This window comes from Polypterus senegalus, chromosome 3 (genome assembly GCF_016835505.1).
Source record: "Polypterus senegalus isolate Bchr_013 chromosome 3, ASM1683550v1, whole genome shotgun sequence".
In the NCBI taxonomy this organism is placed as follows: domain Eukaryota; kingdom Metazoa; phylum Chordata; class Cladistia; order Polypteriformes; family Polypteridae; genus Polypterus; species Polypterus senegalus.
In genome coordinates, this window is record NC_053156.1 from 55,131,676 (window position 1) to 55,194,384 (window position 62,709).

General features: G+C 38.3%; 1 protein-coding gene across 2 annotated transcripts; it reads right to left on the reverse strand.

The window, feature by feature from the left end:
• Positions 1 to 2,153: 2,153 nt before the first annotated feature.
• On the reverse strand, positions 2,154 to 32,793 carry rhebl1 (Ras homolog, mTORC1 binding like 1). 2 transcript variants are annotated; one of them, XM_039747234.1, is made up of 8 exons: positions 32,365 to 32,793; positions 16,405 to 16,476; positions 15,115 to 15,182; positions 8,552 to 8,634; positions 6,882 to 6,938; positions 5,313 to 5,360; positions 4,447 to 4,528; positions 2,154 to 2,538 (listed from the first exon to the last, which is right to left on the reverse strand). In XM_039747234.1, exons 1-8 carry the CDS (start codon positions 32,414 to 32,416, stop codon positions 2,446 to 2,448), a joined length of 555 nt encoding a protein of 184 aa, XP_039603168.1. In that variant the 5' UTR covers positions 32,417 to 32,793; the 3' UTR covers positions 2,154 to 2,445. The 2 variants fall into 2 exon arrangements, with proteins under 2 accessions (XP_039603168.1, XP_039603169.1); XM_039747235.1 differs by lacking the exon at positions 32,365 to 32,793 and adding an exon at positions 31,973 to 32,166.
• Positions 32,794 to 62,709: the final 29,916 nt, after the last annotated feature.

Here is a 62,709-nt window from a genome sequence, read left to right on the forward strand (position 1 = left end):
ATAGGCACATTAGGCAACCTAGTAATTAATTTTAATAGTATGGCTTAGCACCTTATTCTGATGGAATTACCTAAAGAACAATGAACTACAATACTTATTTTGGGACACTACTAAGGGAGTATTTCCTAGTCCATCATTTATACCTTTGAAGAAAAAAGAAGTACTAACATGGAAGATTACTAATTCTTGACTGATCAACGACAACACTCAATGGCCTTATTGCTTATTAATTCAATTACATGCACATGTTTAAATTAATAATAGTGCACCACCAGCCATAGATCTTCATATCTAGTTTTAGAGCTCCTCAATAAGGCAAGTTTTTCATTTTAGTTGGAAACCTCCTAGACTTTTATCTTTCTACTTAATGTAATCATGTTATAATACACTTAATTTTTTTAAGGATTATCATATATAACCTAGTTGGCCTCCACACATCACATTCAGATTAAACAAAACATATAGCTGAATTAAGTAAAACAAAAATTCAAAAAAGCTGTTTTTAAATACTAGTCTGATCATAGCAATCTCAGAAAACTGGTCTAATATGCAACTTAAGCATACACACCTATTTTTAAGTTTCACTTTAGACATTTAAGGTACAGTAAGTCAATAATCCCTGATGTACATGTGGCCAGGGAAACTCCAAAAAGTAAGGCGATTTATGATAATGTAAACGGCACACTGGAGGGTCACTACTTTTTGTAAAAGTAATGTCTCTGCACAGGACCTTACTTTACATAAGATAAAACAGATAATTTATTAGGCATTGCTGCATAATTAAATTTTTCATACCTATCACAAATTATCTTAGCACTGTGAAAATTAAATAAAAAGAATATGCAATCATCAGATATAACCCTTTTAAATATTTTGATATAGACTGAACACACATATATATATATATATATATATATATATATATATATATATATATATATATATATATATATACACACACACACCAGATATTTTTAATCAAATATACAACATATATTAGAATCACATCATCAGTGTGTTCTACCTTTCTACATCCTCAACAACAGACCATCAGTACATGTTTATATGACACAAAATGCTTTAAATATTTACTGGGAGGTGTTAACTTTGTGCTTAATGGTATTTGCATGAAAGGCACCCAAATGCTTTAAAAAAAGAACAGTGAAGAACAAACTGTAGTTTTTGGAGTTCATTAAAACAGGCTTAAAATGTAAAGAACAGCCGCCAAATTACAAATAGCTTGGCAGCCTTTTTTTGGGAGGGGGATGGGGTATTTTTAAAAATAATATGGCCTAGACCTAACATTTTTTACATTTGCACTTGCACTCAGGTTCACAAAATGTTTAGGTGAATGTACAGATTGCAGAGTGTCTACATAACTTCCATTTTTATAGTGTGTCACTGCTAAGTGATTCGTTGTAAGAGATAAACTTAATTAAAGGTGCTACTCTCACCAATCTGACTTTGACATTTTTCTGCTCTTAAAAGATTTTTAGAAGTCCAATTGTAATGCGATTTAATTAGCGTTCTCCCCAACCACTCTACCAATATTCTTTTCACAAAACATCTCCCTGTGCTTTGGTCACAGTAGAAAATGTTAGTTAAGTACCCTTTTAGAATGACCTTACCCCAGAATTTACAAGCAGTTACTTTTGTAAACCCATGATTTAAATTACATACAGTACAGTCTAAATGACTTTCAGCACTTCCTCTGCTATATCCAAAACCGAATTATCACCTATAGGGGCATTGTGGAATCAATCAAAGTGTTTTGATGTGTGCCACAAATCATCATGCAGCTATTGTTTTTTTTAATTAGTAAAACCCGCATAAGACATGCAGAGACCAGCCAGGAAGATTCACAACACAGGCAAATGGAATCCTCCAAAACATAAAAGACAGGTGAGAACTGCTATTATATATCTACACCAATGTGTCAGGGGAAAGTAAGTTTCTAACTTTTTTTTTTTTAATTATTTGCTGAAAATCTCTCCCTCCTCATATCGCACCCCTCCACACACCACTCCCTCTAACCCCCAAAAAAAAGGTTACATAAACATTTGGCATTAAAGAAAACAGCACCATTTTCAGCAGCCTTCCTCTGTGGTACAGTTCCTAATTATGTTAGCCAGAGTAAAGATAGCATTCCTCTGTTTACAAAATACTGCTGCAAAGGAGCTTCTGTTGTCTGCCAGTCCAAGGCAGGTATCAAGAAGCTGGTACATTCAGTGCAGAAGAACAGATCCAGGTTCTTGTGGATCATTAGCTTCAGCCAGTCATGATTCTGTCATTTTTTTTTTTTTTTTTTTTTTTTTGGATTTTGAAATTGGCAAATTACACACCACTGCATTATTTGCCTTGTGATAAGAAGAGTTGGGCTGCTGATCTGATGTGGCAGGAGCTCAAACTGTATGGCTCCTAGCCCCTGCTTGCAATTCTAGATTGTTACATCACACAACATTTTTTATCTTCGGACTGTGTGTTGCCATCAGCTTTCTCCATCTCCATGATGATTCTCTTGAATACTTCCACTGCAGTCTATAAGACCAAAAAAAAAAAATTAACAACAGTGCTCTTAAATCAACACTATGAACATCAGTTTGACAGGGAGCCATACAAAGGTATGCCTAAAAAAAAGGAACGCAAACTCCATCTTTTGGACAATGTGTTTATTCTTCCTAAGAAAGTACTGCTTTGGAATAGTAATGTAAAAGATGTAAGTTGCACCTCGGAAGAGAACATTTGTTATTACTTGAACGAGAAATTATTTAAATACAGTATATTAATGTCATGTTATAGAAAGTAAATGATTTAAGTAATTGCCATTTAGATCACATTTTTCACAAAACATTTTGACATATAAAGGCTATAGGCAATTCATACTTGTTTTTCAAGTACTGTATATTATTAAGCATTCACATTACTACTGTTTACACAAGAGACAAGGTAGGTAAGTTACTCTTTGTAAATTTCAAAAATGTTAACAAGAAAAAATATATTACATCTACGAAAGGCACTTTAACCTCTGAGATTCTTTTTACATTGATTTAACACTGGACATGCCTAAACTGTTGGCCTTGATTTGCACATATGTCCTGCAAAACTTATAGCTATTCAACATTCACTCAGCACAGATAAGCTCAAAACACAACACAAGAATATCGCAGCACTGAACAAGGCTAGCTACCTCAACTCTGATACCTTACTAGGGGGGCTAGAAGCTGTTCCACTCATGAGATGGCTCTCCCGGGATTCATTTTTGCGTCGATCGATCTTCAGATCGCTTCTCCTGAAATAGCGACATTTCAGAATACTACTCCAGTTAGGCTTTTGTATTTTGTACGGCTACCTTTGAAAGAGCTACATAGTCTAACAGAAGCCAAGGACTAATTGCTACCCGTGACAGTATGTAACCTTAATGGATACAGTTTGTTTCATTAATAATCATTGGTTAATGCCAGATGTCAGTAAATAACAGGACAACTTCAGCAAAGCAATACTCAAACTATTTAAATTATTATGTATGTTTATTTGATGGGGAAACCAGGTGTAAATGTTTGGTATGAGTCACACAGCAAGCTTCATATTAGGTCGCTATAAACTATAGGCTGGCTATATAGGTTTTCCTAAAATCTGACGAAGTTGTCTTGTTCTTTGGCAGTTGTTTCTGTATCTCTCTCTGTCCTCCTCCTTATTTTTAAATTCATTAAATTTATAGTGTCATGCTGGCAGCATTATGCAATTCATTGCATCTGTCAAAAAACTGGGACAACTGGTATAATCCCATTTTCTCATTGATTGTTAATGTATTTTTGAAAAAGCTTCATTTTGAAGTTCCAAACCTCCATTTCACACATTCTTACAAGCATACACACACTGTTCACTTTACCTAAGCTTAAACATATACCCTACCTGTACATTCTAATAAACAATGCCACTCTTAACAATTTTATACTTATTTTCTCAGAATCGTGTCAATGTCTATTTTTTCATACACCCCAGAATTTTATCTAATCCCAAATTTGACAGTCTTGGAAAACTACCTCATGAATATTAATGATCCAATGAGGTCATCTGTGCCTGTCTGCAGTTTCAGTTATAGAATATTTCCCACATGAGCTCTGAGCCCACAAGAGTCATTATCTAAATGGCTCTAAATTAAAAACACACTGAAATAAAACACAAACTAAAAAATATGATTCATATTTAGCATACTGAAAAAGCTAAGTTTTTAACAGAATAACACTAGAGTTACTAATGTTGCATGTAGATATTTGGGTAAACGTAGTCGATTGCTATCCTTCACCGAATCGCTAAATGAAAGGCATTAAACTAAAACACACCAAAAACCCATACATTTGTTTATACAATCAATATTAATTTATTGAACTTAATACATTGGGAGAAAAATGATGAAAATAAAAATATCAATTTAAAAAATATTACCTGATTTTCCTTGGCAGAAGATTCCATGAAAGCTGCACCCCATGAGTCAGCCAGCTTCTTCCCTTCTTCTGGTTTAATCATCCTTGAAAGAGGTGGGAAGTTAAAGGTCATGCACTTCAGCCTATTATCTAAAACTAAGTAATACCTGTATTCTGGTTAAATACAGGACTATAAAGAAAAGCTTTCATACAACATGTTGTAATAAAGAATATCAAATTCTTCCATTGGTATATGCAATTAATGAGCAACTTGATTCTTTGCAAGTACACTTGTATGCTACACAAGTCTTGCCCTATTACCAGTTTTCAAGATACATAGCAGTTCCTTACAGAATTTTTGTAAGGCAAAGTATAATATCACTCACATTTGAGCAGGAAATATGAACTTGGTGATTCTTTAGAAATATGGTTATCCAAAAGAAAAAAGGAAATATCCTCTTGTTATCCAAACTTTACTGTTTAGACTAAAGTATGACACACAACCTCTATCTTTCAAGATAAATATAAATGAAGATTAAATTTTTACATGTGTAAACATTACTATTAGACTGGGAGTATCATAGCTGGTGGTGTAGGAATACAACAACCAAGTTCAGTTCGGGAAACAATGACAGATTTAAATCATTATTGCAGAGAACTTACAGTGTTTTACAATATTTAAAAAAATTAACAAAAGGTAAATTCAGCATTTTTTTATAGTCCAAATATTACTCTTAAATCGCTCACTCAAGAACAGCAATATATACCACAATGAACACAGCTTGTAACTGCTTTTGCATTATCACTAACAAAGTACAGAAGAATTTAGGACAGAAGCGGTCAGTAAATTAATTTGCAAGATACTGTTTATTATCTTAAAATATGTACCTCTCCATGTGCAGATCCTTTTTATTTCCAACAAGAACCGTTGGCACTCTGAATGTAGAGGGGGGAAAACACACAAAGGTTAATGTAATTTCTGTGAAACTTGTCACACTCTAGATATCTGTTGTTGAAGATGACCTTAAACAGACTTCAGGAAATTACAAACCTTAGTGGAAAAGAATTAAAACCACTATCATGGTAAATATAATTTGGTACCTTTAATGGAGAACACCAACCAAAATGCCTCTTCCTGTTTATTTCTGTGGTAAGAACACCGAAGGACTAAGGGAAATGTCAATGTACATTGTCTTACAGTGATACTAATAGTATTGTTTTCAGTCCCATTTCCCCAGGTGGTAGATGCCATGTGTTAACTAACAAAACTAAGGGAAGTTTATCAATACAGCTAAATGCCAATTTAAATTTTCAAAATGTATTTTTTTGCAGTTATGTGGTTCCCTGGTGTTTTGTAACTTGTAATTTGTGACAAATGGGTATCAGCAAGAGTGATAGGTGAAGTCTACAAGATGTTAGTGAGACTAGCTATGTTATATGGGTTGGAGACGGTGTCAGTGACCAAAAAAACAGAACACAGAGCTGGAGGTGGCAGAGTTAAAGACGGGGATGGACAGGATGAGAAACAAGTACATTAGAGGGTCAGCTCAGGTTGGACGGTTTGAAGACAAAGTCAGAGAGGCGAGATTGTGTTGGTTTGGACATATGCAGACGAGAGATGCTGGCTATTTTGGGAAAAGAAGGCTAAGGATAGAGCTGCCTGGCTAGAGGAAAACAGGAAGGCCTAAGAGAAGGTTTATGGGTGTGGTGGGAGACGACATGAAGGTGATGTGATGGGTGTGACAGAGCAAGATGTAGAGGACAGGAAGACATGGAAAAGGAGGATCCGCTGTAGAAACTCCTAACAGGAGCAACCGAAAAAGATAAAAAAAAAAAAATGATTTTTTATTGAGTGGTAATTCTTGCAAAAGTAACATAACAAAAATATCTGAATTTTAGTTTATTCAGTATTATACTGCAATTTTACAAAGACCTAACTGAAGAAGAACAGAACATCATGTATCTTTTTTATATAACCAGAAACATTACCCAGAAGAAAAGAATGGAGGGCAGGCCCTAAGCTAATTTTAGATTAGACAAGTAAAACACATTCTGTATTTCATCATGTTTTTTTTTTTATATAAAGTAACAGTTTTTTAATTTTTATTTAAATGTGAGATCTAATGACAACTTGCACCTGCATGACTTCCAACAGTAAAAATACATCTGTAAGTTGTAGTGTAGTATTAAAAGAAGTGTTTTCGAAAAAGTATCAGGTAAAAGTAGCCGATACTACTTCTTGCAACATCTGTCATTACTGCCATGCACTGTTTTCTTTGGCATTCCTGATGGTATCATACAATCTAATCCCAATGTACTTGCATAGATTTCATTTATATTGTCTAAGAGAAGTCTGTATTTCCATGTCTCAAATAGCCAAAAGCTAGCTATTATGGCAAACTTTCATGCTAATATCTGGAGAAACATCATCTAACATTGATTCTTGTGGATACTTACTGTACTTTTCCAACCATATCCAGCAGTTTGTCATGAAGAATTTGAACTACCTCAAAACTAGAAAGGAAGGAGTGAAAGTGTAAATACATTTTCTATTCCTTACTATAGAATAGTTTCTGCTTTATCATTAGTAAAAATGGCAAAAAATAACAGATAGTATGAAGCCTCATATTTGCTTTCATACTGTAATTAAATAACAAATTAAACAAAATAAAAGCAAGCATTAATGGGGGGTCATGTAGCTCAAGATATATAAATAAGGGATGGCATTTTAAATTTGGCTATATAAAAACAAAATCAATTTAGTGTTCATAATTAAAATTACACAAAGCTTGTACATCTATTATATAATAAAACACTAAGGTCTAAGTGTACAGTGCCACTAAGCAATCTGATCAGTCAGTTTGACTTTGGTGACTTGACAAGACAAGAAGCGCAAGTGTGAAACACACAAGTAGGAGTAAATGTTTTTAAGGCATGCTGAGTGTTTCACTTTCAAAGATGGCACGTATAAAACCAGATAAGGCTATGAGAAGAAGATAGACTAGATGTCTAAAACACATTAAAGGAAAATAAACAGCTTCTTGACACATAATAATACTACTACACTATCAAGATTTTTTTGACTTTTGTACATTTCCAAAAAAGAAAAGAAAAAAAAAAACAGGAATACAAAATGGAAGTACAAAATGTTTCAGTTTTTGAATATTCACCCACTGTCATGACCTGGAAAAAAATGTTTTTTTTTTCTCTTTATATAAACTTACTTATTACTTCTGAACACCTAATCTAACTGCAAAACCAAGAGACGATATGCGTGAGATTGTTGGCTTCTTCCTGTATTAACAAGGCACAGTGCTGATTTGAGTTCTGCCTCTAACACAATTAGTGATTTTCACAAAGACACTTTACCTGCCTCTGCTATAATTGTAAGAAATACATAAATCATCATGACACTGCAAACCGCTTATACTATTGGAAAATTATCTACAAAAAATATCTATATTTTTAATTCACTAAGGCAAGACAACCATGGAAAGCACGCCGGAAGGGGTGTGGACTCACTGAGCCGCCGACAAGTAAGACACCTATGGCGCACGCAGAAGGAGCCACGCCCACCAACTCCTGGCACCTCCGAGCCATGTTAACTGTTCATAGAGGCATGTTTCTCGCGGAGGTGAATCGCCATATGCAGCGTGTTAAACGGTTTGTGAGGGGTATTCCATGGGATCCTCAAAACAATCCTTTACAACTGAGGTTAAAACACAATGAAGTAAGCAGTCTTTAAAAACCGAGTTTTCGGTTACGACGCACGACCGCATGCACCATAGCAAACTGTTTTACTGTGTTGGTTCGTTCCGTGCATTGTTATAATGTTGCTTTTCTTGCTGATTTATTACATTGCCGATTTTTCAAATGTTAATTTTCTCCCTGTGCTTAAAAATCATTAAAAAAACCGTCCTGATTATGCGGCGTATGGTACGCCGCGGGTTGGCTAGTATTGTTATAATTTTGGTGTTTTCTGTATTTCGTGTTTGCTTTTTCAGTGCATGTTATGGTTTACATCTAACGCAACTAGAAAGGATGTCTTGCACATCTACTGTGTACTAATCTGCCTTTAGAGTCTACTTTTAACTCATTTCTTCATTTGCAATACATAATTAACTTGCCTTTTCTGTGATGTCACCGAATATACCAGCACATAGCCATGGATATCCAAAGAATGAGACTGCGGGAAGATTGAGTACTCATCCTGAAATTAACAGAATAACACACTTCATAAATACAGTATAATTAAAAAAAATACCACACACTAAACAAAAAACAGCTTTATTTTATCAACAGCAATGCATGCATGTTATTAGTCAGGCAATGATTGAATAGTGCGGGTGATGGAATTAAAGCAATTTATGAAACTATATTGACAGAAAAATAAACTTACTTTACATGATAAACAACTTTGTTTTATGGAACAATATTCTACAATGACCATCATTTCAAGGCGCATATATATATATATATATATAAACACACAAATGGAGCACACATGTTCATATTTAAGAACACACGGTGAATGGTACATGCAAATTTTGCCACTTATCCATACAATTTGCAAAATGAGACTGTTAACTAGGAGGATAATAATCCTGTGCATTTTTAAAATCTAAAACATTGTTATACAGTCAAAGTAAAAAGTATGTGAACCCCTAGGAATTATATATATTTATGTCTAATTCCCATATAAAACATGGTCGTATCTTCATGTCAGTCACAATAATGAACAAACACAGTCTCCTATAACTAAAGATACGCAGATCTTCAGATAATTTTTGACCATATTGAATAAATCATTCAAACTGTGAAACTGAAGGTTGGAAAAAGTAAGTGAACCCTAAGCTAATGACTTTTTAAAAACCTCATTGCAGTCAGAATTTAGTATACCTAGAGTCCATTTAATGAAACAAGTTCAGAGGTGTGGCCTAGAATTACTTTGATTGGTAAAAAACAATATAAAATTTGAGTTTGAGCTTTTGACAAGAAGCATATCCAGATGGGAATCATGCCTTGCACAAAAGAGTTGTATGAAGATCTACGACTGAGAATTGTTAATCTACATAAGGCTGGAAAGGGTTACAAAGTCATCTCAAAGATTTTAGATATTCATCAGTCTACAGTTAGGCAAGTTGTCTATAAATGGAGACAATTTGATATTGTGGCTACTAGAAGTGGGCACCCTGCCAAGATGACCCTAAGAGCACAGCGCAAAGTCAGCAATGAGGTAAAGAACCACCCTAGAGTTACAGCAAAGGACTTGAAGTCATTAGAACTGGCTAACATCTCTGTTCATGAGTCAACTATATGCAAAACACTGAACAAGAAAGGAGTCCATGGCAGGACACCAAGAAGAAAGCCACTACTATCAAAAAAGAACATTGCTGAATGCCTGAGGTTTGCGAAAGAGCACTTGGACACTCCACAACAGTACTGGGAAAATGTTTTGTGGAGTGATGAAACCAAAATTGAACTATTTGGAAGGAACAAACATTAAGAACTTAATTTGGCGTAAAAAGGGTACTGCTTATCAACATCAAAACATCATCCCTACAGTAAAGTATGGTGGAGGGAACATCATAATTTGGGCCTGCTTTGCTGCATCAGGGCCTGGACAGCTTGGCATCATTGAGGGGAAAATTAATTCACAAGTTTATTAACAAATTCTCCAGGATAATGTGAGGGTGTCTGTTCCTCAACTTCAGCTCAGAAGAGGCTGGGTGATGCAACAGGACAATGACCCCAAACATCGCAGCAAATCCACAGCACAGTGGCTTCAGAAGAACAAACTCCGCCTTTTGGAGTGGCCCAGTCAGAGCCCAGACCTCAATCCTATTGAGATGCTGTAGAATGATTTGAAGAGAGCCATATACAGAAGGTAACCAAAGAATATGGAAGAGTTAAGGCAGTTCTGCAGGGAAGAATGGGCTAAAATTCCCCCCGCACGATGTGCAGGTCTAATCTGCAATTACAGGAAGTGCCTGGTTGAGGTCATTGCTGCCAAAGGAGGGTCAACCAGCTATTAAATCCCAAGGTTCACTTACTTTTTCCACTACCACTGTGAACGTTGAATGAGTTTATAAAATTAAGACATTAAAGAGTAGAATTGTTTGTATGTAATTAACTTAAGCTCATTGTGTACATCAATACCTGTGACTTAGATGAAGATCAGATCACTTTATGACCAATTCATGCAGTAAACCAGATCATTCCAAAGGGTTCACATACTTTTTACTTTGACTGTATGCATTATAGAAATATTTATGAATAATTTGTTTTCATTATGAGCTACACTGTTGTGTAAAAATGTGCTATATAAATAAATGTATTTTTTCACTGCAGTATAACAACATTTGGTCCTTCTCTGATTACAGCAGCACATAAACGGTGAATGAAATTAAATCAACAATAAAAAGTTTATTCAGTGCCTTGCAAAGTATTCAGACCTTTGTACAATTCTCTGATTCTGCAAATGAACACATCCTACATTAAAATGTACATTAAATGTAAATTTTTAATTTTACATTGTCTTATGTCCTTGTGCCACCTCAAGGCTACTTTGGATCATTGTTCTGCTGAAAGAAGTACATTTATCCCAGTTTCTTCCAGTCTTGCTTTCGCACGATTCTATTTTGAACTAAGCAGAACTGCTTGTTTTAGGTCCTACCAAACATCTCAGTAAACTCTGGGTGGACTTTAACTAGAATATGCCAAAAGTATAATATTTTTACTTTTTAATGGTTTATGTCTTGTTACTCTTACAAATTAGATTTTTTTATGGTTCCTGGATTCATGTATGCTAATACTGTATATACTGTAGTCTCATTAGTTGAGATAAATAAACAGAAAAACTGCCAGAGGTTAGAAAAAGCTTAAAAATGTCATCAGAGTTATGCAAAAAAGCCTTTTTCAGGAGACAAGCAATGGGTTGACAACCTACAGCTTTTCTGCAGCAAAGTTAGTTAACAGTAGAATTACTATAGCCTATGAAAAAACTCGTAGATCCGCCCCACCTTAAAATGCTTCACATCTCTCCGTCACGTCCTTGGTCGTCTTAATTTGTGGCAAAGCAGCAAACAGCAAGCAGCCTGCTATCACATCCCCCACCGGCGTACAGTTTTCTCAGCTCAAGACTGTTTACCTGCGTGTCAGTTGCTTGGAGTTGTATAGAGTGAGAAGTCAAGCAAAATGACACCTTTTATAAATACTAGATCGTTATTTGGAACGCATGCATTTCATGTGTGTTCTGTGTCTACATAGATCTATGTACACACATCGTTAAAAAAGAAATGTTTTTTTCATGTTCTAGTCGTAATTGACAAAATGTAGACATGAAGTTTATAATGTGTGAAGCCTGAAGTCCAAATATCAAAGAAACAGTTTCACAAAAAGTACAAATATAATAGAACGAGTGGGCTTTTATTCAAAAATATAACTATAGAAAAACAACCTGCGTTAAGAGTGCGATATTGACACGCATCTGCTAAGAGCGCTGTGGTGGCGCAACGGTATCGGCTCCTGATGGGTAGTCTAAACTTCACAGGTTTGATTCTAGATGTGTCCGTTTTGAAAAGTGAGCTGCACATATTCTTACCATTTTAAAATAAAAACATACATTTGATTCCAGTCTGTAACAGCCAGTGTAATTTATGATACTTGTAAAGGTTAGCTTTTTTTTTTTATTCTGTTATTCTCTCAGCCGCGGTCACAATCCCAACTCAAACCCAACCCCTGCATTTGACACTGCTGTTTTCTCAGACGCGCTATAACAGAAGCAAACTCAAATCATGATGATTGTTCTACATCGGAACAAGAATGCACTTTTGCCTTTGCTGTACTTTGTATATGTACATGGGAAGCACTGCACTCATGACTTTACGCTGTAGGAAGTAAAGAAATAATATCTATATAGTAATAACAGTAATTTTATTATTATATTGCAGCTTCCCTGTCTGCCTATCATATAGTACCTTTCCTTCCTATCTATCTACATATCTATCCCCTTAGCTGTTTTTTATATATCTATTATACAGTGCCCTATGGGGTGCCAAACAGACAATAACAACGATTTTCGGAATATATAAAGTCATTCCTGAATATATAAAGTCGTCATCAGAATATATAAAAGTCATTCCTGAATATATAAAGTCAGAATTAGAATATATAAAGTCACTCCCAAATATGTAAAGTCAAAGCCGGATTATATAAAGTCAGCGTCAGAATATATAAAGTCATTACCGAATATATAAAGTCAGCGTCGGAATATATAACCTCATTTCTGAATATATAAATTTAAAGTCAGATTATATTAATTGAAACGACTCAGGCACATTTTAGTAAACTCAATGAGTTCCTACTACAATGTAATGAACTAAGTTAACAAAAACATCTTCAGAAAAATATTAAACAAAAACCCACTGTTCAGTTAATTCATTCAAAATGATGTATGTGCCCGGCATTTTGAACACTATATTTATTTATTTTTTAATGGGCGCATTCTTGGACGAACCTCACAAGCCCAATCAACTCCGAGTGGCTTCTGTCGAAGTTTACCTTTCACTAGTACGAGTGAAATGACAAGCATGGAAATTTTTATATATTCGGGAATGATTTGATATATTCTGATGACGACTTTATATATTCAGGAATGACTTTATATATTCCGAAAATCATTGTAATTGCCTGTTTGGCACCCCATAGGGGACTGTATAATAAGATGTATAAAAAAACAGCTAAGGGGATAGATAGATAGGAAGGAAAGGCACTATATGATAGGCAGACAGGAAAGCTGCCATATAATAATAAAATTACTGTTATCACTATATAGATAGACAGGGAATTCAGGCAGGCTGAACAGCGAACTTTTTAAAAAAAAAAAAATAATAATTCTCCCCAGTGGGGAATTGATCTCCGGTCTCCAAGGTACGGCAAGTCTGCTGTGCTCCGAGTGACGAAATCTTACCGGTACAGCACGGAAGCTGTTGTAACATTCTTGAACCTTTTGTGAAAGTGTTTATTTGATCTTTTGCCTTCAGGCTTCACACATTTTATAGTTTATGCCTACAGTTTGTAACATTTATTACTAAAATATGAAAAAGTGTCTGCTTTAACAATGTGTTTACACAGATTACTGTAGAAACGGAACACACATGAAATGAGTGTGTTCCAAATAATGATCTATTATTTCCACTCTAAAAATCCACTTCACTCCCAGATAATCAATCAAGACATGAGCTGGGAGAAGTTCGTGCACTTTCTAAGTTGGAGGGGGGATGGAATAGCAGCTTGTGTTTATCAGCACATTTACATGAACAAAAGGCGCTGGTGAGAGGCGAGACGGTTTTAAGAAGCGATTTAAGGTGGGACGGATCTACGAGTTTTTTCGTAGGCTCTGGTAATTCTAGTTTTAATTAAGCCTTGAAAGTTGATGCAACCAGTTCCTACTCATGTTTCAAAGTTTGCTGATTATTTACAAAACCTCTGTCTGTATAAAAGCAATGTTGGACCAAAAAGTGCTGCATCACCCTCTGAAGCATTGTTTGGACACTTTGTACCGTTTCAGGTTATTGAACTGCTTAAATTATAACACAAACTGAAAAAAATGGGGGTGTTCTAAACCTTTTCATCAGTAGTATATTCTGCTAAACATAACAACATACCAACAGTGTATTCCTCACCCATCCACTTTATAAGAGACATGAAAAGATATTATTGCTTTGATGCCGAATGGGATTATGCCTAATCAGTTTAATTTCGAGCACAACACAGAACTTTCTCAGAGTGTAAAGTGAGTACAATGAGAATGTGTGTCATTCTAAGAACTCAGAAAAGAGTGGTTTGCTCGCTGCAGGATTACGGGGAGAAAACACCTCCACCTACATGATCTTAAAAGGGACTATGAAGCTGATCTAAACTTTAGGTGTTATATCAAACAATGTTGGGAAAGAGGGAACCATATCCTTGAAAGGAGTTCTTCACATGCTGGTCAATGTTCCTTTCCTTATTTCATTGTAAGTTTTGGATAGTAACATCAAGTATGAGATTATCGGTACAAACAGCCTGATTTCAGTTGGTATTCAGGATTATGTGGATTACTTTGAGTAAAACGGTGGACAATCTTGTACAGGTTCTGACTACAGTCACTCCAGATCAAAGATTTTTGATGGGTGCATTCCTGGGAAGTGACTGGGCACATTCAATTGGAAGGGAACTCAGAACACAGTGAAGGGATTATACCTTCTCAGACATTGCTAACATAACAGAAAATATGATTACGTGTGTTGACAGAAATTCACCTGAATTGACAAAACTTCACAACCACTTGCACAATAATTACAACATACGATTAACTGCTTCAGTTAACGCCTTACTATGTTCAGCAGTCATGGAATTTAACCTTTTAGTATTATTGTTGTATTAAACAACTATAAAAATTCTTAAAAATCATACTTGATTATTTAAAAAATAAAATTTTAAATTACTATTAAAGGGTAATATAAATACAATTAAATTTGATTCATACTATTTTTTGCTAGCTATTTCAATATTGTGATTGTTAGAACCATCAGAGGAGAGTGAGGTTCCAAAACATTGGGGAAGGGATGCCTTCAGAGCACCGTAAGGTATGAATGAAAGGTTTTAAAATGCAAATAAGCTTCAAAGATTTTAAATATTTACTCACCTGACCAGCAGTGTCAACCAGCTGGAGATTAAAATCCTGTCCATTCACAGAGACCAATTTATTAAAGGCTATTTACAAAACAGAGACAGTTACTTACATTTAATCCAAATAATCATGTGAATCACACAAAACAGATCCTTTTGTTTTAATGTTAAAGTATTTTGTCTAAGTTTCCAAGATCACTTTTATTAAACTGGTTACATACTAGGTTTTGCATGAAAAGCATTTTCTGTTGTAAAGCTGTCAATAAGCTTTAGTTTATATTCACATAAACAAAAATTTTCATAACAGAGCATCAATTCTCAAAACAGTTTCTATCTGTTAGGAATAATGTTAACAATGAAAGATGCTATATATTTCAAATGGGTTATAATGATTTTGTATTTTATTATTTTTTTAAATGTGTATACTCTCTGATTTATACAATTTGTACAAAAGTGCATAAAGAAGAAAATTCCATGAAAATAAATATACTTAAAGCCTAAATTTAATATTTTTAAACAGGCAAACCTATTTACAAAACTGAGCGTGTAAATAAGTTATGGCAATTTCAAGTTCAATTATATACCTACCGTGTTACATTACATTTTATCCTCATTACTGACACTGTGTGATACACTTAAGAAAATGTTCTATAACAATTGTATATAACATATGTATTATGGATAAATATTTTTGTACATATTTTATTATTAAATTTATTTTAGTATTTTATGGTTACTGAATAATAAGCTTACAGAAAATCATTTTGTTAATAAAAAATTAACAGTTAACACTGGTGGTCTAAAAAAAAAAAAAAAAAATTAGAATTGGTATTTGAGTTGACCGATCAAGAAACATTAAAACATGATCTGTACTGGACTTAAAAAAACCTGATTGGAGCATCCCCATTCTGTATATCGGGCCAGTAGGTTTCTTTGATTCAGACATTCAAACTTCTCTAATATTCAGTTCACGACACATTGCTTTTTCCTATGTAATTATTTTACTGTTCAAAAACAAAAAAAAAAAATACTGTTTTTTTTACTGCCCTCTGGAATTTAAAGTGTTCAACAATCTCCATCACAAAACCTTAGAAACAGAAAGGTCACAAATAAAATAAAGATAACTTACATGTTACCTTTCACTAGACAAAGTGCTGCTTATTAATACTATAAACAGCACTTACGTCTTATTCAAGACATAGTCTTAGTGCGTTTGGCAGGGGAAAAAAAAAAAATATCACATCAATAGTATAAAGGCATTGTGAGCAATAAGCCTTGACTGAGAAAGCATTCAAGAAAGACTTACTGTTTTCAATAGTGGGGTCATACGAGTCTACAAATTGTCCTTCCACAAACTGAATAGTGAGAGATGACTTTCCTTTAAGAAAAAAACAAAATTGATAAATTTGAGTGACGTTAAAGTTATTGGATGCAGGATGTCAAAAAGTACTATTTGTATATTTATATAATTTTATATCTCAGAGAAATTGTTCACCACAAATGTAAACTTTAAATGCTTTTAATGCACACTTAAAAAATAGTATTGTTTCAGTTATTGCTATCTTAATCTTAGTTGCGTATCAGTGAGTACAGGATTATGACAAACTCTTTTTATACAGGAGTTGTTTTTTTTTTTTTTAAACACAAAGTAATGCCATTATGTTCCATCAAAATATATAATGCTACCAAGTATGGACTGATAAAAAATTTGGTCAAAGTGAGTAAGTTTGATACTTTCAGTAGAGTTAGAACAAACAAAAACATAGCATCCAACTACATCACTACAATGAAAATTAATGGATTAAGCGGCACTGCATAATGTTGCATGCGGACGTGTCATATAATGAGAAAAGTAAGACAACAGATCATTCAGAATCTATGTGCAGCAAATAAGACACTGTAAAGAAAGCGTTTAATACAAAATCCTTAATGGAGCACCCCTTTACAAAATAAATAGCTACTCCAGCATTGTTCTCTTCTCAGCCAGCATTTGGTACATCTGGAACTACTTAGATTAGTATACATTTTATTTTCATAATCCTCTAATACATAACTGGTTCTTCCAAATCAAAGTAGTAGTATATTTCCAAACAGCATCTAAAACTAAGGACTTATCTGTTCAGCAAAACTAAACACTAAAGTCAAAGGAATCATTAAAAAATGTCAAAACACAAGGTTTTGTAAGATCTTACCCAAAATCTTAGACAACTTGTCCAGAATGATGACCGCTATGTGGTCGTGCTGATGATATCACAGGACATGACTTCCTGCACCATGCTCCTAGCAAAAGGACCTTTCTACATGGCAAATTTTAACTAAAGTGGTAGTTATTTATATATATATAAATATATATATATATATATACACACACACACATAAAAAAATTGTTTTGCAGTAAACACAATAACATAAGCAAAAAAAAACAACATTATTATTCTAGAGGACATTTAAAATAAAACGAATGATACATTTGATTCTCCACTATGCAAAAAACCTAATCGCCAGACAAAATTAAGAACTGACAGAAAAAAATTTTGATGTCAGAAAATTCAATGACATTAAAGGCTGTGCTGTGTTATAAAGTTTTTGTGATACATGAAAAGCCTGTTTTTGTGCCAAATATCAAGGACAAGGCAAGATTATTGTTAAATCTGTGCTGAAAAAGTCACATAGTGGTAAGATGTACAATAGAATAAACTGAGGTTAACTACTTTTGCTCTGTATTTTTAGACACAAGTTAAACTGTTTAAGATGACTGTCATTTTTGATATTCCCATTATATAATAATTGCATTTCTCTTTTCATAGGGTAATAATAGTGATTTTCAGTCACAGAATCACCACCACTAACATCAATCAATGCCATTTTTACATCGCTTAATTTGGAATCTGCTGTGCATTAAAACTATTGAGCCACCACAAGCCTATTTACGTTTACATTTTTATCTACGTCACATTGTAAAATCTTTTTTAAAAGAATGCATTTAATGTAATTGAATACCCAAGTAATTGCATTCTATTACCACTGTTATTTATAAGTATGACTCATCAAAAAAAAAAAATAAAGAACAACATGATAAATGACTGTGGTACAACACATTTGGGGTTCATGGCAGTGCATGTTTTTTAAAAAAAAAAAAAAAAACAAAACCAGTGGGCTCAGGCTCAGGGTGGGCATAGGTGCACAGAGTAGAATGGACAAGCAGCCGTTGGATGCTGATGAGGGAACTGGCATGCTTTTCAGCTGATTTTCTCATTATCACTCTGGTGTGCATAATTAGGCACCTGCTTCCACTGAAGTATAAAACCAGCAGGAATGGGTCAGAGAACAGTGAACAAGCAAAAGGAGAAGTTCATACATTAAGTGAAAAAAAGAAAAGCAGAACTGTTGTATTGCCAGTGTGGAGCCAAGTGGTTGGGAAGTGGCCCATAGATGAGCAAGGAGGCATGTCCAATGCCTTCCTTCCTTCCTTGGCCAATACCCACCATTGTAAAGCAGCGGTGCAGGCAAGAATTTATAGAAAGTGCTCAACTTTAGAACACAATTTCACAAGACAAATACATATATCATGTTTTGACTTGAAAAAATACCAACTATATTAGAGGTATCTGCCAGGCATTCTCAGTACACCCTCACTGCCCCTTTGGGCCTGTCATGTCCACTCAGCAAATGCTAGGTCTATATGAGCCAGTTTATCACCAAGTGCTAATTAGATGAGCTCAGCACCTCTTTCATCATAGACCAGAACATAAAGCATCAGGTAAAATAACACAACTACAAAGCCCACCTTTTGAATGCAGATGCACTATCGGGTACACTAATGAGCAACCTTGTATTTAAACATGATTCTTGTTATGAACAATCCATGATTACCACCAAAATCTAATAACAATGTACCAAGGAAAGCTAGCTAGTTTTTTTTTTTTTTTTTTATAAAATTAACTAATCACAGCATAGTTATATTTTTAACACATTCTGATTTAGTATAGCGCTGAAGGGTGGCGACATGCTGCAGGGTGGTCAGAAATTAAATTTTCATTGTGCTCTGTACACATGAAAATACTACTTCAACTAGAACTATAATTTCTACATTTACTGACCCATGCTAGGCAATCCTTCCATTGACACAACTCCAGATATCTCAGGCCTTCACAAATTTGAGTACTGACATGTGTCAATAGGCTATCCAATTTCAAACACTTAATCCACTTTTTAAGTGCAGTAAATGCAAAAACAGTTATTTTTTTCCTCTCTGCAAATTTAAATCACACTGAGGTGACTCTTGCCCATCAGCAAAAATTCAAAATATTTGGCACACTTTCCAAGTATTTCCACATTCACCTGGTATGTACCTTCAGGGGAAACAGCACAGGAGGAGAGACCATTTCATTTGTGGACTATAGTTTTAATATACTAGTATAGAGGCAATACAGCACATAGAGGGGAACTGGACTATATCTAGCCAGATCCATTACTGAAACAGAGAAGTCATGTTGTACACCTCAAATGCCTCACTGTCTAAAATATCTGGATGTATCTCAAAAATATCTTCAAAACTCATATACAAAGCTTTATAATTATTTCGGTGACACTTTCGTTTAGGTAATGTAAAAATGCATCTACAGTATTTACTCATGCTTAACAAGACCTTAAAAAAGAGACTTATTTTGGTGTTCATAACACCTGGGCCGGGTTTATGCTTCACGCAACGTGTGCGCCTGTGGACACTACTGCTACACAAGCGTTGTACTGTTTATACTTGTGCGCATACTTTACGTAAATCTGGAAGATTCCACCATGTGGCAGTGCAAGATATCATTAAGGTAAGAAAGCATTCGGCTTCTCTATGTTGTGAATTGCCCAAAACACCCATTAAATTCTGAGAACACCTGCCACAATATCTCTGAAAAGGATGTATGTTTAATGATTACAACCATCAATCGAAGGATGCACCCATTCCAGCAAGCATCAGGCGCAAGACAGAAGCAATCCCTGAACAGGGCATCAGCTTATTGCAAAATGAATACAAGCACACACATACACTAGTGTCATTTTAGCACCATCAAATCCCGAAACCTGCATATTTTTGGAAGGAAACTGGAGCATATTGTGGAAACCTACCAGGAAAACATGCAAGCTCCAGGCAGGAAATACCAGGGATGTGACTCCCTGAGAGGCCCCCACATGTGTAATTATTAGTAGTATTCATTATTTAAATTAAGTTAACTATCTATAAAATGTAATATTCATAGTTTAATGCATTTCATCACAAAAGTGATATCAAGTATAAATCTAAGGATTCTAAATGTGCAGAGAGCTGGAAAATCATAAATTTAATGTGTTCTGTTTGGGGATTGCTGCTTGCCGCTGCTGTTAATGCAGGTGGATGCCCCAGAAACACATATTTATTAACAACTGGGTCGGTTTTAAGATTACAATTATGATGGTCTACTACTTCAATGATAAAATAAACTACGGGATTAAAGTGGGTATTTCAAAATTTAAGCCAAAATTTCCACTTTAATCACAAAATAAACTTTTCACTATGTCCCAAACTTTTTTTTCTCTATGGCTGAAATACACCGCCGTACATTCTGATGCAGTTGTGAAGGTGGCCAAAAAAAAAAAAAAAAGGCACAGAAGACCTGTTAGAACCTCAGAAAAGAGGAACAAGCATCACATGCCATTTGAAATACACATGTGAATAAACATGTTGCACACCTCATGCTATTATTTTTACTGACAGCCAGCAGCAGAGGGGCTCATTGAGCTGCCCTAACATAGTAAAGATCCAGACTGACAGACAAGATGAGCGAATTCTGCTACCCACATCGTTGCAGCTGGAAGTACGTACTCTACATTCTGTTTTGTTCATAATCAAGCTGAGCAATGACTACTGAGAGCATTAGAGTGGAGCTCCCACCTTTGCAAAACAAAAACCCAATAAAAATGGGCCTCATCTGCTTATTTTGTTCTGCAGGCTTTCACATTTGCATATTTGATTGAAGTATAAAGTCTCTGGCATGTTTTGTATCACTGAATAACCATTTAACTTATAAGAGACGTACAGGTGCCTGTAAAAGTTAATTTAACATATGTGGCAGTACAATTGTGCAGTTATTAACACTGCTGCCTCTTTGACTGTGTAGGGTTTGCACTTTTTATCAAAGTCTGAGTGAGTGTATGTTCTGTTATTTGGCGACTCTAAATTGGTCCAGAACATGCATGTTCATGTTCTGCAAGGTTTGGCTGATCCATGCAGGGTTGGTTCCTGCTTTATGCTAACTAGAAAACGAATACAGGTGGAATTCCATTTATATAAAATTCATGGGGCCATAGAAATATTCTGTTGCAACGAAAATTTTATTATATTAAATATGGGGAAAATACATATCCTACTGTGACCAGCAGAGTAAAGACAGCTCAATAGCTGCTCTGCTGCGTCTGGTAAACAGTAAACGGGGCAAAGTAACTGGTAGTCCTCTGCAGGATCTGGCTTACCGTGTAACATGCTTGTCACACAATGTGTAGAACTTTTAACACCGGGCTTTGACCTGATCTTGATTCTGGGCTGCTGGTGTTGTTCTACTCTGAAGATGGGAGCTAAAGCAGGACGATTACGGTGTGCTTCAATGCTGAATTAACATCTCCTATTTTGAATAAACTATTGAGACTGTATCTCCCTTCTCTATACAGTAATAAAGTACCCATATTTTCCTTGGAAACCTGGACTCACATTTCTGTTTCTCATGCAACTAACTCTGTGATCCAAGCTGGACAAAACCTGTACAAAAAAAAAAAAAAAACTCTTCTTAAACTGAAAAAATATTTTATTTGAAAATGAGCCATTAGATGCAACTTTTTTTTTTTACAGAAATACAGGTATGAATACAGAATGAACGTGATTTTTTTTTACAGAAATACAAATGCACATTTTTGGTTAAAAGAACGTTTGTTATACTGAAATTTATATTTTTCTAGAATGAAATCTGTTAAACATGATGTTGTATGAATGTTTGTCCAACAAAATACTTTTAGTTGCCCACAAGTTTGTTATACTGAAAATGTTGTTACTTCAGTAGATGGATTCCATGAGGATTTTCAAAACTGCACTCTCTAGCCTGCATGCTATAAACTAATCTCTCGTGTTTACTGCAGTTCATTCAAAATACTTGTACTAATTACTAAATACGAGCATAATTTAACCGTCGCACATTTACTATTAATACATTGAAGGCCAAAAATATAGAACCAAAGAAAACATTACATATACTGTATTTCTAGAATAAATGTTTTCAAAATAAGATAAAACTTATGGGTGACAAAACTTCTGTTAATTTCCCACTGGTAGAGTAGCTTCTTCTCAATAGATATTTCCTGCCTTTAACTGAAGAGCATATTTATTCAGCTTCTAAGCAAACAGTGATTTATACAAGGCGGCTATCTTTTCTTGCTTCCTAACAACAAATGATTTTATATTTTGTAATTCTCTGCATTAAACAGGTTTAGATAATACATGGATCGATGAATGGATTTTCATTTTTTCTTAATGCTTTAAGTATTAAGAAATATTAATTCCGCTCTAAATAAAATATGACACTTCTGCCCCTTAAGGACAAAATAACCATAATAATCATAGGGATTAATGATATTATCTGATTTTAACTATAAACTCTACACATAAGGGCTATGAATGTTTTTTTTTTTTTTTTTAGAACATTATAACCATTTTGACAAAAATAGACCATTTAGCTCAACAATGATTGTCAATCCTAGTCAAATTATTTCTCTAAAATAACACTGAGACAGGTTTTATATGTCCTTAAAGTTAAAGCGGGTCTAGCACAATACTTGCTTGATAACACTTATTACATAGATCCAGTTTAAATTTGAAGAAAAACTTTAAATTGTGTGAAAGTTACCTTTAATAACTTTTCCTTGTTTAAAAGCTAATTTGAAATTAAAAGTTTAAGATTCACTGCATTGATTTCCTTTCCAGATTTAAGTCATATCACCACTTAAATGTAAAAGGTTCAACTCTTTCAATATTTTCTCATAGCTCACATCTTTTTAAATTGATTTGGAAGGGTAGCTATTTTAGCTGCCATTTTTATAAACACTATAGTATTTTTAAAGACATGCAAAGTCCTGTGAAGACAGTTTTCTTCCTCCACGGTTCTGGCAAGCAATACAGAAATACTACCACTCTCACTACTAGATCCACAGACATGTCAAAAGGCTATTCAACTTTTGCATGCAATGACAACTGAATGAGCGTACTTGGTGTGCGTTCTTGTATATACACTGATCAGCCGCATTAAAACCACGGACATGTGAAGTGAATAGCATTATTTCATTACAATAGCACTTGTCAAGGGGTGGACTATACAGTATCAGGCAACAAGTAAACAATCAGCTCTTGAAGGTGATGTGCTGGAAGCAGGAAAAATGGGAAAGCAAAAGGATCTGAGCAACTTTGACAAGGGCCACATTTTAATGCCTAAATGACTGGATGAGTGTATCTCCAAAACAGCAGGTCTTGTGGGATGTTTCCAGTATGCAGTGATTAGTACCTACCAAAAGAGATCCAAGGAGGGATAATCACTAAACCAGTAAGAAGGTCATGAGCACCTAAATTGTGTGTATGGAGCAAAGGTAGCCCGTCTGGTTCAGTCCAACAGAAGAGCTACTGTAGCACATATTGCTGAAAAACGTACCGTGGGCCATGAGAGAAAGGTGTCAAAAAAACACATAGCTTGGCTCAGAGTCAGCAAACTGATCCTTGTTCACCACATATAATAAGCACACAAGTGTCAGAACTGGAGCATGGAGCAATGGAAGAATGTGGCCTAATCAGATTAATTACACTTTCTTTTCGATCATGCTGATGACTTGGTAAGTGTGTTTTATTTAAATGGGGAAGAGATGGCACGAGGATGCAATATGGGAAGAAGTCAAGTTGATGAAAGCAGTGAAGTTCTTGGGCAATGTTCAGCTGAGAAACATTGGGTCCTGGCATTCATACCACTGTTACTTTGACATGTAACACCTATCTAAACATTGTTGCAGACCATGTACACCACTTCATGGCAATGCTATTCCTTGATGGCAGTGGCCTCTTTCAGCAGAATAATGTTCCCTGCCACATTATAAAAACTGTTCAGAAATGGTTTAAGGAGCATGAAAGAGTTTGAGGTGTTGACTCCAAATTCCTCAGCAAACCTGAACTTTAAGTGAAAGCCCTATATTAATTTATGCAATCACAACTAAGAATAATGAATGAAAGTGGAAGTTTGCAAACATTTTCCCAATTAGGAACTGCTACTCAAAACTGATGAGAAGTTTCATTCATCTGTGTTCCTCAATTCTGGCCATGACTATCAACTGTGCATAGTGTTTTTCAGTTAAAAATAACAGCCACAATCTAACAAATCAGTTTGATAAATGTTTTAAACAATGTTTGCGTAACTCATAAATTAAAAAATGTAAGAAGCCAGCAAAACTTTGTGGAATATAATAACAAGATGACCATGATAACTTACTATGGACTGAAGCACACAAAAATAGAATCTACTAGCAACTTTCACAAAACTGGAAAAAAACTGGGGGGAAGCAGAATTTGAGCAGCAACAGCAAACTGTCAAGTACTAATAAAGTGAAATACATGTCAACTTTCTAAACACCTCTAACAGGAAATAATCTCTTAAGCAGGCCTTGGCCTTCATTTCCACTCTGCAACTCCAGGTAAATTAAGTGAGCAGTCCTTTCACAAAATTTTTCATCTATATTTGCTGAATTAAGCATGTTATAGTGTGTGTAGTTTACTAGTGTCTTTCTTCTTACTGCAATTGCAATCAAATAAACAATGTAAAAAACATATTGTTCAAGAATTTGTAGTTTTGCATGTATTTTCTCTCTATTATAAAAAGAAATCCTGGAAAGCAAAAACAAGGTGACAATATGTGATCTTCTCGGAAGTTCTCGGCAGACATTTAAAAGACCCGCGAGACAAAAGAGACTTGCCACGGAGGGCCTCGCGGGGACTGTAAACATGAGACTTGGTGCCAAGAGTTTGTCCCAGGGCCGTCTCGCAGGGACGTGGAACATGAGATTCTTGAAAGAAATGCCCTACTGACAAAAGATATAAAAGCACAGTCAGTCGCAGTAAAAGCACGTAGTGCACACAGAACATGTGCTCTCAGCACATACTGTGCATCTGGAAAGTATTCACAGCGCATCACTTTTTCCACATTTTGTTATGTTACAACCTTATTCCAAAATGGATTAAATTATTTTTTTCCTCAGACTTCTACATACAACACCCCGTAATGACAATGCAAAAAATGTTTACTTGAGGTTTTTGCAAATTTATTAAAAATAAAAAAGTGAGAAATCACATGTACATACAGTACAGTAAGTATTCACAGCCTTTCCTCAATACTTTGTTGATGCACCTTTGGCAGCAATTACAGCCTCAAGTCTTTTTGAATATGATGCCACAAGCCTGGCACACCTATCCTTGGCCAGTTTCGTCGGTGCACAGCCATTTTAAGATCTCTCCAGAGATGTTCAATCGGATTCAAGTCTGGGCTCTGGCTGGGCCACTCAAGGACATTCACAGAGTTGTCCTGAATCCACTCCTTTGATATCTTGGCTGTGTGCTTAGGGTCGTTGTCCTGCTGAAAGATGAACCGTCGCCCCAGTCTGAGGTCAAGAGCGCTCTGAAGCAGGTTTTCATCCAGGATGTCTCTGTACATTGCTGTAGTCATCTTTCCCTTTATCCTGACTAGTCTCCCAGTTCCTGCCGCTGAAAAACATCCCCACAGCATGATGCTGCCACCACCATGCTTCACTGTAGGAATGGTATTGGTCTGGTGATGAGCGGTGCCTGGTTTCCTCCAAACATGACGCCTGGCATTCACACCAAAGAGTTCAATCTTTGTCTCATCAGACCAGAGAATTTTGTTTCTCATGGTCTGAGAGTCCTTCAGGTGCCTTTTGGCAAACTCCAGGCAGGCTGCCATGTGCCTTTTACTAAGGAGTGGCTTCCGTCTGGCCACTCTACTATACAGGCCTGATTGGTGGTTTGCTGCAGAGACGGCTGTCCTTCTGGAAGGTTCTCCTCTCCACAGAGGACCTCTGGAGCTCTGACAGAGTGACCATCGGGTTCTTGGTCACCTCCCTGACTAAGGCCCTTCTCCCCCGATCGCTCAGTTTAGATGGCCGGCCAGCTCTAGGAAGACTCCTGGTGGTTTTGAACTTCTTCCACTTACGGATGATGGAAGCCACTGCGCTCATTGGAACCTTCAATGCAGCAGAAATTTTTCTGTAACCTTCACCAGATTTGTGCCACGAGACAATCCTATCTCGGAGGTCTACAGACAATTCCTTTGACTTCATGCTTGGTTTGTGCTCCGACATGAACTGTCAACTGTGGGACCTTATATAGACAGGTATGTGCCTTTCCAAATCATGTCCAATCAACTGAATTTACCACAGGTGGACTCCAATTAAGCTGCAGAAACATCTCAAGGATGATCAGGGGAAACAGGGTGCACCTGAGCTCAATTTTGAGCTTCATTACAAAGGCTGTGAATACTTATGTACATGTGCTTTCTCAATTTTTTTATTTTTAATAAAATTTGCAAAAATCTCAAGTAAACTTTTTTCACGCTGTCATTATGGGGTGTTGTGTGTAGAATTCTGAGGAAAAAAATGAATTTAATCCATTTTGGAATAAGGCTGTAACATAACAAAATGTGGAAAAAGTGATGTGCTGTGAATACTTTCCGCATGCGCTGTATAAAGCCTATAAAGACAATATGGAGAATAGAGACCCAAAGGCAGTGGAGAGAACAAAAGGCAGATAAGGGATTATGAAAGCAGTGTAATTCGAAAGGCTCAAACAAACGATGGTGCGATACACATGCAGAGAAAGGTACAGAATATGAAAGCAGTAAAATTAGAAAGTATTCTAGCGTCCCAGCCAGGTTGAGGGCTTTTTGGTTTTAAGTGGCTGTTCGGTCCGATTGAGGGAGGGCGGAGTACTGCATGGAAGACTGATAGAGGGGTATCGATTGATGCGGTAAGGGGGGGCGAGACGCAGGGGATGAGGGATTAGAGAGGGTGCTTGAAAGTTGTGTTTGGGGTTACGAAGTCAGAAATTGTTCAAGTAAAACTTTTGTGACACTTTATCATGTCAGTCGGTACAGTATCAAAGATATAAAAGATTGCATTACCGTAAACAAAAGGTGATTAATCATCATTACCAGGTGTAATTGAAAAAAAGAGTAGGACAAATCGAGGTCAGAAATAAAAGGCAAAGAGTAGACAACAAAGTCATTCACATTCACATCATTCAATGCACAAAATGTGGATTTACATAATAATGGACCATATGCTATGAGAATCTGTGGTCCCGGAACAGTTAAAGCAACGAAAAGTTGAATTTCAAAGAATACACAATTCGGTCAGGTGTATATTTATGATCACAGAGAAGCGATGCAAATTTTAACAGGCAAAAAGAAAGGTAATGTATATATTCCGAGAATATCATTACACATCAAAGGAGATTGTGATATGCCATTCGTATTAAAATGTTTACAGTGAGAATAGCTTTTGCTATGACAATCAATAAATCATAGGGACAAACATTAGAAAAAGTAGGATTATTTATTAGAGAAACAGAAACAATATTCACTCACAGGCAGTTATACGTTGCATTGTCACAATGCGTCTCCAAAAAATATTGTTTAATGAAGCTTTTAAGTAAAAGTGCAAATAATGAAATTGAAACAACTCCAAAGGGAAAAAAAAATGTATATCTGATTAACCAAAGACAGGGGTTGGCAAGTGAAGCCCCCTAGCATTTAATATAAAAACAACAGATGTAATGGACCAGCAAAACCAAGATTAGGGAATGCGGAGCTACACCATTTATTATGTACCTATCACGTTTTTATTAAGAAAATATACCCTTTTGGTTTAGCATTTCTTAATAAAAGGCTGAAGTTTAACGTAAAAGTATTTTTTTTAATCAATCATGAAACAATTTACTATCATCCATAATATGGCATTATTTTGCATTCAGTAGTGATGTTGCCCAAAAATGCATACTGTTCAAACTGTTGCAACACTACACTTGGACATTTCTAAAAACATTTCAATGCAACCATACAACATGTGAATGAAAGCTAAGCAAGTAAAGTTAAAGTAAAGTTAGGTCTGTAACATGGATAACTATTACATTTTTGCTCTATATTGCTTGCCTGTATCCAAAAAACTATTGAAAGCAATACCAAATAATTGTCATTGCATTTTATCCAACAAAAGACATTGAGTTTAACAAAAAAACAAAAAAAAAAAAAAAAAAAAAGATACACCACCCAGGGTACAAAAAATTGTACCCTCACGTCAGCCAGAAACTAAAAAAAAAATAGTCTGGTTGAATAGAACTATGGAAACATGCCTGAGCAGAATGGTTTATTGTATTGATAAGGAATTTACAAGGAAAAGCAGATGCTTACAACAGCATACTTTCTTCAAGAAAGAATGTGCATATTCTCGAGGATTGAGAGTCTCGATGACCGCCTGGGGCTTGCAGAAGTAGCAAGTTTGCAAGATTATGGATAATGGGATGAATGTTGTGAACAGCTTTGCTTTAAGTGATTGAACCAGACTTCAGAGCTCCGGCCACAGTCTGCACTTAATGAATAGCAAGTATCCCATAATAATCATGCTAAAAGAAAACACTGTGCATACTGTGGTGATTATGCTGTGGTAATATTTTCATATCTTATATAGGTAACAAAAAATGAATGGCATGATAATGCGTAAATAGTTTATAGCGAACTTGAAAAGTATTTAGACAGTGATTTGTCTATTGATTTGACGGTGCTGTATTTGTATTCTAATTCAAAGTAATGCATAACAATAAGAATAATACATTTTATTTAGAGCACCTTTCAAAAAATTCAAGGTCACTGTACAATCAGGTTAAAAAAAATAAAAACATTCAATGACTAGAAAATTTAAACCCCAAATAAAATATCAGATAAAACACCAATAACAGTTACAGTGAATAAGCAATTTTGAACAGATGAGTTTTGAGATTAGCCTGGAATTGGTGAAGGGTAGTCATGTTCCTAAGGTAAGCAGGTAATGAGTTCCATAAGTAAGGTGCCGATCTGCTAAATGCTAGGTATCCCATCGTGACAAGACGTGCTGGTGGATTATTTAAGTTGATGGAAGAAGAGGATCTGAGCATGCGAGAGGGTTTAGTGACTTGTAGGAGCTCAGAGAGATATGTGGGGGTAAGATTATGAATGGCCTTATATGCAAGGACTAAAATTTTGTAGTTGACCCTAAACTTTATTGGCAGCCAATGAAGCTGCTGAATAACGGGAGTGATGTGATCAGAGTAGGGTGTTTTAGTAATTATACGTATTCTAGTATACATTATATAAATGACAAGGAGAGCAGCATAAAACAGGTGCCACCATTTACAAAATTCAGGAGTCTGCAATATAACTGTACAACAGAACTATGAAGTTGTGTTTACATTAACTTTTTAGTCTTATATTAATTTCAATTAAGAATTCATCAAATTCTTCCATGAGAACCTTGAATACCTTGAGGACTGATTGAGGTCATTTATGTTAGGTAGAATGCCTAGAGGGGGCTGGGTGGTCTCGTGGCCTGGAACCACTGCAGATTTTTTTTTTTTCCTCCAGCCGTTTTGATTTTTTTTTTTTTTTGGTTTTTCTGTCCTCCCTGGCCATCGGACCTTACTTTTATTCTATGTTAATTAGTGTTCCCCAATTTTAATTGTTATTTATTTTGTTTTTTATCCTCTTTCTTCATTATTTAAAGCACTTTGAGCTACATTGTTTGTATGAAAATGTGCTATATAAATACATGTTGTTATTATCTGGTTCGATTACACTGTATACATGCACTTTTTGTTTTCATGCTTGATTTGTATTTAACATTTTCCCAACATTTTACATTTTTGAAAGGTTAGTGGTGATGATGACAGGTCTTGCAAAGGTAATATTTGTTTTGAAAGAAAAAAATATGTTACAATTAAATTTTATTAAATATCAACAATTTACTGTATTAGAAAACATTAATACATATTTAATAAATATGCTATATTTTATTTGCCAAAAAAATTTTTAAAGTGTTAATGTGAAATTGTTAAATGCTGAATTAGTTGAAAAAAAAAATGAAAATTTAGTGTTTAACAGATTCACTGCTTAATGATTCTACAGTACTGCGCCCATGCAGAATATAGTACACTATGTACAGTTGGTAAAAATAAATATGCATTTCATCATAGTGTTACTAATTGAAATGAAAAATTGTAATTATAACATCAAGAGTAAGAAGTGTCAATTATTAATTCTGTGGTAATCATGCAGCCCTATCAGAAAAATAAAATACATTATGCTATCATATCTGGAGGCTTCATGCAATGCATTATTAGATAATTCTTCATTTTTATGATAGATTTGATTAATTTGATAGATTAATGTATCCAGTATGTTGAATGTAACTGGACAGAAAAAAAGAAGTGCTTAATAAGATATTTTATAAAGAAGAGGCTATAAAATCTATCAGGTTTACTTGATTAGTTTTCTCGAAAACTTTGTTAGTCTTGAAAATTTGTCATTTTGCTTAACTTCTCACTACATCCACATTTCAATTCCATTTTTTCAATGTGCTGTAATTGTTGTCTTTTAATATATTTTAAAAGATTCTAATATAAATTACATTGTACCTTGTCCTATAACAGTGTTGAGCTGTCACTAAATGTTTGCTTTTTCAAAATGATGTGGGAATTCAGAAACTGAAAATTAAAAAGAACCAAGAGAAACAAAGCCGGAGTGTAAATTTAAAAATTAGCATGTTAAACATTTTAGTTTTTACAAAACTACTGGATTTTTAGAATTTAATAAAACTGGATAAAATTAGTTATTGACTTTCGCTGCATCAAAGAGCCTCTATGCTCAGTCATTATTCAGGGAATGAAAGTAGAGGTGGGTGAACGGTTACAGATACTTGAGGGTCCACATCAGAAAAAGGCTAGACTGGTCTAGTACCACATATTAACTATATAAGTAAGGACAGAGCACTCTTTTATCCCCGTAGACGACTGAATTCCTTTAAAAAGGGTAGTGGCCTCCTACACATGTTCTACATATTCTATGCTTTGGTGTGCTTAAGCCAGTAACATCACTTCAAGAGAAACCCGTTCAAATCAACAAACTAATAAAAAGGGCTCAGTTAATGGAAATACGCTAGTAGCAAAGGAGAAAATTAAAACAAAATCGAGCGCCATTATGAACAATGTTACACATTCTCACGTGACACACGGAGGACTATCGGCAAAGAAATTATTCAGCAAAATTGTGTCAAGAACTGGGACTTATTTATACCGGCGGCAATACGGCGACATGATGCGTGAGTGTAAATGCCGAGCTAAAAATGTTTTCTTTTAACTCTGTCTGGTTAATAATAAGCATAATTCAGTCCATAGTGTATGTTTGTGTATTTATTTATTGAGCTTTTGTAAAAAGCCACATATGACCAGGAGGGCAAATTAAATTCTATCCATCTATGGGAAAAAATGTAACGGATTTTGCTTTCGATTTCGGGCCTGCCAGGCTTTAAAAAAAAAAGCTGCAGAAACTAAAACTGTGGTTAGACTGTGACTATAATCCTGTTCACTATGTTTATGAACGAATTAATGAATGAACTCAGAAACGTCCTCAAAAATGGGACACCTCGTTCCAATGTCTTGCTGAAACTGAAATAGTGGGTGACAAAGCTAATCATCCGCAACAGAATCAAAGTGTATACCAATACCAGACCTTGTGATGAAAAGGGATTCCCGAATCCCATCTGCAGACTTAACAGAACGACAAATCTACAGAGTTTTCAGATATTTTGCCTTCCGGAATCTTGCCGCTTACTTGATGTGAAAAATCTGCGTTTTCCAAATAATCACTTCAATAACTCAGTTAATTCACAAAGGCGCTTATGTGTCCTTGGCACAGGCAGCCTCATCTATAACATCTGAAATGTTATAAAGTCTTTGAAACATGTGGCGGTAATCTCCAAAGCAATCGACACGGGTTGTGGCGACCTCCTTACTTTCAGGAGGTCTCCACGCGAGCAACCAAGATCAGCAAGTCCTCCCTGACTGGGCACGGATCCCACCGCTAAATTAAGCCATTAAATGGAAACTAAACAAAATACTCACCTACTGAACGATATCCCAAAACTGCAATCTTCCTGTGTTTTGGCTGGGGCATTGTGGTAAAAACACACAGTGATTGGAGGTAATAAATACACAATAAATAAATAAAAATGGAAATGAAACTTTTAAGGACACATTAACCCGGCGGAGGGTCACGTGACAACAACAAACTTTTTTTTCTTCCCTTCAGGCCAGTAAATGTGGTCGGAGGCCCAAGACGACCGGTGCCTCCGCTGAGATATTCCGCTGATCCACGGGATTCTCTTTTCAAGAAAATATTTAATGGAACTAAACAAATTCGTTCTGTCTTGCTTTCGTAAAAAATCAATCCGTTTAAATGTCGTTAATTCTTGCTCTCCACAGCCTGTAAGAAACTCACCACGCTCTCGGGCTTTGAGTTGAAAAAAAGCTCGTGCGAAAGTTACGTAGGAGGATACGCGTTGAAGCCCATTCGCGCCCTTGTCACATGGTAAGGATGTCTATTCAAATTACTTGAATTCAAGCAACTTTATTGGCAAATAGGGGTAAGCAAACATAAGGAGCGCAGTGGTGTAAGCCGCTCTATTTCAGGGTGTTCATAAAAAATGTAACGATTTACTTCATGATGTTGAAGTACATAAATAAACAGAATAGTTGCGTCAGATATTTGAAATATTAATATATTCTTCAATTTAAAAGTTTAAAAGTCTAAATATTTTCGATTGTAATAGAAATGTATTTTTAGTCCTATGATAGAGGTCCATAGTAAAGGATTAAAAATAAAAAATATCATTATATTCGTAATCACTGACATTGAAATCGTCTGAAACGAGACCCTACATACTTATGTTCAAAATTTAACATTTCTAACCTTACTTTTATTCTATGTTAATTAGTGTTCCCCAATTTTAATTCTTATTTATTTTGTTTTTTATCCTCTCTCTTCATTATTTAAAGCACTTTGAGCTACATTGTTTGTATGAAAATATGCTATATAAATACATGTTGTTATTATCTGGTTCGATTGCACTGTATACATGCACTTTTTATTTTCATGCTTGATTTGTATTTAACATTTTCCCAACATTTTACATTTTTGAAAGTTTAGTGGTGATGATGACAGGTCTTGCAAAGGTAATATTTGTTTTGAAAGAAAAAATATGTTACAATTAAATTTTATTAAATATCAACAATTTACTGTATTAGAAAACAGTAATACATATTTAATAAATATGCTATATTTTATTTGCCAAAAACATTTTTAAAGTGTTAATGTGAAATTGTTAAATGCTGAATTAGTTGAAAAAAAATGAAAATTTAGTGTTTAACAGATTCACTGCTTAATGATTCTACAGTACTGCGCCCATGCAGAATATAGTACACTATGTACAGTTGGTAAAAATAAATATGCATTTCATCATAGTGTTACTAATTGAAATGAAAAATTGTAATTATAACATCAAGAGTAAGAAGTGTCAATTATTAATTCTGTGGTAATCATGCAGCCCTATCTATCAGAAAAATAAAATACATTATGCTATCATATCTGGAGGCTTCATGCAATTGAAATCGTCCGAAACGAGACCCTACATACTTATGTTCAAAATTTAACATTTCTAACCTTCTGAGAGTATCTTCTGAGAGTAGTTCTTAGAAGTCTATGACCAATGATAAAGAATCAAATATTAAAAAATATATAATATTCATGATCAGCAACCTCAAAACAGCATTAAAAGCACTCCACATGCCTATAGTTCTGAAACCTTTTTGTTTTCAAAGCTTTGTGAAAAACATTCACCGCTCATACCCAATTAGGGGGTGAATCCTTGAGGTTGGTTGATGTGACATGCACAACTTCAGATCCTTCTGATCCTTTTGAGCTGAAGACGCCGATTGGTTTACTCTTTATCATAAGGGTGTCGTTTTCTGCACATGGTTCAAAATGTTGTAAAAGTGAGGATTTTTCTGAACTATAGGGCCAAAAATAGGGGCAAACTCCCAAAACCTTAACATCTTGTGTAACTAAACATCAATACAAGTCAAACAGTATATCATATGTGAAGGTTTTCTCATACTGGTCAGTCAGGAGGCACTGGATAAAAAAAAAAAGAAATGATTTTAAAGTGTTCAAAAGTAATTCTTATGAACAGAATATGAAACAACAGCCTGGATGGATACATGTCTTCAGGTAAAAATAATATTCAAATACTTAGTAAAACAGTTTTAAAATAAAGCTATAATGTAAATAATTTTAAGCTTAATGGTTACTGTAATAAATGATGTTGATCTATCATTGTTGTAAAATTAGACATATAAATAAGCCTTTGATTGGAACAAATTTATTTGCAAAAGTGGAAACATTTTCTAACTATGCTTATTGTTATTCAACTATATATACCTGTATATATATTTGCAGCTGGAGATCCACAAAGGAAGAAAATGAATCACGTATCATAAAGTAGTTTTTACTCCTGAGCTTTGAACCCCTTCCGTGGTCTTTATCAGAGGATAATGCTTAGACTTACAAGAATCAAAAGCAATATATAGCAAAAAAAGTACGTGGGGGGTTGTAGGGTGGCGGGGTATTGGTTGTAAAGTTTTATTTATTATAAACAAGTTCTTAAGTTTGCGTATGCTGGATTTATGTCCAAGTGTCTGTCAATGGCATTCTCATTTGATAGCCAAGATTCAGCCAGCACTCTGGCACTTTTAGTACTGGCTTTAAATCCTCTTCAATGCTAAAAACAAGTAATCGACAGCAGAAACACGAAACGCAGTTTATAGCATTCCATGCAGTTCTTGCTCAGCGGTATACATAGGACGAACATCAAAAAGAATCGCAACACGTATACAGGAACTTCGCAACACCGTCAGAAGAAAGGACTCACTATCATTGATCTATACGCACACTAAATCAACAGGACATACATTTAACTGGGACAATGTACAAGTAAAATTTAATGCTCTATGATACGTGATTCATTTTCTTCCTTTGTGGATCTCCAGCTGCAAATATGCAAACTGTATCACAGACTTTCTCTTATATATATATATATATATATATATATATATATATATATATATATATATATTTATGTACAGTGCATCCGGAAAGTATTCACAGCGCATCACTTTTTCCACATTTTGTTATGTTACAGCCTTATTCCAAAATGGATTAAATTCATTTTTTTTCCTCAGAATTCTACACACAACACCCCATAATGACAACATGAAAAAAGTTTACTTGAGGTTGTTGTAAATTTATTAAAAAAATAAAAAAATTGAGAAAGCACATGTACGTAAATATTCACAGCCTTTGCCATGAAGCTCAACATTGAGCTCAGGTGCATCCCGTTTCCCCTGATCATCCTTGAGATGTTTCTGCAGCTTAATTGGAGTCCACCTGTGGTAAATTCAGTTGATTGGACATGATTTGGAAAGGCACACACCTGTCTATATAAGGTCCCACAGTTGACAGTTCATGTCAGAGCACAAACCAAGCATGAAGTCAAAGGAATTGTCTGTAGACCTCCAAGACAGGATTGTCTTGAGGCAAAAATCTGGGGAAGGTTACAGAAAAATTTCTGCTGCTTTGAAGGTCTCAATGAGCATAGTGGCCTCCATCATCCGTAAGTGGAAGAAGTTCAAAACCACCAGGACTCTTCCTAGAGCTGGCCAGCCATCTAAACTGAGCAATCGGGGGAGAAGGGCCTTAGTCAGGGAGGTGACCAAGAACCTGATGGTCACTCTGTCAGAGCTCCAGAGGTCCTCTGTGGAGAGAGGAGAACCTTCCAGTAGGGCAACCATCTCTGCAGCAATCCACCAATCAGGCCTGTATGGTAGAGTGGCCAGAAGGAAGCCACTCCTTAGTAAAAGGCACATGGAAGCCCGCCTGGAGTTTGCCAAAAGGCACCTGAAGGACTCTCAGACCATGAGAAACAAAACTCTCTGGTCTGATGAGACAAAGATTGCTCTCTTTGGTGCGAATGCCAGACGTCGCGTTTGGAGGAAATCAGGCACCGCTCATCACCAGGCCAATACCATCCCTACAGTGAAGCATGGTGGTGGCAGCATTATGCTGTGGGGATGTTTTTCAGCGGCAGGAACTGGGAGACTAGACAGGATAAAGGGAAAGACGACTGCATGCAGCAATGTACAGAGACATCCCGGATGAAAACCTGCTTCAGAGCGCTCTTGACCTCAGACTGGGGCGACGGTTCATCTTTCAGCAGGATAACAACCCTAAACACACAGCCAAGATATCAAAGGAGTGGCTTCAGGACAACTCTGTGAATGTCCTTGAGTGGTCCAGCTAGAACCCAGACTTGAATCCGATTGAACATCTCTGGAGAGATCTTAAAATGGCTGTGCACCGACGCTTCCCATCCAACCTGATGGAGCTTGAAAGGTGCTGCAAAGAGGAATGGGCGAAACTGGCCAAGGATAGGTGTGCCAAGCTTGTGGCATCATATTGCAAAAACCTCAAGTAAACTTTTTTTGATGTTGTCATTATGGGGTGTTGTGTGTAGAATTCTGAGGAAAAAAATGAATTTAATCCATTTTGGAATAAGGCTGTAACATAAAAAAATGTTGAAAAGTGATGCGCTGTGAATACTTTCCGGATGCACTGTATATGTATGTGTGTATGTATATATATATATATATATATATATATATATATATATGAGCCTTGGCATTGTCTCTGTAACCTCATAGGGTTCTTCTCTGTCTATTTGTTTTCAATTTATTACCTTTTTTAGGGGTGGGGATGTCTATATTGTGGTAAACATGAATGATAAACGAAGAATATATAAAAATATCAATACATATTCTTCTTTTTCTTTCGGCTGCACCTGTTAGGGGTTGCCACAGCAGATCATCTTCTTCCATATATTTCTGTTCTCTGCATCTTGTTCTGTTACACCCATCACCTGCATGTCCTAAAATATTTATAGATATTATATACATAAAATGCTAAGGGTTGTGTCCATGTGTCAGGTGATTACTTGCAAAACCTTCTACTTGGTCTTAATTGAAACCTTATGACTTGACACACGCTACTGAAGCAAAAAACGTGGCTAGCAGCAACCTCAGCCAAGTTCTTGGTGTTTGCATCTTTTTAATGTGGAACTGCACAGGAAAACTGATTGAGGAGGTGACATGGCAGAGAGAAAAAGAAGAACAGCGGCATCTGCTGAGCCGCAATCAAATTGCAAAAGTTGATTATATAATAGGAAGATGAAGAATGACAGCTTTGACATCTGCAGCACATCAAGATCATGTAGTGCAGCACCCTGCTGGTACATGTGAACTGCTGGAGCCCTTGCCTTTGGGAGGACAGGAGGTCCTCATGTTTCATTTTATTTAATAAAAAATACAAATCAGCTTACCTGTTGCAATCCTTACATATGTTGTGGCAACCAGTCACTTTTTGCTTTTGTAGGTTACTGTTACATCATGACATCACTACTCCATTTGCCATGCTTGCATGTTTTTTGGACACAAGTGCATACAGTGGATTCAGAAAGTATTCAGATCCCTTCTGAACGCTTTATTTTGTTGCAGATTTAATTTTAAATTATTATATTTGATATTTTAACTTATTAATCTACCCACCATAACCAATAATGAGAAAGTGAAGACATGTTTTCAGAAGGGTTTTGAAATGTATTAAAAATTGAAAACTGTAACCTCTAATTCAAATTCAGGACTTTATAGAAGCCCCTTTGGCAGCAATTACAGCTATGAGTCTTCTTAGGTAAGTCTCTACAAGTTTTTTACTCTTGGATATGAACAGTTTATTCTGTTCTTCCTGGCAAATCCTCTCAAGCTCCATTAGAATTGATGGGAAGCAACTGTAAACTGCCATCTCCAGGTTTCTTTACTAATGTTCTATAAGGTTTAATTCTGGACTTTGGCTGGATCACTCAAGGACAGTCAAAGAATTGTCTTAAAGACACTTCAGCATTGGCTTGTCTGTATGCCTCTGGCCATTGTCATGCTGAAAGAGCAGCTATCACTACAGTGCGAGGTTGTGCACACTCTGGAGCAGATTTTCTTCATGGACCTATCTGTATTTGCTATATGGATCTGCTTCGAATTGACAGACTAGGACATTTTCAGGGAGGCTGCTATGGATGGTGACTCCATCAATCTGGTGGAGTACACAGACTCTGTGACTAGCTACATCTCCAAATGCATAGAGGATGTTACTGTTACCAAGAATGTTACCACAAGAGCTAACCAAAAGCCCTGGATGATGAGAGATGTGCACAAGCTGCTCAAGATCAGAAATGCAGCCTTCAGATCTGGAGACAAGGCCACCCTCAAGGTAGTCAGAGCCAACCTGTCTCGCGCTATAAAGAGAGCTAAGTGGGCATACGCACAGAGGATTAACAAACACTTCAGCAGTACTAGAGACATACGTTGTATGTGGCAGGGCGTTCAGACAATTACAAATTACAAGCCCAACCCACACAGCAGCGATGGTGATGCCTCCCTACCGGATGAGCTGAACAACTTCTTTGCACGGTTTGAGGTGCAGAACAAAGAGCTTGCGAGAAAAGCAACACCTCCCTCCACTGACCAGGTACTCCATAACTGATGTGAAGAGTACTCTATCCAGATTCAATCCACACAAGGCTGCAGGACCTGACAACATACCAGGTCATGTGCTCAAAGAATGTGCCAGTCAACTGGCTGGTGTCCTCACAGACATCTTCAACACATCTCTGAGCCAGTCATCAGTCCCAGCATGCTTCAAGTTGACCACCATCATACCAGTGCCGAAGAAGTCATCAGTGACATGCTTGATTGACTACCGACCAGTTGCACTCACACCAATCATCATGAAGTGCTTCAAAAGGTTAGTCATGTCACACATAAAGACTAATCTCCCTGCCTCCCTTGACCCTCTTCAGTTTGCATACCGCTCAAACAGGTCAACTGAGGATGCCATATGCTCTTCCCTTCACCTCTCCCTGACACATCTGGATAAAAAAGACAAATATGTCAGGATGCTATTCATAGACTTTAGCTCTGCCTTCAACACAATCGTCCTTCAAAAGCTGGTTGTAAAACTGAGCAGGTTGGGCCTGAACACGAACCTCTGCAATTGGATCCTGGACTTCTTGACAGAGATGCCCCAGTCAGTTCAGATGGGCTGCAACACTTCCAGCATTATCTTACTGAGCACTGGAGCACTGCAGGGCTGTGTGCTTAGTCCACTGCTCTTCACCCTGCTGACTCACGACTTCAAAGCCACGCACAACACCAACTACATCATCAAGTTTGTGGATAATACAACAGTGCTGGGACTGATAAGCATGATGATGAAACAGCATACAGATATGAGGAGGAACGGCTGTCAGCATGGTGTGAGGACAACAACAACAATCTATCTCTCAATGTCGACAAGACAAAAGAGATAATTGTGGACTTCAGAAAATCATATACTGCCCACATCCCACTCAGCATCAATGGTTTAGATGTGGAGACTGTTAGGAGTACCAAGTTCCTCGGTATGCACATAACTGAGGAACTTACGTGGACACATAACACCTCATCACTAATCAAAAAAGCCCAGCACAGACTATACTTCCTGAGGCGGCTGAAGCAAGCAAGTCTTCCCCTTTCCGTCCTCACCATGTTCTACTGAGGCACCATTGAGAGTGTTCTGACCAGCTGCATCACTGTCTGGTACGGCAACTGCAACATATCCGACCGCAAGTGCCTGTAAATGATAGTGAAGACAGCAGAGAACATTATTGGGGTGCCTCTCCCTTGACTACGGGACATATTTTACAAACGCAGTGTTTGCAAGGTCTGCAGCATTGTGCAGGACCCCTTACATGGACTTTTCACACTTATGCCATCCAAGAGAAGATACTGCAGCATCAGAGCCAGATCTGCCAGGCCGCAGGATAGTTTTTACCCCCAAGCTGTCAGACTCCTTAACACCATACTGCCACCTGGGATCTTCCACACTACTTCAACCACCTCTAAAAACAGAACTTTTATACATGCAAGCCACTTTCCTTTAAGTATTTTGACACTCTTGATATCCTTCTGCTGTGAAACATTCTGACCTTTTATTGTTTACACATGTCTTAAACAACTATTATGATACACTGACAGTTTCTGTATTATCTATATCTATTATTTATTAATTATACTAGCGACTGGGAGCCTGATCGAATCGGGCTGCAAATTCTATGTTTGTGAATTCCATACTTTCTCTACAAAGAATTATTTGTTTTTTTAAGACCTTGAAATGATTTTGTTATCATGGCACTGATTTGTGCTTAAAATAGACCTTTTCGGCCGATGTAATGAAGAGCTTCCTGTTTAAACGGGGCTGCGAGACGTGAACTCAGCTCTTCGGCGCACCTCATTTGATTTTTTACGGCAAACAAATCTTAAAAACAAACAATATTTTACGACTCTAATCAGAGTCGGAGCAATAATTATGTTGGCGTGGTCATTTTAGATCTGAGATCGGCTAAAATTTAAACAATGACCGTTGTTAATACCCAGCAATCATTACTCAGTTTGCCAATAGATGTCATAAGGACGGATGCCAAAACCGAACTGCCCAAAGATAGATTTCGACGTACCAAGCAAATGGTGATACATTCTAAATTACTTACGGTTCTGGAGCTGTCAAAGGGTTTAAGTCAGTCGACGATGTTAGTCCTGGAAAGTACACCCCACCAAACCAACGTTCCAAAAACCAACCGAACTTACTGTTATCTACTCGAACCAAAACCAACTTACTATACTCGGCCGTCCAACAGCGTCACTGAAGCATTCGAATATTCTTAGCCAATCATGCAATACTGTGTCCGCATTTGCCATGTTATGTTCTAACTACAGAGGCAGAGCACCATACATACAGATAGTATCAAATTATATATAAGGATTACATATCTACAGTATTGACTATATTTATCTATCTAGATTGCAAATACCATACATTGCATCAATGTTCATATTGCTAACTACATGTCAATATTGCTACTACTTCTTTGTCTTGTCTTTGCACAATGTCTTGTCTTGTTTGTGTTTTAATTTTAATTCTAATTTATTATTTGCACTTCATGTTGTTACACTGTGGACCCTGAGTTTCGCAATTTCGTCTATCTGTATATTTGTATATGGTTGAGGTGACAATAAAGTTCACTTTGACTTTGATTTGCTGCATACATGTACTGTATATCCTTTCCTTGATTCTGTCAGTCTCCGTATTCCTATTGCAGAAAAACACCCCCATAACATGATGCTGCTACCAACATGCTTCACCGTAGGTATGATACTAGGCAGGTGATGAACAATGCCTGCTCTTCACCAGACATAGTGCTTGGAGTTCTGCTCAGAGAGTTCAATTTGTGTCTCATCAGACCAGAGAATCTTTTTCTTCATGCTCCCAGAGACCTTTAAACTGTCATATGCCTTCTACTTAAGAGTGGCTTCCGTCTACCCACTGTCACACACATGTGCTTGGGAGTCAACTTAAAGGCTTGTCTGACTAACTCCACCCTGAGTTGATGGTTGGCACTTTTTCCACTGTTTTATTTTTTTTTTTGCACCAGTTTTACTGGGTTCACCTCAAAGGTGCCCCAAAAGGTTATTTTGTCTTGCCTCCGGTTTTACAGCGGCATAAACTAGCAGAATGACAGAACCGGTGGACCTACCAATGCTGGTCCTGGCCCTGATCAAGAAAGTCAAAGCACTGTGGATCCACATGGGGAACCAATGGACCAAATTCACCGACAATCATCTAACCACATGGTCGGCACTCAGTGAGGAGAGGGCATTGGGCCTGTCCTAGTGTTGTTACCTCTTTGTCCCAAAGTTGACACTGCTCATACCTGCTCATATTTGAATGAACAGCAGTTAGACATCACCAGGAACACAAGGTCTGGGTTCACATACTGGCCCCTTTTCCTGACAGGTGAGGCTCAGAAGGCTTATGACCTTGACGAGTGGGTTGCCAGGGACTATGATTGATTGAAGGGAGTGATCCTAGCACACTACAGTGTGACTGTGAACCTTCAGGCCAAACAATGCCGTGATGGTTCAGTCTGGAGCCATCAACGCCCTTGTAAGGTTACAAGCTGTGGGGTAAGCTCAGGTTCCTGTTGAAGCTGCGGATTAATGTGCCTGAGCTGATGGTAGAAATGGTAGCCTGTGACTATCTAATCAACTCATTTCCTGAGTCTCTTGCCTGACATGTCTGCAACCAAGTATGAAAGAACATGAACTCTGTCATTGGAACCATCAGATGTCTGTGGCTGGCCATGCAAGCAGAATGTTCAGAACAGCATGGATAACTGCCAGCAACCTTGAATAAAATTGTGGCTAAAGGTACAAGCCCAGCCAGCATGACATTGAGCCTGCTACTTGACCAAAAGAGAAATCCCTGCCTTGTGTACGTTGTTTTAAGTGGGGAGAGGAAGGGCATACCATTCCCAACTCTCCATGGCTAGACAAACCAACGGACTGTAGTTGGGCCCAGGGAGGAAGGTAGTGTGCACTTGTCAACCCTCTTCCTTCTCCTTGTACTGGTGTTGTGATGGTGAGTAGTTACAAGGTAACAACACTTATTGATTCAGGCAGTAACATTTCCATTGTTGCTTGCCAGTGTGTACTTACTCAACAGTGGAGATTTGGATGGACCAGTTTGATGTGTATCCACCGGGAAACATGCTGGTATAGACCCACCCGCTAACTCATGGTTGCCATGATGTGGAATCCCCCTTTTACTGTCATACTTGGGTGGGACTGGACCAACAATAAATGTGGAAAAACACTACACCCTCCTGTGTTAAAGATGGGCCTTGCTGTGTATTATCCCAGCTCAAAGAGATAGGGAGATATCCACTCAATGAGAGGCCGCTGAAGTCTGGCAGTCGAGTACCGATTTCAACATGAGTGACGTCAGGGCAGATGTTTCCTGAATTACATTTTCTATTTTGGCAATTGAAGACTCATTTAAACAGGAACAGTGGAACAAAGATTACCTTAAATTTGCTAAAAATGCAGTAGTCTTGGTAGATGGGCAATGTATTGCACATCCTTTGTCCTAGGGACCGCACTTTGTTTTGAAAAATGACTTGCTGTACCATGTGGCAGAATATGAGGGTGAGGTAAAATTGTAGTCGCTAGTCCCAAGGGCCTACTGATGGCACGTTTGCAAGCCTGCTCAGTCCCACCTCGAGTCCAGTAAAACCAAGGGACACCTTTTAACTCAGACACATTCCGGGAAGTTGTCAAGTTATTCCAGATCAAACACTTAAAGACCTCAGTATACTATCCTCAACCTCACGATCTAGTCGAGCAGTTTAATCAAATGCTCAAACAAATGCTACGCAATGTAGTTTACGAGGAAGGACGAAACTGGCATCAGTTGCTTCCCCTCATCATTTTTGCCTATTGGGAAGTCCCACAAGCCTCAATGGGGCTCTCACCTTTTGAATTATTATATGGAAAACAACCTTGAAGGCTATTGGACATCCTAAAAGAAGGCTGGGAGGGTGAGGCAGTCTCTTTGACCAATATCCTTGAATATACTGAACAGTTATGCCACGGGTGTCGAACTCCGGTGGCTGCGTGTTTTCATTATAACCATCTTCTTCATTAGTGAGCCATTTTTACAGCTAATTAACTTCTTTTGCTTTAGTTTTAATTAACTTGACTCAGGCCCCTTAGTTGTCTCTTTTTCCTTAATTAGTAGCCAAACAATAATGAGACATCAAACAAGCCACCATATGACCAGCTCACCTGTGCCCATCACACAATATCTGAAAATAAAGAAAGGTGAAGGTCTCAGTAGGGTTGATCTCTCAGGTCACCAAAACATTTTGATGGTGTTCTTAGAAAAACTGGAAAAATCAACAGATTTGGAAATGTCTGCTGTGGCAGAATGAGAGCAGCAACAAGCCATGGAATTAAATAACGGGCTTAATTAACAGCAGGAATCAGCTTCTCAGCTGTTTGGAATGAAATTGGTTGGAGTTTGAAATCCCAGTTTAGCTGGTCATCTGTTGGCTCGTTTCACGTCTTATTTCTGTTTGGCTGTCATTTAATGAAGAAATAAATCAATTCAGAGGACTGAATCCTTAAAAACAGGACTATTGAAATGAAGGGAAAAGGAGTTAATTAGCAGTGAAAACTACTCACTGATTAGGAAAAGGGTTAGAATAAAAACCTGTAGGCACTGCGGCCCTCCAGGCCCGGAGTTTGACACCCCTGAGTTATGCGATCGATTCGATAAAATTAGACCTATCCCAAAAGAAAATAAGGAGCATGTGCAATCAGTACAGCCCCACCTTCATAACAGTGTCATGACCCATCGTGAGTTCCATCGTGAGTTCCATCTTGGGGACCAAGTCATGGTCTTCATTCCTACCACTCATTCCAAATTGACTAATTGACAGGGTCACCATAAGATTTAAAAAAGAAAAGGGTTGGTCGACTATTTAGTGAAACAACCAAATCATCAACCACCCCAGTGTGTTCATCACATTAATTTGCTTAAGCCGTGAAGGGAAAGGAAACCACATTCTTACTCCGGACAGACATGCTCTCTATTTATCAATAGAGATGTCTTAAACATTGGACCTAAATTTAATGTCTTAGCAACAACTGGAGCTCAAAGCAGCCATCCAGTCCATCCTGAGAAAAACTCTGATTGCCCAAGGCTGGAAAAACTCTGATTGCCCAAGACATCATTATAGACCCAGGTCTGGTCACCAAGGGGTGCCCTTATTGGGTCCTGGAGGCAAAAAGAGTGGAAGTGGACTTTGAACTCAGACAAATGCTAGATGTATGTGTTGTTGAGAAATGTATTAGTCCTTGGTCTAGTCCTATTGTTTTTGTCCCCAAGCCCATCAGAAATTGGCATTTTTGTAATGATTTCCATTAGCAGAATCAAGTCTCCTGACTTACCTGATGCCATGAGTGGATGAACTCAGGAGAGCATGTTTCTTGACTCCACATGACACAACAAAAGGGCACTGGCAGTTTCCCTTAACAGAGTCTACAAAGGAAAAGACAGTGTTTAGCACCCTTTGTGAGCACTGGCAGTATTGTGTCCTCTCATTTGGATTGCACAGGGCACTAGCAACCTTCCAACTTCTGGTAGAAAAAGTGCTACGGTCTGACAATTTCTACAGTGCCAGTCCCAGTGCCTGGATGATGTGGTAATCAATTCCTGCCTGTGGGAGGAACTCATACAACATGTTCAGGCAGTCTTTCTCACACTTTGAGAAGCCAGGCTCCGGATAAATCCAGAAATATGTTATTTTGGACTAGTGGAGGCCAGATACCTGTATTTAGGTTATATGGTGGGGAGAGGGAATCAACCCCAGTGCTTTAAAGTCACTGCTATATTAGCATTGGCCCCGGCCACAAACCAAGCAACAGGTTCAAGTTTTTTTGGGATTAGAAGGATACTACTGACAGTTTGTGTCCTATTTTTCTGAATAAAAAACATCCTTGATCAATTTTACAGGCAAGCAGCCTCCCAATAAAGTGACATGGGATGAAAATACAGGTGCTTAAACAGGCCCTCGGACGTCACAGCCAGAGTAATGACTCTTGACTTTTCCCTTCCTTTAATCCTCCAGACCAATGATTCTGACACAGGTCTTGGTGCCGTGTTTTTTTACTTTTTGTAAAATGAATACAGAAATATTTTTTTTGAAAGAAAAATCCAGAACTTTAGAATCCGTTGATGAGGCACTACCATCTTAAACACTGCCATCAAAAAGACATCATGTAGTGTGACTCCCTGTAGCCATGTGGTAGCAACAGTACACTCTCACGTACAACAATTTGGCAATTACTGTACAAGAATACACAAAATGTTTGCAGTTGCAGTTAAAATTAAGTTACACATTAAAAATAAGGGGAGGTATGCTGGCGTAGTGGGTAGCGCTGCTGCCTCACAGTTAGGAGACCGCGGGTTCGCTTCCGTGTCTGGGTTTCCTCTCACAGTCCAAAGACATGCAGGTTAGATGCATTGGCAATTCTAAATTGTCCTGTGTGTGTGCTTGTGTGTGTGTGTGTGTGTGTGCCCTGCGGTGGGCTGATGCCCTGCCTAGGGTTTGTTTCCTGCCTTGCGCCCTGTGTTGGCTGGGATTGTCTCCAGCAGACCCCCATGACTTTGTAGTTAGGATATAGTGGGTTGGATAATGGATGGATGGATTAAAAATAAGAGAGAAATGATATTTATATATTCTACTGCATCTCGCCGATTGAGTTTGTTTATTTTTAAACATTTCGGTCCTAACCAGCCATCTGACAAACAAATCTATATACTGTATTGTATATGGACTCTACTTTTTCTGCTACTTGTATATTGAATGTTATGTAACTTCATATTGATTTATTCTTATGCAGTATTTTTTGTAAGTCATTTATTCATTTTTACTTTCATCTAAGTGGTTTCATTTTCATTTTCTGGTAAATATTTCTTTGACATCTTGTAAAGAACATTGAGCTACATCCTTTGCATGAAAAGAGAGCAATAGAAATAAATGTTGTTATTGTTACTCTATAACTCATCTTTTTGCTTTGCTTTTGTTGGTTGTCAGCAAGTGTGTTTTGCATATTTTACAACATTGTACAACATTCCCATCATTTGGGTGCACACGGATACTTAACATGAGCTAATTAGCTGGGTAGGCACTCCATTTAGTCTTGTAGAGCTTGGTTAGGGAGGCAAGTTCTATGGAAGTTTTAGTTAATATATATAATCATTTACAAATTATTACAGTATGTACTTAAATGAGGTTGTAACAATGAATGATCAAAACATAAGAAAAAGGATTGACGGCGACTAAAAGGTTAACTGAACGTGGCTTAAAGCTTGAGCATATGGGATCTGCCTCCTTCCAGAGAAGTCACCAGTTTGATTAGGTTAGAATCAGGTAAATGAGTAACAAACACCCATCTAGAAAGCAAGGATAAACTAGGGAGAAAGCCGAAACACCCCTGATCTGAAGCAGTGCAAAGATTAATAAAAGAATCTGCAGATCGCCCCTACTTACAAGGCAGCTTTCAGGTAAATGGGAGAGTCAAAAGGAGTCAGAAAATTGGATGAAATAAGAAAGCTATGCATATTAAGATAAAGACATGATGCATTAGATGAGGTAATGATAGTAGAAAAGCTTAAAAGCAAATGAATCATATTATGAATTGCTCACTCCATGGACCAAGACATTTGTGCATTTCTATTTCTATAAAGATTTATTCTGCATTCTCATCTGGTCTCCATGAATGACTTCTTTGAAAATGCAGGAAAGTTTTTTCCACAACAGTTCTCATGAGCTTAACCATTAAACCTTCATTTCCACCTCCTTTTCTCAGATTATCTGCTATTTGTCAATTTGTCTTCCCGTTCATGAGTGCCATCATGCATCTGTGTGGTCATGAACAAAAACATTGAGAAAACAGCTACATGGACAAAATTTATAAAAATCACCTAGAAAGTAAAACCATCTGTTTTAGGAAAACCAAAAATCCAACGAATGAACGTGGAGTTGGCAGTTGTGCCTTATTTTGTTTTATTTTGCTACCAGGCTTTTCTAGTTAAATACAGTATGAGCACTTATTATATTTTTATATTCCTCATGTTACTGTATTATACTATAAGTCTAACAAACTAGAATTCAGATATACTAAGAAAGCTGAGGAAATATATAAAAAAAGAAATGTACACAAAGCCCCCTTAATTACTGATAGTTATCTCTATATATAATCTTCATTTGGATCTTGATCTTTGTTTGTCCGCGAATGAATTAGAAGAAGAAGCACTAGATGGCAGTAGAGAGACAGCTAAAACATAGGCATTGCATTAAGAATCTCCTCCAGGCTTATACTACTGAAGACTGTAGTACTCCAGTCACACCTCAAAACACAGACATTCAAACTAAACAAATTGTTGTGCTTTAAATTAACTAAAGAGATCTTCATTTAGATCTTGATCTCATGGATCTTGATCTTTGTCCGCAAACTCCGTGCATGCGTAGACCACCTTCCAGTTTAGTACCTTGTTGTTACTCACGGATGTCAACAATGTGCCGGATTAACGAAAGGGGTGGTGGACAGTGTTACTCTGGTTAGCTCCTGAGGCCTGGTTAGAGAATGAGATTGCCGAAGATAAAAGGTACGTGCCTAGCGTACATATGAATGAAAGAAAGACAGTGGGTAAAATGAATGACAACGTAACAGCACGCTCCGAAATTATTATTGTTACATTGTAGCCGGCGAGTGCTGCGCGTCTCACAGTTGTACCGTGGCTTGCTCACATGTCAGTGAAGTGATCCCTATTTATTCTTTACAGAGCCTGGATACCTATGTGTCCCCCTTTTATAACCATTGCTCAGTGTATATTGCCTTACTCTTTGGATTGCCACAAAGCAACCTGCGAGATTGGAGAAAGGTTGAGAAGAGATCATGAGAGGAAACGACAGCGTCATGAAAACGAGACGGACTGTGAACGGACAGAAGCAGAAATGCTCCTACACCACCACATAATTACGATTCGGACAGTGATTCCGAGTAGGCCGTTCCTATCGTATCAATATCCAAGGGTTTTCTTTTGTAATTTTGTTTCCCTTATAAAAAATCATAATGCTGTGCGACGAAGGGCCCAGTTCATGACTGGCATCCGCATTTAAACAGGGAGCCCTTCACAGACAACTTTAACACATGCAACGTAGTTGGGCACACATGGCTAGTTAAATAATAATCAGTCATCCTCACCTTAAACAAACTTAACCAAGTTACTTATCTAAATTACAATCTGCTTACTTGGAGGCATTGTGGAGGCAGCATTATGTTACTGAGAAAGCTGTAGAAGCCTACGTCTGGTAGGTGGGTTAATATTCAAAAACGCTATGCACAATAAGCATGTTTAGTGATTACGTTCCAGAAATATGCACTACAGTTTGCTTTTGGACAACCCGACAATCTCACAAAGGATGCAAACAATTGGTGGCTTAACAGACAGAGGCACCTTTGTTGCAGCCCCCTGGACAAATCATTGTTTGGTGAGAACTGTTGTGTAGCACAATTCTATTAAAAAAGACACTGGCATGTTGCTTCAGACTGCAGCCTCTCTGTGCTTTATCTGGTGTTGCATTTTAAAGTAAATGGCAGTGGACAACTGTAAAATGGTGCAGTTATTCATTGCTTAAATAATCTTATATTTCAGTGCAACATCCACTTTCAGCATTTTCCAGTTTCTAAAATATTAAAAGCATTTTGTAGGTATTGGTAATTCAGTAATTCTATACATAGCTCAGATGTGTTTTATAATTGAGTGGCTACCATACCTTAGGGATGGGGACTGATCACTAAATTAGTATTTTCTTGCTGAATGAGTGATATTTTAAAATGTAGAAACTCAGCCTTATTTATTTATTGCATACATATCGTGATACCCACACATGCAGGGGCTGTGACATCCACCCATCCATCCATCCATCCATTATCCAACCCGCTATATCCTAACTACAGACTCACGGGGGTCTGCTGGAGCCAATCCCAGCCAACACAGGGCGCAGGGCAGGAAACAAACCCCGGGCAGGGCAGGGCAGGGCGCCAGCCCACCGCAGGCTGTGACATCCTTCATGTTACATATTGGATGATGGATAAGAGACTGCAGCAGTTAAACACCTGCTGTATTTTTAGTATCTTTTAGAGAAGGGCACATGGGTGTTTACACTCGGGGTGACATAAAATGGAAGACACTACAGCCAGACCAAGGGAAAAGCAGAAGGTGACAGAGTGAACACACAGCTGAAGGGACAAGAGAATGAATTTCATTTATATAAGGCAAGTTGGGTTTTTTTGGTGTGCATTGCAAACTCAATCAGCAGAAGAGTTTTTCTATTTCTAATGGAAATTCAGTCAGGCCTCTGTCTCTGTGGATTCAACCAACCACAAATCAAAAAAAAAAAATTGTGAGAAAAAGAAAATAAACCGTAAATTTATAAAAAAGCAAAATGTGAATTTGTTTGAATGCTGATTCCATGTGAATGAAGTGATCTGTAGGGATACCCTGCTGTAGCCTCCATAAAATGGAGTAAATGTACAGATCCTATATGCACAGGCAGAGTTTTAAACCAACAAATTGACATGTTATTAAAATAGAGTTTCTTTTTGACCTCAAACGTTTTTTTGTTTTTTAATGTTAAGGCGACAGCTACTATAAATGTAAAAATCAACAAATATGGTAATTTAATTGATCCTACCTAAGCAACTCTCTTGCATGTCTCCACCAAACCTCTTCTCGACTGCCTATCTGACATTAAGGACTGGCTGGCTGTAAACTTTCTTCACCTGAACGATTCAAAAAGCGAGGTCATTGTTTTTAGCCCCGACTGCAAACGGACCCCACCCCTTGGCCTCGACTCTCTTCCCATTCCAGTAACTTCGTCTGTCTCCAATCTTGGAATCAAAATGGATACGGTCCTGAAAATGGATGCTCAAGTCAACAGCACAGTAAAATCCTGCTTTTTCCATCTCAGGCGAATCGCCAAACTCAAGCCTCTTCTGTCTAACCACCTTCTGGAATCAGTAATCCATGCATTCATGACGTCCCGGCTCGACTACTCAAATTCCTGCCTTTTTGGTATCAGTAAAGCCACACTTTCTAGACTCCAACTGGCGCAGAATGCGGCTGCAAGGCTTCTAACTGGAAGTAGCAGAAGCCAACACATTACACCAATTTTAAAAACCCTACACTGGCTGTCGGTTAGATTCAGAATCGATTTTAAGATTCTCCTCTTAACCTATAAGGCACTAAACGGTCTAGCCCCCGCCTATTTGAGTGTCTTTCTCCATCGTCACAATCCTCTTCGTGTTCTTAGATCCCAGATCAGCTGCTCCTAACCGTTCCCAAGGCACATTTTAAAGCTCGTGGTGAAAGGGCTTTCTCCGTCTGTGCACCCAGGCTCTGGAACTCCCTGCCCTTAGTGGTTAGGCAAGCCGCCTTCAGTCGCCACATTTAAATCTCGCCTAAAAACGCACTTCTTCACATTGGCTTTTAATTCTTAACCTGCCTCATTTCCACTTGCATCTTCCTATTTCTCAATTTTATTGGGTCCTCTGACCTGTTTTTAGTATCTCTGTTTTAATTCTCTCTTAATGTTTGGTTTTAATATTTTGTTTTTAGTCCGGTTTGTTTTAACTGTACAGCGCTTCGGTCAGTTGTAATGTTGTGTTTTTAAGCGCTCAACAAATAAATATGGTATGGTATGGTATGGTATGTCACGTACCCTTAAAACAGAAACATTCTGTGCTAAAAATAAATGAAGGATTAGTTTACTGTTTCAGATTTGGCTTAAGAGAAATCACTTGAACTTGTGCATTTTGTATACCTTGTATTTTTCTTTTACATGTCAGATGGCCATTCCTATCAGCAAGAGAGATCCTCAACCAGCTATTTTAATTACGTGTCCATGTCTTATGAAAGTGTCCAACAACGATGGATGGATTAAAAGGCAGAAGTCTACATGACCATCATCATCATCAAGCCCTTCCGTGAGAATCCTAAATCCAAAGAGGACTGTTTCATTTATGTTAGGTAGATTGCCCAGAGGGGACTGGGTGGTCTCATGGTCTGGAATCCCTGCAGATTTTATTTTTTCTCCAGCCGTCTGGAGTTTTTTTGTTTTTTCTGTCCCCCCTGGCCATTGAACCTTACTCTTATTCGATGTTAATTAATGTTGATTTATTTTGTTTTCTTATTGTGTCTTTTATTTTTCTATTCTTTATTATGTAAAGCACTTTGAGCTACTGTTTGTATGAAAATGTGCTATATAAATAAATGTTGTTGTTGTTGTTGTTGTACAAGCAGAGAAGCAACCTCAACCATGCATCAGATGTGCCACCATGACAAAATATTAAATAAACAAATGTCCTCTTTGATGAAGTTGGTTGAAAATGTTCACTCAATCCATCCATCCATATTCTAAACCCACTTATCCAGAGGAGGAACGCAGGGACCAAACATCAGGGGCAAGGCAGAAGCAATACCTGGGCAAGGTACCAGCCTAATATAGGGATACCACACAAACACAATTCAACATCACCAACCCACTTGCATGTCTTTCTAAACAATACTAGAACACAGTGTCTGCGTTCAATTAGTTTTCCTTTCTTTTTATTTAATTTAAAAGCAAATAACATTCCATAGAATCAAGTGAAACTTAACAAACCAAAATTCATCCCCCTTTCACAAGAAAGAGGGGAGAGCCAACCAACCAACAAAGCAAATCTTTAAATGCACAAGGAAGAAAGAGTATCCTTTTCCCCAATATAGAAGTTTATTCTAAAATGTTATTGATTAGATCCTGCCATATTTTAAAAAAGTTTTGAACAAATCCTCTAAGTGAGAATTAGATTTTTTCCAATTTCAAATAATACAGGACATCAGATACCTACAGACTTAAAAGTGGTGGGGTGGGATTCTTCCAGTTCAGCGAGATAAGTCTATGTGCTAGTAGTGAGGTAGAGGCAATTACAGTTTGTTTGTCCTTCTCCACTTTAAGCCCATCTGGGAGTCCACCAAACACAGCGGTTAATGGGTTAGGAGGGATTGTGACACCAAAGCAGTCCGAGAGGCATTCAATGGTTTTGGTCCAGAATTATGCACACCTAAAACATGAGGCCTAGTAAAGCTGGAGCTCAACTGCAACACTCACAGGTTGAATCTTGCCCTGGAAACATTTCAGACAATTTTAAACGCGATAAATGCACTCAATAAAAGATTTTAAATTGAATCACTGAGTGCTTTACACAAATGGAGCTAGAGTATACAGGATTCTGTGTATGGCTGCCTTCCACTCCTTATCTGATACTAGCAGAATACCTGCGCTTCGCAGCGGAGAAGTAGTGTTTTAAAGAAGGTACGAAAAAGAAAAGGAAAAATTTTAAAAATAACGTAACATGATTGTTAATGTAATTGTTTTGTCATTGATATGAGTGTTGTTCTCATATCTATATATCTATCTATGTTGTTCTCATATCTATCTATATATATATATATATTGTAAGAACTGGAGACCAGAGGCGGAAAGGTTTGGGGCAGCCACCCGCTTAATGCGGTTTCCGCTGCAATAGTATTTGAGGCATTTTCAAAACAGTTGTTTACACAACAGAGTCCAAAACAGAACTGCCTGCCTAAGCAAAGGCAGTGAGCTTTATAGCACAGAGGGCGGAAATGATGTCGTCCTCTGGGCCGGAACTGGAAGTGACATCATCCTTGGGGCCGGAACCGGAAGTGACCTCATTCTTGGGGCCGGAACCGAGGTGATGTGTCCTTCCTGGAAATGGCGGCTCCTGGTGGGATTTCCGGTAAGACCTGCAGAGAACTCAGAAAGAGCGCCAGCACCCGCCCCTGGGCAGATGTATAAACAGTATTGTCTAAGCCCTTCAGCTGCTTCCCATGCACACGCAGGTGACAAGACTCCCCTCAGCCCAGACCCGCCGGGTCGGGCGACCTGCACCGAGAGGTCGTGGGCCCGGAGAGGGCATCGGCGCTGGCATGAAGGGACCCCTGTCGATGAACGAGCGATATTTGTACTGCTGCAGGTCAAGAAACCACCTCGTGACCCGTGGATTCACTCCCTGTGAAGGGCCATCCACTTCAGAGGCGCATGATCCGTCACCAGAGTGAACACGCCACCCAAGAGGTAGTACCGCAGCTGAGTCACCGCCCATTTGATCGCCAGAGCCTCTTTCTCCACCGCCGCGTACCTGGTCTCCCGTCCAACAGTTTCCGCTCAGGTACATAACGGGTGTTCAACACCGCCGACGCTTTGGCTCAACACGGCTCCCAAGCCTGTGTCCAAGCGTCCGCCTGGAGGACAAAAGGGAGAGAGAAGTTAGGGAGATTAAGATAGGTGCTGAAGTCAGAGCCCTTTTTAAGTCACTGAATGCAGCCCCCGCTTTATCAGACCATACCACCGTATTAGGAGCTCTTTTCTTTGTCAAGTCGGTCAAGGGCGCCGCTCTCTCGGAGAAACGAGGCACAAACCGGCGGTAGTACCCGGCCAAACCGAAAGGATTGGACTTGCCGCTTGGTTTTGGACGGGCCAGGCCATTATGGCTTGCAACTTGGAACACTGTGGCCTCACAGTACCCCGCCCACTAGGTAGCCCAAATATTTGGCTTCTCTCAACCCAAGAAACATTTCTTGGGGTTGATGCGAGCCCGCCTCTCCCAATGTCCGTAATACTGCTGTGACCTGCTGTATGTGCTCCTTCCAGGTGCTGGAATAGATGACAACGCCATCCAGATAGGCAGCACAGAACGAGTTATGGGGCCGGAGCACTTTGTCCACCAGACGCTGAAAAGTCGCAGGGCCCGTGTAACCCGAATGGAAGGACACGATACTGCCAGTGTCCGCTAGGAGTGCTAAACGCGTTTTTCCTTCGGACTCGCTAAAGGAACCTGCCAGTACCCCTTTGTCATGTCAAGTGTAGTCAAGAATTTGGCTGGTCCCAGTCTCGAGGAGGTCGCCCACGCGAGGCATGGGATAAGCATCAAATCGGAAACTTGGTTGAGCCGACGGAAGTCATTGCAAAACCCCCAACTGCCGCCAGGCTTAGCAATCAAGACGATGGGACTGGACCAGGGACTACTACTTTCCTCGATCACTCCTAGTGCCAGCATTCGCTTGATTTCCAGTTCCACTTCTACTTTCTTTGCCTCCGGAGTCTGTAGGGTCGCCACGGACGATCACCCCGGTCAGTCATATATGTCGCGCAATCAGAGAGGTCCGACCTGGCTGTTCACTTACCACCTCTGGGACCGAGCGGATAGCTGCTTCGAGCTCCTGTCTCTGTCTGGGAGATAGCTGTTCACAAATTAAGGGCACTTACTTCCACGAGAGAGCAGGGCTGTCCGAGGAGGGATCGGGATCCCTCTCCTTCCACGGTTTCAGCAGGTTTACATGATATATTCGCTCAGCTGGTCGGCGATTGGGCTGTTTCACCAAATAGTCGACCAATCCCTTCCTCTCCTTAATTTCAGAGGGGCCTAGCCAATGTGCGAGCAGTTTAGAGTGTGAAGTAGGAACCAATACCATGACGCGATCCCCGGTTGGAACTCCCGAGAGTCGTGTACACGGTCATACAGGCGGCCTGTGCTGATTGTGCCTCCTCGATATGACTTTTAGTATAGGTCTTATTGCATCAAATCTATCGCAATTGGGCATATACTCCAAAATATTAGTGGAGGGCTGTGCCTCCCCTTCCCAGCCCTCTTTAAAATATCTAATAAGCCCCGGGCTGTCTTCCGTATAGTAATTCAAAGGGAGAGAACCCGTAGAGGCTTGAGGACTTCCCGTAGGCAAAGAGGACAAGGGGAGGAGTTGGTCCCAATTCCTCCCATCCTTGCTGACTACCTTACGTAGCATTTGCTTGAGAGTTTGTTGAATCTCTCCACTAGCCCATCGGTTTGAGGATGATACACCGAGGTTTTTAAATGCTTTATTTTCAGTAACTTGGCAGTCTCCTTGAACGTTTCCGAGGTGAAAGGCGCTCCTTGGTCCGTCAGGACTTCTAGGAATGCCCACCGTGAAAAGACTCCTACTAGTTCCCGTGCAATATTTTTAGTGGTAGCCGAGCGCAATGGAACGGCTTCAGGGAATCGGGTTGCATAATCCACGAGGACGAGTATATATTTATATCCTCGGCTGAGGGCTCCAGGGTCCTACTATATCCACCCCAATCCTGTCAAAGGAACGCCAATAAGGGGAAGGGGAATCAGAGGAGCACGGTCCTTCCTAGGAATTTGCCGCAGTTGACACTCCGGGCAGGAAATGCAAAAGCGCGAACCTCCTCATTAATCCCCGGCCAAAAAAAACGGAGCTTAATGCGCTCTAATGTTTTATCGGAGCCGAGATGGCCTCCAAGAAGGTGAGAGTGCTAACTCGCAAACCTGCCGCCGTAGGTCCGCTGGACTAGCAACAACTTCCGGACCTTCCCTCATGTTCAGCAACCCGATACAATAATTCATTATCCATGACAAAGTGAGGTCCCTGTGGCATGGGCAAATGCGCGTTGGCCGCTAACGAGAACCACTGCATTCTTTATGTGCTTCAGAGAGTCGCCATTCCACTGTTCTCTCTTGAAAGAAGCCGGAGTCGCTCTAAACTGAAAGTGCAACTCAGAGAGCGGGTCCGGTCTGACCTCAAGGGGCGGAGAATCCTCCTCGCTGCCGGGCGCTTAGTGGATGACGTAGTAGCCCGCGACGGTCCGGGAGTGTCTTCGTCACTCTCTTGGCCTACCGCCCCACTCCCTGTCGGCTGATTACACGGTGTGGAAGCAGCTTGAGATGAATCTTTATCATCTATAACGAGGCCAAAAGCTTTTCGGGAATGCTTTCTAAACTACGCGTTACTGTCAGACCAGTCCGCCCGAGGATTACGGAAACGGAGGATCCGGTGTACCGCTACGGTAAGCGCGAAGGGTTCCTCCGAGACATACGTAACATCGGGCGGTATTGTACGAGCGGATATCTCCGTATACATTTTAGACTGGTCTTTTCTTAATCCATTGTTGCGTAGAACAAAACGGCAAGCAACGACAGACACGCTACTGCCGGAATCAAACAGCGCTGTTATCATATGTCCATTAATAAGAACCTCTCCCGTATGTTTATCCGCCAGGGGATTGCTAAGGGCACACAAACAAACCCGCCATTGTCCCCTACGGTCCGCCTTGTTCCCCGACAGGTCGCAAGCCAGACGGCCCGCGACTTCGAACAGGCTCTGGATTGCGTGGAAGGGACTGCTTTGTAGGACATAACTCCCGGTAGTCCACAGAGCGGCTGGTCTGCCTCCCGGTTTCACAGCCGCCTCTGGGTTGCAAGAGCTGTAGCAGCTCGTCCATGGAATGGAATTCGCCCCAGGCCGGCTGGGCAAATTCCTGGGGGATCCGCTGTAGCAGCAAAAACAGGCCACTTGCTGCACTATTTGCAAGGGGTCAAATCAAATGGCCGTAGCCACTCACCCACCTGTTGCCAGAGAGCCATAGCCTGCTCTGACAGCCCTTTGTTGGGTTAAACTCCCAGTCTATTATATTCTTCACCTGCCGGCCTGGGGACAGCCCATCGCTAACAGGGACCTTGGTCCCGATGGCCGGCTCGGCTTTCCTACCCAGAAGAGCATACTGAGCCACTCGTGTGTTTTCCCCAGAAGCCAGCCCACGCCTGTGGGTCCCCTCTACCTTCTCCACGAGATGGGTTGGTAGCCCCGGTTATGCTCGTGGAGCAGAGCCTGCACCGCGCCCTTCCTGACCCTCCGCGCACTCCCTGCCCCAAACTCGCCCCGTACTCACCCACCTGGTTCCTTGAAGTCCGTGTCCCGGTTCTTCGGGACACCATCCTGCCGCTACGCCACTGTAAGAACTGGAGACCAGAGGCGGAAAGGTTTGGGGCAGCCACCCGCTTAATGCGGTTTCCGCTGCAATAGTATTTGAGGCATTTTCAAAACAGTTGTTTACACAACAGAGTCCAAAACAGAACTGCCTGCCTAAGCAAAGGCAGTGAGCTTTATAGCACAGAGGGCGGAAATGATGTCGCCCTCTGGGCCGGAACTGGAAGTGACATCACCCTTGGGGCCGGAACCGAAGTGACCTCATTCTTGGGGCCGGAACCGAGGTGATGTGTCCTTCCTGGAAATGGCGGCTCCTGGTGGGATTTCCGGTAAGACCTGCAGAGAACTCAGAAAGAGCGTCAGCGTACCCGCCCCTGGGCAGATGTATAAACAGTATTGTCTAAGCCCTTCAGCTGCTTCCCATGCACACGTGTGTGACAATATATATATATATATATATCTATCTATCTATCTATATATATATATATATACCTCTATCTATCTATATATATATACCTCTATCTATCTATCTATCTATCTATATATATATAGTAGAATACCGCAGCCAAGAGCGAGAAGTAGTGTGTTAAAGAAGGTACTAAAAAGAAAAGGAAAAATTTTAAAACTAACGTAACATGGTTGTTAATGTAATTGTTTTGTCATTGATATGAGTGTTGTTCTCATATCTATCTATATATATATTTCTCTATCTATCTATATATATATATATACCCGCGCTTGGCAGCGGAGAAGTAGTGTGTTAAAGAAGGAAAGAGAAAGAAAAGGAAACATTTTAAAAATAATGTAACATGATTGTCAAAGTAATTGTTTTGTGTATTTGGTGGCAGCGCCACTAAGTTGTTTTCGTAGCTGCATCAGAAAATGTACTACACGCCTGAAACGCCTCCTTTTTACTGTTTTCTCACAGCTTGGATTGCTGCTGTCATATATACACACACACACACACACATACATACATACATACATACATACATACATACATACATATATACATATATATATACATATATATATATATATATATATACATATATATATATCTTCATATCTACATATCTATATACATATCTACATATACACACACTCACATACATACCTATCTACATCATATATACACACACATACATACATACACACACACAAATTATATGTATGTGTGTATGTATGTATGTATGTATGTATGTGTGTGTGTGTATATATATATACACATACACATACATATACTTGTGTGTATGTTTGTATGTGTCTATATGTGTGTGTATAGGTTTGGTCACTGAGTGCAAGGGAAAAATAATAAATTATAGTCTATAAGTTATTAAACAGTAAAACATTAACGTTTTAAGAAGTACAGGTACATTGAAATTACATTTTCTATGTGAACGCTCAAATTTGTGCCTCTGGTAATGTGCCTTACCGGCATTTAAAGAAAATTAGTTTTGTGTCCTCTGCAGTGTTAAGAGAGAAAGGCTTTGGTTTGGGATAAAAGGAAAAATGGTGTAAAGAAAGGAAAGTTGCCTTTTCTTTTATATAGTATAGTAAAATACCAGGCTTCGCAGGAGAAGTAGTGTGTTAAAGAAGCAATGAAAAGAAAAGGAAACATTTTGAAAATAACGTAACCTGATTGTCAATGTAATTGTTTTGTCACTGTTGTGAGTGATGAGTGTTGTTGTCATATATATATATATATTTATATATATATATATATATATTTACACACACACACATAAACATATATATATACATATCTACAGTATACATATACACATATATACATATACATATATATATCTACATATATATACATATACATACATATCTACATATATACACACACAGCTATTTCAGATCAGCGCAATACGCTGTTTGTTAAAACGGTTGACTCCCGCTCTTACGTGCAATAACAAATCAAATCATTCAGTTGTCTTTGCTCATATGTCATTTTAGAGCTGGTCGCCTGGCATCTTTTTTGGCCACAGGTTCGTTTCTGTTTGGTGTGAGGTTCTGTGTTGTGGAGATTCTCAGGATGGATTGCAGGTGCTCATCAGTGAGGCGACTCCTGTGTGCTGTTTTGTTAGTCTTTATCACTGAGAAGAGCTTCTCACACAGATATGTGCTACCAAACATGCACAAGGTTTGAGCCGCATGTAGACGGACTTTTTTTGTTCTTCAAAGTCACCAAAGCGCCGGCAAACTCAGTGCAATAACTCTAGCTTCGCAATAACTTGCAGCATCATAAGGTAGACTTGATTAACGTGGTAAGTGTTCGCAAGGCAGCTGAAGCGCTGCATTATGGGATCTGTAGTTTATTGTGTTACCAGCGCTTCATATACCGGCTTTAATAACAATAATACAGTATATAAAATGATCTCGCCCTTGAGTTTGACACATATGGACTAAATAGAACTTGAAAAGATATATTTTTTCAAATGTGATCGCGCAATTCAGATAGAGTTGACGCAAGACTACAGCCTGCATGCCTCAATGAGTCATCCTCCCTCGCTCTTACTTTTTACCGCTCATCTAATGAATACACTGAGTATGGCTTTACCAAAACAATCATTGATGGCGAATAAAGTATCCATTATTCGAGTATGTAGATCGGGTTATATATATATATACATATATATATACCCGCGTATCGCAGCGGAGAAGTAGTGTGTTAAAAAAGCTAGAAAAAGAAAAGGGAACATTTTAAAAATAACGTAACATGACTGTCAATATACAGTATTTGTTTTGTGAGTGTTACTGAGTGTTGCTGTCATCAAGGATTTGATTATCATTATTTCTTTCAATCAGGTTCGTATTTGTAGGATGTGTTGTGTTCAAGTTACATTCCGTGTTTGTCAATCGCTGTAAAGATGACAGGTTTCATTCATCGATTCTTACTGCATCAATAAACAGCTCGCCTTCTTCTTTATCTGAGACCTGACAGACTGCATGCACGGGTTTTTTTTACACTGTCTTCCTTTAGCGGGACATTGACTTTTTCCAACGTGTGCTTTGTTTCCACAGTAGCTGCATTTATGAATATGCTTATCAGACGCTTTATATTTTTTGCTGCCTTTTCAATTGTGTAATTCGGTTTTGTTCAGCTCTTTGAACTGCTGCTTTTCATCTGTGCACCGCGCCAGTTCACGTGAGCCGCTTCGGTGTACATGCATCGAAGGTTCCCAGCTGTGCTGGTGCATCTCGCTATGTCCATAGCTGTATTTAATGTTACCTTAGTCCTGGCACTTAAAACTTTCTCTCGCATTTTCGCTGAGTTTGTGTCAAACACCACCCTGACCATCTCATCTTCCTCTCCATAAGCACAGTCCTTCACCCGTGAATATTTAGTGGGAGTTTGCTATTGGATTGCCGCTGACGGACGGCCTTATATGGGCAGGCACTAAATTACAAACGCCAGCCAGCCTGTCTATGAACTTAATTTAAAGTGTAGGTTTACATCGTGCTTTGTTTCCGAAGTAGCAGAACTCATGAACATGGTAGTATATGTCACTCGCTCGCTTCTTATTGTTTCGCTGCCTTCTCAATTATATAATGCATGTTTTCTTCAGCGCTTTTTTGAGGTCTTCCTGGTTTTCTGTGTACTGCGTGATTACGTGGGAGGCGTGATGATGTCACACGAAACTCCGCCCCCACGGCGTTGAAGCTCATCTCCATTACAGTAAATGGAGAAAACTGCTTCCAGTTATGACCATTACGCGTAGAATTTCGATATAAAACCTGCCCAACTTTTGTAAGGAAGCTGTAAGGAATGAACCTGCCAAATTTCAGCCTTCCACCCACACGGGAAGTTGGAGAATTAGTGATAGTGAGTGAGTGAGTGAGTGAGGGCTTTGCCTTTTATTAGTATAGATATTAAAGTAGTACTAGGGTGCTGTACCGTGTTAGCCATTATGAATGTAGAGAAAAGCCAAGCAAAATGACACCTTTTATTGGCTAACTAAAAAGATTACAATATGCAAGCTTTTGAGGCAACTCAGGCCCCATCTTCAGGTAAGAAGTCAACATGAGGACATCTTGTCTGGAGAAGGGGCCTGAGTTGCTTCAAAAGCTTGCATATTGTAATCTTTTTAGTTAGCCAATAAAAGGTGTCATTTTGCTTGGCTTTTCTGACATATTAAGTGAAAGATCCTTTTCCCATTGTACCCTGCGATTTTTGAAAGGAAGGGACTTTTTTTGTAAATCGTAGAGATCTGAGTCTTCAAGACTGATTAATATGTCTTTTGAAACAGTAATAGGAGGAATGTGAGAAAAATTGGGCAGGTTCAATTTATCAAAGTTTAAAATGGGGACATCCTTGTCAAGAACCACACTCTAGTTTGAATTTGTTTGAAATTATGTTAATACGAACGGAGGCTTCTGGAGTAGTATAGTGTAGTTAAAACTATGCACATATGTTTGAGCTGAACCCAAATTTGTGCAATGTGGTGAATAGGTAGTCCCATTCAACTATATCAAATGCTCTTCTGCATCCAAACATAGCAAGATCTCTGGGGTGTTTGATTTAATGGGTGAATATATTATATTAAACAAACATCGAAGATTAGAAGCAGTGAAGTGAAGAAGAAGTGTTTGTCTTTATTAAATCTGATTTGGTCTTATGATATTACAGAAGGAAGCAGTTTCTCAATCCTTCTGGCTAGAACTTTGGAGAATATCTTATCATTATTCAGGGGCAAAATTGGTCTCTATGATGCACTTTGTAGTATCTCCTTATTTTTCTTAGAAAAGATGGAAATGCATGTTGAAAAGTTTGAAGTATAATTTTGTTGGCTTTAGCTTCTGTAAATGCTGCTAATAATAGTGGAGAAAACTTATCTGAACATTCTTTAATAAAATTCCACTATGTAGCCATCAGGGCCATCTGCTTTCCTACGTTAAAGTGAGTTTATAGCATATAGTAATTCAGAGAGTACCAGAGGTTTATACAGTTCCTATGCACAAAG

Bases quoted from the DNA above. Each gene is read 5' to 3' on its own strand.
- rhebl1 (XM_039747234.1), bottom strand. From the start codon at position 32,416: ATGCCCCAGCCAAAACACAGGAAGATTGCAGTTTTGGGATATCGTTCA. The intron at 15,183-16,404 runs GTAAGTCTTTCT...TTTTGTAAATAG, and splicing joins TGACCCCACTATTGAAAACA to CCTTTAATAAATTGGTCTCT. The intron at 2,539-4,446 runs GTAATATTTTTT...TTGGTCTTATAG, and splicing joins CTTCTGCCAAGGAAAATCAG to ACTGCAGTGGAAGTATTCAA.